This window comes from Spermophilus citellus (assembly GCF_964194105.1).
Source record: "Spermophilus citellus genome assembly, chromosome: 2".
Lineage (NCBI taxonomy): Eukaryota > Metazoa > Chordata > Mammalia > Rodentia > Sciuridae > Spermophilus > Spermophilus citellus.
The window spans coordinates 37,223,676-37,295,764 of NC_138183.1; the positions used below are offsets into that span (position 1 = coordinate 37,223,676).

Below are 72,089 nucleotides of genomic sequence, written 5' to 3' on the forward strand. Positions count from 1 at the left end.
ATTGTGGCACTCTGATCACATGATCTGTTTCTCTGGCACAAGCCCCCATCCGGAAGCTACCTGTGGGCCCACCAAGTGTTCCTCATTAGCATAAACTCAGGCATGGAGAAAAGAGGCTTATATTGAATAACAAAAGACATTTCCCCATCACTCAGGAAATTACAAGGGTTTTAGGAACTCTCTGGCAGAAACTAGGTATAAAGAGCAAATGCATATATTTTTATTATATCACACTATTGTACCCTCATACTTACCTAATAGGGTTGTTGGGATCATACAGTAAGGTAAGATTTGGGAAACAGGTGTACATCAGCGGCAACTCTTATTAATATTAATGTCTCACCAGTATCTCAAATATAATAAACCAGTTGACTATAAGTTTTCAGTCATAAAACTATTTCTTAGTTACATCTTTATTTCTAGAAAAAGAGCTGGACATAGTAAATGTACAGAAACTACATACTGAAATGTCAGTCACAAACTTGGCAGCTACCCTTGACCCTCACACCAGGCCAGACAGGTTCACCTCTCTTCTTCACAGCTTTCTTCCAGTTCTTAGGACTTGGTGTGCACCCAACCATCTATGGTTCATTGGCTAGGGCCTTATAAGAAAAGAGAATAATAAGAGAAAAGCATACAAATTTATTCATTCTAATATAGGAGCCTTCCTTTAAAAAATGAAGACCCTAAGAAGTAGTTAAACCTGAGTTCTTGTGTGTATGAGTGTGTGGGTGTAACTGGGGGCTGAACTAGTGGCACTCTGCCACTGAGCTACATCCCTGGCCTTTTTTATTTTTTATTTTGTGACAGGATCTCACTAAGTTTCCTGGACTGGTATCAAACTTGCAATACTCCTGCCTCAGCCTCCCAATTGCTGGGATGACAGGTGTGCACCATTGTGCCCAGCCTGAGTATTCTTTATAGTAGGTTTCTTGAAAAACAGAAAGTAGTGGTGAAATATGATAAGGCAAAAAAAGAAGCAGCTAAGTATGGTAAGCTAGAGAAACAACCTGGCCTATGTGCTTAGATTCTTTTGATCTTTGGAGATAAACATGTCCTCTTACTCCAGGTATACAAAGGGCAGTATGACTCTCATCATCTAATCATTTCCCTTCTGAACCTTCTTGCATTGTCTCACACGTGAGCTTTGGGGAACACCTCATATCTAACTATAACAGAAACCTTCTTACACATGTTGTTTTTGTTACTCAGCTTTCTATTACTGTGTGACAAAATATCTGGGAAAATCAACTTTTATAGTGGTCTATTTTGACTTACAGTTTGGGAGGTTTCAATCCATGGTTAGTTGACTCTGTTGTTTGGGTCCTGTGGCAGAGCATTGTGGCCAGGATGTGAAAGGTAGAAAGAGGAAAAGGTGGGGCTCCACTGTCCTCTTCAAGGGCATGGTGCAGTGACCAGAAGACAAACCACTGGGCCCCTCATTTTAAAGTTGCCACCACCTCACAATAGTGTCAAGTTGGGGACATGCCTTTAATGATGGGCCTTTAGGAGACATTTCAGATCCAAGCTGTTTCTCAAATTCATTCAGCTTAAAACATTCCATATGCCAAGATGCTATGTTTGGGTATAATAGTCCTGAACCCAGCAGGAATTGTAGTCATTGTTTATTCTTTTCTCTCCTGTGTATCCTGTCCTAGATCTCTTTCTAAATCCTATAACCTCTTAATTCTAAATGGATCTAGGGTCACTGTCTCCTCAATCTCTGTGATTCTCATCCTGGGCTAGTTCCACGCACTCCTGCTGCACCCAGCCTCCCGAACAGCTTTGTGGCACTCTCAGTCATGCCTTGGTTTACAGATAGTTTCACGCTACTGGGTGTTTTCCAGAGACAAAGATCCATTTCTGATCATCATGTCCACCTTCTACACTAACTCTCTAGTGCCAGGTACATAGGTACATATGAGATGTTTGGAGCATGGAGATTGGAATGATGGGAAGGCTAGTAGCAGTGAGAGACAGAGACGGCCATGGACGGGTCACTGGGTCACTGGGTGGAGGGGAAAAGATGCTTGGGTGGCTGAGGAATGGGTCTACCCCAGAGTTCCTGGGAGTGTTTGGATCACTGAGACCAGCTCTTCTTCCCTTCTAGACTCTTTGTGAATCAGTGACAGAGCCACTTTGAATTCATCATTGTGATAAAGCCCAGGAGAATTCTGAATACCTCGTACTGGAAAACTTTCTAAGCTGAAGTTTTCTTGTAGTAAGAGGGGAGCTCTGGTAGGTTTACAACATGGCTTAATTGGGTCTATTGGGTAATGTCTAATTTCTGAATCACTCACCAAACTTTAAATTGCTTCTGGGATAGTTTCCAGCCCCAAAGCAACCTGGCCTTAAGTTCCTGAGAGAGTCTTTATGGGACCCTGTGGAGAGCAGCATGGGGCACAGAGAAAAGAGGATGCCAGACCCAGCTTGCCCTGGGTACAGCCTCCTCCAGGCTGGGGCTCCTTGTTGAGCCTCCGGCTTGAGAGTCAGACTCGTCTTCTTGTTTTACTGAGTCCCAAGGTCAGGCAAGGTTTCTGGGGCTGTGGCTGTACCTTGGACCTCTCTACACTCGGGGGTCATTCTGAGACATTGGGGAGTGAGACAACAGTTAAAGGGTAAATACTATGTCATCATTGTGCACCCTGTTATTCCCAGGGTAGAGCTGATAGATGTGCTCTGTATGGCATCCTAGGTTATGGATAGGTGACATCCAGATGGGCAGGTAACACTAGAGCCAGCTACTTGTCCTGACACCAGTAAACCAGCAACCTCTCAGCTCCATTAGCCTACTTGCCTGTGAGCAATAGATGCAGCCTGGATTGGTCTCCAAGCTGGGTGAGTGCTGGGTGGGTCGGGCAACAAGACCACCATTTCTAGCCATGGCCAACTTTTTACCATTTGGTGTGATGGGAAGAAGAGGTCTTGTGCTAAGGGTGCAGGGAGGGGGCTGGGAATAGGGATGGATCAGGCAACAAGACAACTATTTCCAGAGCTTTGAAGGCTGTAACTATGACAAAAGAACAGGTCTGTTTTGCACAAGGCCAGAAGGCACACTTAGGCCCAGTGGAGAAAGAAAGAAGTAGGAAAAAGGCAGATTTCAGATCTCTGAAGAACTCTGACAGCCCCGTTTCCTAATAATCTTTCCTGGAGCCTTCACTGTTCAAAACATTCAGCTGAGGCTGAGAACTCACCTAGGGAAAGGGGATCCCTGGTGCTGTGGGTAGGAACTGGTCTGGTTTAATATGTAAGAATTCTATCAAGTTCAGATTCTGCTTTATCTCTTAATCCCTGATAGCTTGAGATAAATTCTTCTGAATATTGTATCATTGCCAATTAGAAAAAAAAAGCCCCCTTTCTCAGGGCCATGTATAAACCCTTCACCTGTCCTCAGTTTCTCTACCTTAAAACTGAGTGGGACTGAAATCGGTCAGTGATTTCTGGTGTACATCTGACATACATAGGAACTTTTTATTTTAAAAAATAAATAAAACAAATAAACAAACAAAATTAAAACAGATTGCCAAGGCAATTTGCAAAGGAAGGACCCAGAAATCAGTATTTTCAGTCAGCATTGGGGGAGATATTAGGGATACAGCTCCATGTCATTGTGCCCTAGGTCTGATGACACTTGTTTTCTGAATCTCTTTGGCAGCAGAATTTTGATAGTCTCCAGTGTAGATTTTGGTCCTGGGAGGTTGAGCAGATTTGCCTGTGAACACGTCTGCAAAACCTCCAAATGGCATTGGATGACATTTCTTTCCAAATTTGATGTGGTTGTGACTCAAGGCCCCATCTAACCCAAGCTGGGGTTGTGAATTTTGATTGGGCTCCAACAATTAGGTAAGATTCTATTTCTCTGGCCAAGACTTGGAGTAGCAACGATGCAGGCAGTCAGATGTGCTCATAGGAGGAATTCTTCTCTCCAGATTACATTTCTGGAGACTTTGGTGGGGACTCCATGTTATAGGTTCCAGAAATTTAATTTGGTCAGAGTTTATAGAGAAGAGAGTCACAATCAGTTGAACTGATGTACATTAACTAAACTCACAAAGAAGTGCAGTATACGCCAGAAATAAAACTGTTAAGGAGATAAGTAATTTTGTATTCTCGATCTAGTACATTCTCTCCATGTAAGATAGTGTGGGAAGCCAGATTATAACAGAAACTTGCTGAGGGAGAAGGAACCAGATCCAGAGGAATAGGCCCTGTGACCTCAATGGACAGGGGGCACTGAGCTGTGACAGCCCAAGGTCTCCAATTTTACAGCAGACACAAGAGTTACTCAGAAGTCCATGCTTCCCTACAAAGTGCTGGAGACAGCATATGTACACATATGACATTTCATTAGCTATATTAATATCATCAATTACACAAAGTGTCCTTCATTTTATTAAATTTCATTAAATTTCCAAGGTCTACTCTTCCAAAGTCTACTACATAGCCTGGCTTGTAGATAACTTGTTTTTTTTTTTTTTAAAGTTGAATCTCAGATTTATCTATAATAATAAAGATGTTATGCTGTAATCCCCATGCATTGACTCAAGCAAGCCAAACAGAAAACATGTATTTTTCTGCCTTCCATATTCCTAGGGAGGAAAGAGAGAGTTTGAAATGGAAGCATCCAACCAGTCTACTGTGACAGAATTTATCTTGCTTGGCCTCTCTGCCCACCCAAAACTAGAGAAAACATTCTTTGTGCTCATCCTGTCAATGTACCTGGTGATCCTGCTGGGCAATGGTATCCTCATCCTGGTGACCATCCTTGACTCCCACCTGCGCACGCCCATGTACTTCTTTCTGGGGAACCTGTCCTTCCTGGACATCTGCTACACAACCTCCTCAGTCCCTCTGGTCCTAGATGGTTTCCTCACTCCCAAGAAAACCATTTCTTTCTCAGGCTGTGCTGTGCAGATGTTTCTCTCCTTTGCCATGGGGGCCACAGAATGTGTGCTCCTGGGCATGATGGCTTTTGATCGCTATGTGGCCATCTGCAACCCCCTTAGATACTCTGTGATCATGAGTAAGGCTGCCTATGTGCCCATGGCCATCAGCTCCTGGGTGGCTGGTGGAGCCAACTCTTTGGTGCAGATCTCTCTTGCAGTACAATTGCCCTTCTGTGGAGACAATGTCATCAACCACTTCATCTGTGAGATCTTGGCAGTCCTAAAGTTGGCCTGTGCTGACATCTCCATCAATGTGATCAGCATGGGGGTGGCCAATGTGATCTTCCTGGGGGTCCCAGTTCTGTTCATCTTTGTCTCCTACATCTTCATACTCACCACTATCTTAAAGATTCCCTCAGCCGAGGGAAGGAAAAAGGCCTTCTCTACCTGCTCTGCCCACCTTACTGTGGTGATCATCTTCTATGGGACCATTCTCTTCATGTATGGAAAGCCCAAGTCCAAGGACCCGCTGGGGGCTGACAAGCAGGACCTCACAGACAAACTCATCTCTCTTTTCTATGGACTTCTGACCCCCATGCTGAACCCCATCATCTACAGTCTGAGGAACAAGGATGTGAAGGCCGCTGTGAAGGATCTGGTGTCTCAGAAATGCCTCACCCAGTGATGGTGGAATATATTTCATGATCCTCGGAGTTGGATGGCTCTCACTTGAGAATCTCAATGCAAAGCAAATCTAGGTAAGGGGAAAGCTGCCTTTACAGCCACGCCATTCACAGTGTGGCCCATGGACCAGCAATGTCAGCATCATGTGGAAGCTTATTTGACATACAGAATTTTGGGGCCCATTGCAGACATACTGAGTTGGAATCTTTGTTTTAACAAGATCCTTCAGGTGATTTGCATGCACATTAAACTTTAAGAAGTATTGGATGGTAAGAGTGTGTAGTGAATGCTGTGGTGTGCTGCCTAGATCCCCATCCCTACGTAGGGCTGAAGAACTTGTTACCCTAGCTGCTGGGCATGTGGGTGGCTGACAGCATTCAGCTAAGTCTTCGGGGTTATTCTGGGCTAAAGAGAACTACCTCACCCAGTCATCCTGCCTCCCAGCTCAAGAGCTTCCCCATGGTGGCTTATGTTCTCCCTCTGCACAGCCCTACTTCCTTTGCCCATCCCCGTAGATGTTGATCTGAAGAGTGCTTCCAGTAAACATTCTGCAGGAAAATTTCCCCATTAGAGTCAGCATCTGGGGAGCTCAACCTCTGACAGGGAACAACATTCTAAGCACAGAAGTGTGAACAGCAGGTTTTCATTCATATCATTGCTGTGGGTCCTTCTCTGGTGTGGCCTGTACCCTGATTCCCAAGGAAAGAAGCTCACTGAATTGCTTTTGTTTAAAGAAACAAATGTGCCCTAAAAAGTATTTGCTAAAGTAAATTCCTTTAATTTTCACTTCCATAAGTGGATCTTAATTCATACTTATAAGTGTTTCAACTCCTACACAGAGAATAAGCAGGGAGAAAGGGTGCAGTAATCAGTTCTATGGCATCTTCTTTAAGGGCAAAGATGTTTGTGGTCTAGAAAACATGTTGGCACCTAATTACAAAAAACAAAACAAACCAAAATCCTAAAAAAAACCCTTGTGATTATCTATATGTCTACTAAGTGGCACATTATCTCAGCCTCATTAATAATGAATAAATGTTTATATTCATACATCATTATTTTAAAACAATCTGTAAATTAGGTTAATTTCACTTTGCAAGAATTCCTGTGTTTTCATAAAACTTGTTGAGAAGGCATAGAATTGTAAATTCAGTCACTTGTAAGCCAAACAATTTTAATAACATAAATAGAAAAATCTATTTAAAATTTACCATGAAATTGAAACAAGATAAAAGTTCATTTTGACATGATATGAGTTAGGACCTTCAAAAGTAAAAATGCCCAGGTTTGGGACAATCTTAGGAGGGACTTGATAATTCCAGGTAATATTTGTCTGTGTCACCCAGAAAAGTAATTTGCATATAGGTACTCAGTAAAGTATCTTTCCCCAATTACCTTTTAGCTTTCTCTTGCCCCCACTTGGTGCTCAGAGATGGGACGTTTTGTGTGGCCGATGGACTTCTGCAGCAGGTATAAGTGAGGGCTGAAACTTTTTCCTAAGAGACCATGCAAATTTTAGCTCAAGGCCTGAGATAGTCTATGGTCCCCAACTATGTATCTTCAGGGATTGTTTCCAGTCTCCATGGAAAGGACAACGCCTTTGGGAGAACCAGCTGAGTCCACACATTGTAGTGAGATCTCTGTGTGTTTCCCCTGGTCTAACAAGGAAAAATGGTGTTGTAAGGATTACAAAGATGCACAAAGAACTTTGATGCCAATGTCCATCGCCTTCTCACAAAGGAAAAATTAGTACCCAGGACCTTTTTATTAGCAGAGTGTCCTACCTCCTTTTAATACCAGTCCTTATCAGTTGCTTTTGATAGACACCAGACTCCAATTCAAAGTTCACTACTTGCTTGCTGCCTTCCCTTCATCCACTTATAAGAGAAACTTCCCAACCCCTGAGCCTGCTCAGCAGGTACGCCATAATTCCATACTAACTGGGTCTCACCTCCTGGCCCCAGTTAAGGATTACTTGAAAGGTTCTCTGTTCTGTGTCATCAAAGATCTCTGACTAAGCAGGTCTTAGCAAAATACTACTTACCTGCCTAGAGCTGCTTCTGTCTAAGGCTTTTTGCTCCCTGGCCAACTTCAGAGCTTTTTTTCTATACTTACGTCCTCTACTTCAATGTGTAACCTTTGTTCTATGCTATACCAAAGGGGAGGATAGTGTCCAATATTTCTGACAGAAATTGTTCCTTCCTTATTTGATCCAAGCTGCAAATGGACTCCCCATTGACCCAAAGTATGGATACCATCCCACTTTACTGTGATAACATTTGGTGTCCTCTCCGGCCATAATGGCCTTGAGACTGATCATGTTTAATCAATTTTATTTATTAATCATTTTTAGTTGTAAGCAGGAGAAACCCAAAGTTGAGCCATCTTAAACAAATGATTGAATTTATTGGTTTATGTGAGCAAATAGTGGGCGGCAGCTGGCCTTGTACATGACAACCAGGGGCTTCGGGGCTGCCCAGATGTTCTCTAGAGCTCATAATTTTTTTTTCTTTTTTTAGAAGAAATGATTTAGTTTTGTACTCAAAAAGAGACATTACAAGTGACAATCTTTTTACTTTGTTTTTATTTGTTTATTTTTTCGAAGTGCTAGAGATCGAACCCAGGGCCTCCCATAAGAGTGTTAGATAAGCACTCTACCACTGAACTACAACCTCAGCTCCAAGCAATCTTTTAAAAATTTGTTTTAATTGACAAGTAAATATTTTGTGTGTGTGTGTGTGTGTTATACAACTTGATGTTTTTATGTAAGTACGCATTGTAGAATGACTAAACTTTCTGAACCTAGTTCCTCATTTCTGTAATGTAAATAAAAATACCTACTTCGTTGGCTTCTTGCCAGCATTAAATTAAAGTGAGAGAATGCATATCTGCACAATGCCCAACACATGGTAGACAAACAAAAAACAATATCCATCATTCTTACTGTTATTGTTGTTATTATTACTGATGGGTATATGACCTGTAAGGACACGTAATTCCTAATGTTTGCACAGTGGACATTCCTTGAGATTCCCTAGCTACTCATACCTTTAGCTTTGACTCTCCCCCGGGGAACATGATTTCTGTTTTAATTTTATGTTTCTCATAGCTTCTGGTTTATTTCTATTTCATTAGAGACCTAACTCCATCCATCCAGTTCTAAATATCCTGTCCTACCTGAGAGGCCCTTGTGAAGATGAGAGCCCAGAGACACAGGCTCCCTAAAAGACTAAGACCTGTTTTTAGAATTATGAAATATTTCCCCTCCCTGGACATCTTACCGCCACATCACTAAGGCCTATTTACTGCATGTAAGGCCTATTTTAATCATATATTATAAATACATGCTAAAGACTTACAATACATGCTAAAAGGCAAAAAGTATAGTTTGAAGACAGACCAGGCCTCAGAACCAGACTTAGAGATGGCAGGGTTGTTGGAATTATCAGACAGCTATGATTGATATGTTAAGAGCTCTAAAGGAAAATGTTGACAACAAAAGGAAAAAAGAAAAATCTAAGCAGAGAGATGGAAATCCTAAGAAAAAAAAAAGGAAAGGCTAAATATCCCAAACACTATAACTGAAGTGGATACTACCTCAATAGGGTCATCAGTAGATGGAACATGGCTAAGGAAAGCATCTCCCAACTTAAGAATATGTCAATAGAAAATTTCAAACCTAAAAAGCAAAGAAAGAAATGACTGAAACAAAACAAAGCAAAAACACAAATATATCCAAGAACTATGAGACAACTACAAAAGGTATAATTTATGCACAACAGGAATATCAGAAGGAGCAGAAAAAAAGAAAAGAAATATTTGAAGAATATGAAAGGATTCTGGAATTAAAGTTTGAGAACCACTGCCTTGAACATTTTATTTTAAGCTTAAACATAACTGGACTTTATTGCCTATCTTTTATGCAGAGAGGGCTTTTTCTTGCTTATAAGTCCACTAGTTGGAGTCATAAGTAAACCATAACATGGCATGTTGTCTGCAGTTTTTAATTTTCTTAAAGTAGGAAGTTAAATCTTTTTCAAAAGGATCAGCATGCAGAATCTGCCTAGATTTTAATAGTTGTCTTCCTGACATTTGATATGACAGCACTTTATTTTAATAACTTCCCTTTAATAAATTTATACAAAGCATTCAACCTTAGTTCCCATGAAAATAACTCTTTTCACCCTCTTTTTAGCTCAGTTTGCAGAAATTAAATTAAACTAATGTAACTATAAGATTAACAATTGGCTAGAGCAGTCTGAGAACAAACAAGAGCACTTTTTAATACTAAGCAGATGTGTTGGGAAGCCTGCCACCTGATTTGGGTGTTGGATCATACGTTTTGCACAGGGAATGGGTAGTATTAGTTAATCTGGGAAGCCAGTTAAAGAGATACTGGTCAAAGCCAATTCTATTGTTCTCAAACATGGAGCCGTTGGGCACAGTGGTGCATGCCTGTAATCCCAGCAGCCCATGAGGCCGAGGCAGGAGGATCCTAAGCACAAAGCCAGCTTCAGCAAAAGCAAGGCAGTAAGCAACTCAGTGAGACCCTGTCTCCAAATAAAATACAAACTAGGATTGGGGGTGTGGTCGAGGACCCCTGAGTTCAATCCCTGGTTACCCCCGACCACCCGCAAAATAAAAACGACATGGAGCCACTACTGATATCATTGTCCCACGTTAAAGTCAAACCCCTCCATGTCCACTAATCCACACACTCTTCAATTACAGTAAAGACATGTTTATGTCATCCTCAGTAACCACCCCAGTGCGTAGCACAGAATAAAGGGATAGCTGGAAGATGTTTTGATGAAACATTCTTTTGGTCCCCAGTCTACTATGCTGTCTTAAATCCTACCCTCCAGTTTCCATCTTCTTTATTTTTTATTTTTTTGGGTTGTTTAGTTCTTTTGTGTTATTGGGGATCGAGCCCAGGAGTGCTCTACCTTTGGGCTACATCCCCAGCCCTTTAAAATTTTCTTTTGAGACAGGGTCTCCACTAAGTTGCCCAGGCTGGCCTGCAACTTGTGATCCTTCTGCCTCAGCCTCATAATGTAGTTGGGATTATAGGCAAGCACCACCACACCCGGCTTGTTTTGATTTGGTTTGTTTCTCTCTCTTAGTTGTAAAACTTTGCCCTTGATTCAGCCTTCTCTTTATCTGTGATCTGGCCCTATGCCCCATAATGTCTTCTTTTGATAGGGTTCCATGATGCCCTTGCATCTGACCTTCCTCCTCTGACTCTTCCCTACTCCTGGTCTCCCATAAAAGTTTAGGGCATTAGGCAATCATCTCATCTTTTGGGGGTGAGAAGCCCTGATCTTGTCATTTCTGCTCTCCTTCTAATGACTGGTGCACCTCCCAACTTAAGAGTATGTCAACAGAAGATTTCAAACCTAAAAAGCATGGCTCATGGAGCATGCCCCCTTCCTCCTGTTTTCAAGGACAAGGCCAGGTTTGGTCAGCTCTGGAGATGGCTGAGGAACTTTAGGGAGACCAGCTACATAGGGAGCATTTGGATGACCAAGTCTCTCTCTCAGCCTTGGCAAACCTCCTTCTTGTTTTGATACTTATCTTTGCAAAGACAAAGGCAGAGCCCCCTCAGAAAGATACAATATTGTGGTCAGGACACAATCAGACCTGAGTTATTTCATCTATTTCCTGGAAGACCAGCAAGCCTGGGTGTGTGTGTGGGGAGGGGTACTTTCTCCTCTAAGAAACATTCCTCTGTAGTTAGAGTTAAGATTTACATAGACCTGTCTTAAACTTCCCTAATTGGGTTTATATGGGACACAGGCCCTGAACTCCTGTGAGGCCTTTCACCAAACTTTAAATTGCTTCTGGGATTAAAATTGGCCCCCAAACAACTAGAACTCTAAATGGCTCCATAGCACCTTGGTAGAACCTCTGGAGAGCAGAGTAAAGGACAAAGAACAGGAAGTACCTGGCTATGCAGGCCAGGTATGACTGCCAGGAGAAGCTGGGAAGTGGATCCTCAAGTTTTCCTTCTTGTTGTTTCTCATTGGGCATGAAGAAGCCCAGAAGTCGAGGAGCTAGAGCTTCTCCAGCTATTGCCAATCCTAAATTTTCTTTACCTTATGATGCAATTTGAAGGAAATGCTCAGTTCCAATTCACCTAAACAGAATTTATTGTATATTTCTAGCCTCCGAAGACTGAACAGGACCAGGGATGATTGAGGTGGTCGGTTGAAACAACCACTTCCCAATCCCAGAGGCCTTAGCACCTTTCTTGCCATGAGACCTTCTATATGTGAGAGCTCACTTTTGCATCATGGATTGATCTCCACAATGGACATAGACCTGTTCTCTCCATCACCAAAGCTTCTCCAGGTAGGTGAGAAGAGCAAAGGTGGAATGCAGGGACAAATGGAATCCAAGGTGGGTGCTTAGTCCCAGCTTTCATTTCTCTGAAGGTCCTTTAGAGTGGACAAGGAGACGGCATGTACCAGGAGTCTAGTGTGGGGACAAGATAGAGTGAGGGGACACATGGGGAATGAAATTAGAAGAAGGAAGTTTCTGTTCCATGTGAGAACAAGCTTTCTAATAATCAAGGCTGCCTGAAAAAAGAGTGGGAGATGTGTGTTCCACACAACTCAGGGTGTTCAGAGTAGAAGTGTTTCATGGAGGGTAGTCACACAGTGGAGGAGAGGGAGGTTTCCCTTCTCAAGACAAGTTACTTTGCAACATTCCAGCCAAGTCTTAGATTCTCCAGTCAGTAGTACTAATATCTCTGAAAACAGATCTCTTTTCTCCCAATACACCTGGTGCCTACAGTTGATTGCTGATAAATGCGTGAGGATAGCTTCAAACTGTGTCTGATTTCACTTACCCAGTCTTCCTCTACCAGCGACAGTACAATAGTCACAGATGCAATGTGTGCAGCTGACATGAGACAGATATCTTGGAGGAAGGTGGGATACCTCTATTTTTCATGAATGTCTTAGGGAAAGCAAGAATGACCGAGACTTCATAATTCATCTTTTAACTCTGTGGAAACACTCTGGCACGAACAGAAGAACAAGAATCAGAGCGGTGATGAAAGGATCCCTAGGAAGAAGATGAAGAACCACCTGGCCCTGTCTTGGCTACTTGTGATCTTCTCTGAACTTCAGTTTCCTCATTTTTAACCCAAGAAGCCAAGGCTTGAGGTCTCTTTTTTTTTCTAATGCACTCTGCCCTCGCTTCTGAAGTGACACAAAGTACACTCTACATGGGGCACCTTCTTCAAGTAAGCTCTCTGTGAGGATGGGTAGAATTATCTGCTTAGTTGTGGAAAAAACTTGACAGTGGCATTGCAGTGGCTTTAAATGGTCAACTCAGGTATATAAAAACCTGATTTAGAAGTTGTAACTTAGAAAACATCTCCAAAAACACATAGTTCAGTCAAAAAGTCACAAAAGTCACGCTGAGAGGCATGAGCATTCTATTTCTGTTCTTTCTGGGGAAATTGCAGTACTATGGACAATGTAACAAATATAGATTCTAAGTAGACCCCAATCTTCCTGGCCTCTGCTCGTTATGTTCTCTCCATGTAAGATTCCTAGTGAAGCTGAACCACAAAATTATTAAACATGCATAGACTTTGACCAGAGAAGTGAGCGAGATGATGTCAGAGACCAACATTTCTGAGTGTGACAGCTTGAAGCCCTCAAGTGTACTACAGGGACAATTCAGGGACAGGCAGATCTAGCTGGGGGAGTCCACTTCCCTGGTCATTTTGGGAACAATGCAGCATCCTCAAGTTTCCTCTTTTATGATTTTCACATAGACCCAAATAAAGGGCTGCACATATTTCTTCCTTCAAGTGTGTTAACTCTATTGAACTGACTACAGGTTTTTCATAGATCATGGTTGCTTAGATTTCCAGGGGATGTTTGTCCTGCTTTGACTGATATATTCTGATTCACACACACACACACACACACACACACACACACACACGGGATTAAACTCAATACTATTTTTACCATTGAGCTACATCCCCAGCTTCATTTATTTATTTATTTATCTTAAATTTTGAGACAGGGTCTTGCTAAGTTGTCCAGAATGGTCTTGAACTTGAGATTCTCCTGCTTCAGCCACCCAAGTCACTATGATTATAGATGTGCTCCCCAACACCCAGCTGATATATCCTAACTTTGAAGGTAACTTCAGTAGACAGTGGATTTTATTCTTTGAATGATGATCTAAGTTGACATCTCAAAGGTCAATTTAATTATAAGTTCTAGGAAATTTTCATTGTAATTGATTTTCTCTAATACACTGGGTCCATGGTTCTACAGTGACCAAAGGGCATTCTATATACAATGACCCCTTTAAACAACCCCTCTGTAAGGCTCGGTAGAATTGTCTGCATTGCTCTGGAAAGCATTACTAACAGCATTACAGTGACTTTACTAGTCAACTCAGCTATAAAAGGGCCTCATCTCTAAACATACTGATCCCAATAAACATTTGTGCACTATCCTCAGTTTTCCTGAGAGTGGGAGAGAGCATTTAAAATGGAAGAGGCAAACCAGTCCATTGTGACCGAATTTGTCTTGCTGGGGCTGTCAGATCAGCCAAGACTGGAGAAAACATTCTTTGTGCTCATTCTGCTCACGTACCTGGTGATCCTGCTGGGCAATGGCATCCTCATCCTGGTGACCATCCTTGACTCCCACCTGCGCACGCCCATGTACTTCTTCCTGGGGAACCTGTCCTTCCTGGACATCTGCTACACAACCTCTTCCATTCCTCTGGTCCTAGATGGTTTCCTCACTCCCAGGAAAACCATTTCTTTCTCAGGCTGTGCTGTGCAGATGTTTCTCTCCTTTGCCATGGGGGCCACAGAGTGTGTGCTCCTGGGCATGATGGCTTTTGATCGCTATGTGGCCATCTGCAACCCCCTTAGATACTCTGTGATCATGAGTAAGGCTGCCTATGTGCCCATGGCCATCAGCTCCTGGGTGGCTGGTGGAACCAACTCTTTAGTGCAGATCTCTCTTGCAGTACATTTGCCCTTCTGTGGGGACAATGTCATCAACCACTTCACCTGTGAGATCCTGGCTGTCCTGAAGTTGGCCTGTGCCGACATCTCCATCAATGTGATCAGCATGGGAGTAGCCAATGTGATCTTCCTGGGGGTCCCAGTTCTGTTCATCCTTGTCTCCTACATCTTTATACTCACCACCATCCTGAGGATCCCCTCAGCTGAGGGGCGGCGAAAGGCCTTCTCTACCTGCTCTGCTCATCTTACTGTGGTGGTAATTTTCTATGGGACCATTCTTTTCATGTATGCAAAGCCCAAATCAAAGGACCCCTTGGGAGCAGATAAGCAAGATATTTCAGACAAACTCATCTCCCTATTTTATGGAGTGTTGACCCCCATGCTGAATCCCATCATCTATAGCCTCAGAAACAAGGATGTGAAGATTGCTGTAAAGAAACTGGTAAGTCAGGAATGCTTCCCTCGGTGAAGGTGAGAGGTCCCCTGGGAAATGATCTCTGCTAAGCATAGACCTGCTCAATGGTCCCACACAATATTTTCCAAACTGTGACTGAGGACTGAATATCAACTCTTTAGAATGAAAATGATGATTACACTTAGAATCAAGGATAAGTAACGATTGTAATTTATTTTTATAAGTAAGCAATAAAATACTTTGTTAAAAAATAGACTTCTCTTTTATTCTTGTATAGACTGGTTGGCACATATAAGTACTATTTATGTTGTTTTCTGTTCATTCTACTTTACAATAGGAAGCATGACAATGTAAAAAGTCATTAAATTAGTGTCTAAACTGAAAGCCAAGTGACTATTTTGGAAAATGATGGACAGAAAGACACATCCTGAATCACATCATTTAACCCCTTTGACTATAGGAGCTCAGATTGTTCTCTTTTTAATTCTTTCCTGCTTTATATCTTAAAGCCAATTTTGAGTAACTTTCCTTCTCTTACCATATACAGAGCACATCTGTTCCTAGCCAAATTCTCCAAGTAATTTGTCAATACTGGTCAAACTCTACATAATATGGACCAAGAAGACAACCTCTAGCTTTCTTCATTTAGATAAATCATTACAATGCTAAGATTATATTCAGAATCTCTTTATTCCCCTCCAGGATTTTTTTTGCTGCCATCCAGATCCTGATGGTCAAACTCAGTTTTCTCTCTCTCTTCAGGATCTGAGGTTGGACAATGGAAATAATGGCTCACATGTGCTTATAATTATCCTTTTGGTTGAGACTATGGACTTTGGAGCCAGATGAACATGGAGTAATGCCTGTGTAACTTCAAGCATGTAGCAGAATTATTTAATCTTACAGTTTCTTGGGTTTCTGATTTGTGAAGTGGAAATAATTAAACCAACCCCATGGAGTCATTGTCAGGATTAGTATGTACATATGTAAAAAAAAAAAATTACAGTGTCTGGCAAAGGGTAACCACCCAATTAATAAAGGAACATTTTTATTATTAATGAAACAAGTTAAATAACTTCTCCAAGGAAGTTTTATGACACTTGAAGATAGAGTTTCATACTATTAACTGGATCAGCAGATTTATCTTGTAGCACCTTTTGGGGTGAATTTCTAGCCTATGAACCACAATCCTGTTTTGGGGGGCATTTTTTTCTAGCCTTTTCTCTTCTTCATGCCTAGGGCAAGTCTCTCATATTTATGCTGGGTGACAGTGACACTATCTAGACCAATCTGATTCTTTCTGCTGGCTTTTGGAGATTATCATTGGTCACTGGATCCACAGCATGAAAACTTGGGGTCATGTGTGACATGTGGACTGTAAGAGAAAAGAAAGAGGAGAGGGTAGGGGGAATGAGATAAAAGCAAAACCAAGTGATGATGGGGCATTCAGTGTGTTCCCAGGTCTTCATTTCTATTTTTTTCAAAGTCATGGCCACGTCCACATTCCTGAACTTTGGCTTCTAAAGTACATTCCAATAATTTTCTACTAGATTCTATTTTTTACAAAACCACATTAAGTTGATTTCTTGGGAGTGGGCAACAAAAATTCTTTACGAACTTAGAGAAATCAGTTCTGAAACAATTATTCTGAACTTGATATGCAGTGCTTCTTGGAAGCCATGACTACCTTCCTGCTACAGTGGCCTTATCCTCTCTGGATTCTATCACCTGCAAATTTAAACATGTCCAGGAAGTCTATATTCAAATCCTTGCCCTCCCAACTTAAAGCTGCACAACTCCATGCATCTTTTTCTTTTGAAAAGTCTCAGGCACAGTCATCCTGAAGAAGTACTAGATATTTCAGGTCACTCCCACCTGTGCATTTCCCTGGCTCTGGTTCCTTTCTCTCAGGGGATAGACCCATGAAGAGAACAGAGCAATAATCTGTTTACAGCAGTACAGGAAGTCTGGCTTATCCCACCTCCTTAGCTGTCCTTTGTATTAGGTATATCTTCAAAGCCTCCCTTGGATAAACAACCAGATAGTTGATGTCACCCAACATCTATCATTAGTACAATGACCAGAGTAGCCAAGATTGCAGAAAACCATGGGAAAAAAAGCAGGGGCTTTCACTCACAAAGGTTAATATAGCTACTTCAGCAGCTAAACATCTGAACTTCCAGCAACAGAGACCAACACTCATTTGAAGAGACTAATTAGTGGCTTGCTGATAAGTTGAATGCCTTACATCGTTTCCATTCTGAAAGGGGCAGTGATTCACCTTGACTGAAATCAACAGTTTTTGGAATACAGGTTGTCTGTCTGCTCTTCAGGGCTTTAAGCCAACACCACCATCCGGATGTTCACAGAAGGTTTGATCTAATGACATGGGATCCTACATAGCATCTCATCAGATCAAAGGACTCATTTAACAAAGTAGGCATGGAAGAGAGCTCAGAATGATCCTTCTATATACTGCACCATCCGAAAGTTGCTGGTGACATAAAGGACTTTTAAAAGCACAACTGAGGTACCGGTTAAGAGACAATACCCTGTGAGAATGGGGCAGCTTCTCCCAGAATGCAGTTTGTACCCTAAATCTTTGACTGTTTCATGCTGCTGTGTTCCTAATAGGTAAAATATATGGCTTTAGGGCAATAACAAAAGTAACCCCAATTACCATCACTTCTAGTGACCTGTTGGGGTATTTGGGCTTCCCTTTTCAGCAACTTTAGGCTTTGCAGATCTAAGGATCCTCTTTCCCAGAGAAGAATTGACTTCATCAGGGGACGCAGAAAGAGTCCTATTATACTTTCTCAAGATATGACTTAAGTACCTTAAATTTTACCCATTACCCATTAAGGAACAGTTCAATGATTTTTATTTTTTAGTTGTTGATGGACCTTTATTTTATTTATTTATATGTGGTGCTGAGAATTGAACCCAGTGCGTCACACATGCTAGGCAAGCGCTCTACCACTGAGCCACAACCCCAGCCCAGTTCAAAGATTTTTATTAAATCTACACAGTTGTACAATCATCACCAACAACCACTTTAGAACATTTACTCACTTCAAAAAGTTCCCTCATGCCCACTTGCAGTCCATACTTACCTCTAACCTTAGGCAACTACTAATTTACTTATTTCTAGAAATATTTGCTTTTTCTAGAAATGTCAGATAATTAAAATCATACACATATAGTCTTTTGTGTCTGTTTTTTGTTTGTTTTCTCTCTTGACACAACATTTGTGAGACTCATCCAGTGGTAACATGTATCAGTAATTTTCCCTTTTTATTGTAAAGTACTATTTCATTGTATGGATATATTACCTTGTGTTTATCTATTTGTCCATTAATGAATACTTGGATTATTCTTAGTTATTATTCAACATTATTATAAATAATGTTGCTGTGAACATTTATATATATAATCTTTTGTGAAATTAGTGGGTCAAATGGTTAAAATTGTTCAACTACAGGAAACCCCTGAACTGATTTCCAAAGTGATTGTATCTTTTTAAACTCCCACAAACAATGTATACACATCTCCCCCAGCAAGTGGTGTTATCAGCCTTTTGATGTAGATCTTCTATTTAATGGACTAGTAGTTTTAATTTGCATTTCCATGATAACAGCTGATATTAAGCATCTCACCATGTGCTTATTAGCCATTCATGTGTCTATCCTTTTTGATATATTTCAACTTGATAGTTTATCTTTTTATTATCAAGCTACATATATGAGTTCTTTAGATATCCTGGATACAAGTCCTTTAACACATATATAATTTGCCAATTGTTTTTCTTTTCACTTTATTATAAATATCTCAGCCTTCTTTTCATTTTATTATGGTGTCATTTGAAGAACAAAAATTTTAAGATTGGGAGCCATCTTGTCACAAAGTCATGAAAAGTTAATTTCTGTTTTACTATAAATTACTGCTATTTCTAAACTTGTTTTGAATTCCTGTCTTGAACTCACCCATGCCTGGCTTTCCCTGACCAGATAACAACCCTCTCTGAAACCTCAGTGGCACTGCATAAATTCTGATGTTGGGAATTAAATTTATTCCCTACCTTGAAATGTTAAGCCATGTAGATCATTAACCTACTATCTGCCTTTATATTATGCTTGTCAAAATCCTGTTATCTGTAAGTTCTCAAGACACCTCCCTTTGCAACTTTTTGTGCTATAAAACTGTGTTCCTAGAGAGCTGGGGTACTGGTCGTTAGTCTGGGGTTTTTGGGAGAGATAGTTCTGGCCAGCTCCTGTGTACAGAAATACAAGCTTGCTTTAATTTGATTCAAAATTGCAGTCGATGGTCTTTTCTTTGTGTCGTGGTTTAACACCCAATTCTTCAACAAATGGTGCTGGAAGAACTGGAAATCTATATGCAGCAAAATGAAACTAAACCCGTATCTCTCACCATGCACAAAATTCAATTCAAAGTGGGTCAAGGACCTAGAAATTAGACCAGAGACCCTGTGCCTAATAGAGGAAAAAGTAGCCCAAATCTTCAACACATCAGATTAGGTCCTGGCTTCCTTAACAAGACTCCGAAAGCACAAGAAATAAAAATCAATAATTAATAAATGGGATGGATTCAAACTAAAAAGCTTCTTCTCAGCAAAAGAAACAATTGAGGTGAAGAGAGAGCCCATATTTTGGGAGCAAATTTTTACCACACACATGTCAGATAAAGCACTAATCTCTAGGATATATAAAGAACTCAAAAAACTTAACACCTAATAACCAAACAACCCAATCAATAAATGGGCTAAGGAGCTGAACAGACAGTTCTCAGAAGAAAATATACATTCTATCAACAAATATATAGAGAAATGCAAATCAAAACTACTCTAAGATTTCATTTCACTCCAGTCAGAATGACATTTACCAAGAATACAAAGAATAATAAGTGTTGGTGAGGATGCAGGGGAGAAGGCACCCTCATACAGTGTTGATGGGACTGCAAATTGGTGCAACCAATATGGAAAGCAGTATGGAGATTCCTTAGAAAACTTGGAATGGAACCACCATTTTTTTTTATTTTTATTGTTGGTTGTTCAAAACATTACATAGTTCTTGACATATCATATTTCATACATTTGATTCAAGTGGGTTATGAACTCCCATTTTTACCCCGTATACAGATTGCAGAATCACATCGGTACACATCCACTGTTTTACATATTGCCATACTAGTGTCTGTTGTATTCTGTTGCCTTTCCTATCCTCTACTATCCCCCATCCCCTCCCCTCCCCTCCCATCTTCTCTCTCTATCCCATCTACTGTAATTCATTTCTCCCCCTTGTTTTTTTCCCTTTCCCCTCACTTTCTCTTATATGTAATTTTGTATAACAATGAGGGTCTCCTTTCATTTCCATGCAATTTCCCTTCTCTCTCCCTTTCCCTCCCACCTCTCATCCCTGTTTAATGGTAATCTTCTTCTCATGCTCTTCCTCCCGGCTCTGTTCTTAGTTGTTCTCCTTATATCAAAGAAGACATTTGGCATTTGTTTTTTAGGGATTGGCTAGCTTCACTTAGCGATCCAGCTATCCCACTCCTTGGTTTATGCCCAAGGGACTTAAAAACAGCATACCACAGTGATGCAGCCACATCAATGTTTGTAGCAGCACAATTCACGATGGCTAAACTGTGGAAGCAACCTAGATGCTCTTTAATATATGAATGGATAAAGAAATGGTGGCATATATATACAATGAAATATTACTCAGCATTAAAAAGAGAATAAAATTCTGGCATTTGCAGGTGAATGGATGGAGTTGGAGAGTAGCATGCTAAGAGAAATAAGCCAATTCCACTTATCTGCTCTGTTAAGTGGATGTTGATCAATGGGAAAAATGGAGGAACTTTGGGCAAGTGGGGAGGGAGAAAAGAGGAGGGGATATGGGAACAGGAAAGATGATGGAATATGATGAATATTATTACCCTAGGTACATATATGATTGCATATATAGTGCAATGCTACATTGTGTGCAGAAAAATCAAAAGTTGTACTGCAATTGTGTACAACGAATCAAAATGCATTCTGCTATTAGATAAGCCTAATTAAAATAAATAATTTTTTAAAAAAGAATAAGTCTCAAAAAGTACAATATGCTGTCTAAAAGAAGCATTTTAAATATAAAATCACAAATAAGTTGATAGTAAAAGGATGAAAATATGTCAAGCAAACAGATGAAGGGTTATCTTAATATCATAAAAAGTAGACTTAAAACAGTGTTAAGAGAGATAAATATGAACAGTTAATAATGGTAAAGTGTCAACTAATCAGTAAGACATAAAAGTCATGAGTGTATAGTCAGCTAATAACTGAAAAATCAAAATACATGGAACCAAAATTGAAGTAATTATTATAAATCACAAATAAAATGTTTTAAAAATTGAAATAATTAGAAAAGAAATTGTTCCACAGTTAAAAATTGATATTTTTCATAGACTTTTGTCAGAAATTGATAAAACAGAAAAAATTCAATGGGGACATGAAGGAGTTGAAGAACACTACCAGTCACTTTGACCTAAAAACATGACATATACAACTACAGAAAAAAACAATTCTACTCAAGTGCATATGGCAAAATCATAGATGTAAAATATTACTAGTCCATAGGTATCTCAATACATTTTGAAAAGATTAAAATCCTACAGAGTATATCTCTAATTACAATATAATCATATTAGTGATTACTAAAAGTATGCTACCTAGAAAAAAATCCACAAATATTTAGAGTTAAAAGCACTACTTAATGGGCTGGGGTGGTGGCTCAGTGGTAGAGTGCTCGCCTAGCACGTGCGAGGCCCTGGGTTCAATCCTCAGCACCACATAAAAATAAATAAACAATAAAGATATTTTAAAAACCCACTATTTACTAACTCTTAGTTCAAAGAAGAGACAGTAGAAGAGATAAGAAATATTTTGAATTAAATTATAAGAAAAAGTAAGTAAACATATCAAAATTTCTGTGATATATATAATGCAGTGCTTAGAGGAAATGCTAAAGCCTTAAATGCCCAAAATCTAGGATCTAAGTTTTCTCTTTAAGAAGTTAAAAAAGCAAAGCTAAAGTAGAAAAAGGAAATAAAAATAACAATAAAAATAATGAAATAGAAAAGAGACAATAGAAAATATTAACAAATCCAAATGTGTTTTATTAAAAAGCAACAAAGTTGATAAATCCCTAGTAAGAGTAACTGAAAGACAGAGAGAGAACATAAGTTATCAAAATAGGGAATGAAAACAAAATGTCACTATAGATTTTATAAACATTAAAATAATAATAAAAATATTATTAATTATTTTAAGATAATAAGTTTTACAATTTAAATAAAATGCCAAAATCCCCTAAAAATACAATTTACTAAAGCTATCAAAGTATGAAATAGGAAATATAAATGGCCCTTTATTACTAAAGAAATCAAATTTATTTATAAACCAAAAAGCTTCAGGCTTATATGGCTTTTCTGGTGAATTATATCAAGCAATTAATAAAGAAATCATACAAATCCTGGACAAAATATAGAGATGGGAATAGAGGAGAAGGGCATATTTCCTAACTAGTCCCAAATCTTAAAAATATTACAAATCAAATTCATCAATATTTTAAAAATATTTATGTATCTAAGTATATAAATATACATATGTGTATATACACACATACACACACATATATTATAGAAAACACATAACCACCAAGTAGAATTTACTCCAGAAAGTACAAGTTGTAAAATAAAACTAAACTATCATAGCTAGGTATTTTTTGAGGGATAAAAATATTAAAAATAAAAAAATAAAAAAAAAATATTAAAAATACAAGAAAGTGATTACTATAAAGACAGTATAATGATCAATTATGGTGTAAAGGAGAGAGTTATAATTAGGATGAAGCACTTAGGGAGGTCCTGGGGTGACAGAATTCTATTTCTGTTTTGTGACCTAGTAATGTTTGCCAAATAATGATTTATTAAGTCTTTCATTTGATTTGTAGATCTTATTTTCTGTATTTTATGTTAGAATTAACATTTTTAGCTGGTCTTGGTGGCACACGCCTGCAATCCCAGCAGCTCAAGAGGCTGAGACAGGAGGATGGTGAGTTCAAAGCCAGCCTCAGCAATGGCGACATGCAAAGTAGCTCCGTGAGACCCTGTCTCTAAATAAGAAATATAAAAGTGGGCTGGGGATATGGTTCAGTGGTTGAGTACACTGAGTTCAATCCCTGGTACCAAAAACAAAAACAAAAACAAACAAACAAAAAAAACAACCAACTAATATTTTTTAGATAGGATGAAGTACCATTATAATAGAGTAAAACAAAAAGTCCCAAAATATTAAATTAAATACATGAAAGACCTCTACACTGAAAATTATGTATAATTAGAAGACCTAAATAAACAAGAAATATACCATGTTCATGGACTGAAAGATTCAATATAGGTACATCTAATCTTCCCCTACTTAGTCCATAGATTCAATGCAATGTTAATTTTAATCCCAACAGGACTTTGTGTAGGTAAAGAAAATATGATTCTAAAATTTATATAAAAATGCAAAGGAAATTCAAAGTAATATAGAAAAAAAAAACGAAGTTGTGCCTGACTTCAAGACTTAATATAGAGCTATAAGAATCAAGTCTACATGATACAAGCAATTATATACATACATATATATATATATATATATATATATATATATATATATATATTTGTATGTACACATTTATATATGTATACATATTATTTTTCTCTGGTATACCAGGAATTGAATTCAGGGGCATGAGCCACATCCCCAGCCCTATTTTGTATTTATTTAGACACAGGATCTCACTGAGTTGTTTAGTGTCCTGCTTTTGCGGAGGCTGGTTTTGAACTCATGATCTTCCTGGCCTCAGACTTCTGAACCACTGGGATTACAGGCATCCACCACTGAAACCAGCCAAAATATGTATATTTGTATATATATATTTGTACATATATATACAAATTCATACATACAAGCAGATTAAAAGAATGAAATAGATAAACAGACTCAGATTTAAATTGTCATTTGATTTTTTGATAATAGCACCACAGCTATTCAATGGAGTAAAATTCTTTTCAACAAATGTTTCAGAGATGCTTGAATATCCACATAGAAAAAAAATGAACTTTAATTTCTAACCCAAACCATATGCAAAAATTAATTGACTGTGGATGATAGATCTAAACAAAGTCTAAAACTATAAAGCTTTCAAAATAAAGCATAAAAAATCTTTGAAATGAGGAGATATGCATAATTTTCTTAGGATGTGAAAAGTAATGACCAAAAAATAAGACAATTGATAGAGTTGGTCAAAATCTAAAACATCTAAAGCAGAAGACATGATTAATAAAATGAATATGCAAACCATGAACAGGAAAATATTTATAATACACTTGTCTGACAAAGGTCTTGAATGAAAAATACATAAGAAACTCCTACAATACAATATTTTAAGAACCAACAACAAAATAATAATAAATAAAACATTTGAGTAGCTGGTTTGCAAAGATAGATATATAAAGGGCCAATAGAGATATGGAAAAGTGCTTTATATTATTAGTTGTCAAGAAATGCAAATTAAGCACAATGAGCTACCACTACATATCAACCAAGGTGGCTAAAATGTAAAAAACAGAAAATACCAAATGTTGGCAAGTATATGATACAACCAGAACTCTCATACATCAATGGTAGTAGTGTACACTAGTATAGCACATTGGCAAAATATCTGTTTGTTTCTTTTAAAACAGAGAATATATCTGTGGCAGGACCCACCAATTCCATTCTCATGTATTTAGCCAAGAGAAATTGAAATATATGTCCACAAAAATACATATATGAGAATGTTTGTAATAGCTTCACTCATACTAGTCAAAACTAGAAATGTTGAGATGTCCATCATCAAAGAGCATGGACAAACTGCTGTGTTCATACAAGGGAACACTGGTCAGTAATGAAAAGGGATTCTAGCCAGGTATGGTGGCACACATCTGTAAACCTAGTGACTTAGGAGGTTGAGGCAGGAGGGTCACAAGTTTGACGCCAGCCTAGGCAAGTAGTGGGACCCTGTCTCAAAATAATGAAATTAAAAGGTGGGGTGGAGGGTGCTGGGGATATAGTTCAGTGGTAAAGAACTCCTAGGTTTTATCTCCAGTAAGAAGAGAATATTCTAGCAAATCTTTATGCTTTCATGCTTTCTTGGCATGCATTTTGAATACAGATTTGATTTTCTTAAACCAGAAGCAGGGCTTAGTCCCTCTTGACAAAGTCCAGTTCTCTGCCTCCTTCCAGTTCCTTAATAGGATCAATCCAGATATCTGCCCTATACAACGGCCTTCTCATGATGGCCTTTCTGTAGGACATACACAGACAAACTATGGACTCATGCCACTGATTCCCACACCCTTCAGGCTCTGTGCAGATATGCCCCAGTGATCACTTCTCAGTCACAGCTTGACTCCACAGAACTTATGTCTGTTTGCTCTATACCTCCAATTGGAACTTCCTATAGGAAGCACCTTGGGAATGTTCTGGACCTCAGTAAAGGCTTTGGCTCACAGGTCCCTCCCTCTTTCTCTTGCTGCCGACCCATTGTTGAACATGCATGTTTGGGAGGCTCTTCTTTTCCTGTTGACACTGTGAGACTTGCTGCCTTCTTCCCTCTGGAATCTGTAAGTAAAGACTTGATTTGGATCTGTGTGGGGAAGGAGGGGGTAACCACTGGAGGTGTGGGCTGGCTGCAAAATAAAAGCTATAAAAGTAATATTAAGAAATAAACACAGAAAGACCAGGAATATGTTAATAGTGAGGGCCTGATGGGTGGAACAGACCTGCTGGGTCTAACCTAACAAAGAGAAAAATCAGCCCTTGCTTTATTTATACTGGTACAGACCAAAGGGGGATCTGCAGGGAGCTTCTTCAGGAAAACCAGAATGAGAGTGGCGAAAACAGGATGTTTGGTGCTTGGCAGGATACACCCATCTCCAGATGTCTGTGTTTGAACCTGGGGCTGTGAGCTAAGGCAGAGTGCCTCCATGATCTGAGCTTTCTTGAACTGGGGAATTTCATGCACAAGTTCCCAGAAAAGCAGCTTCCTGGGGCTGGGGATGTGGCTCAAGCGGTAGCGCGCTCGCCTGGTGTGCGTGCGGCCTGGGTTCGATCCTCAGCACCACATACAAACAAAGATGTTGTGTCTGCTGATAAAATAAATAAATATTTAAAAAAAAAGCAGCTTCCTTGCCTCAATGGCAAAACAAACATGGTTCATACGTGTCTCCCAACAGTAACACACTGCTGCTGTGATTTCATGTGTTTTGTTGTGCTGCCTCTTCTGTGTGACACCTGACTGACACACCCAAATCTAACTTCTTTCCAGGTGGGGTGTCTGCTTCAGAGTAGCTTCCCACCAATACCCAGGTTGCCCTTTAGGATACTCTGATCTCTACTGAAATTTGCAGTCATTCAAGCAGGACATGGAAATGCTTTCCCTGATGTCCTTCAGTGGCCTAAGTAAGTTCCAACAGAAAGAAAGGACGAAGAAAAAGAAGTCTTCCTGGAGTGCTTCAGCATAATTGGATCTTGGGGACACTGTCCCAGAAGAACGAAAAGTTTCCTGACTATATGATTATGTTTCCAAACTTTTAATCACTTCAGGGAGCTCAATGGTCCCAATCGTAACACTGATTCCAAATTACCTTGTACACGTGCTGGTTGTTTGTTTGGAGATTTTGCCTAAAACATAGAACCAAGATCAAGTGGGAAGATCTAACTTTCACTCTTTCCTTCAAATCAGTGGTGTCATCTCAGCCTTTCATGTTAGTATTGCTATTTCTTGCCCAGGTACTCTTCCCAAGCTACAGGGACCCTTTCTCAGCAGGTTCCTGATGAAGGTAAGCAAGGGTTCTTATCAAAGTAATGTTCAACCTTTTATTAGCACAGTAATATCTTTGACTTCTCTTTTGATTTTCCAAAGAGATTAGGGCTTGAGAAAGGAAGAAATGAAGCAATTTCAATAGTACAACAAAAAGTGAGAGCCATGCGGAACCCATCTTGGGCCAGAAAAATCTAGATGGCAAGAAGCCTAAGAACCTTTGCCGTCTCAGTTCATGAACTCAGTTGACTTCAGAGATTCCCCTAGAAGGAACTCCCCCATGGTTTCAGAGCCTCTCCTGATGGCTTTCCACAAACTCAGGGAATTCCAGAAAGAGGCTGAACTACCATGGTAATTATGAGAAAAAACTCAGAAAGTTGTTGGTTAACTTCAGTATGAAGATTTTTCTGAAATTCCAGAGCTCTGCAAATCTGGGGCGGGCTGTTTGGAGATGTAGTAAACTCTTCAACACCAGAAGAGATCAAACTGAAACTGAAAAGCCATACACCCGTGTTGGCAGAAAAGAATCTAGAGAGGGAGAGAGGGTTGGACAAGATCTTGCCTTGGCCATTTGCAAGGAGTATAGTTAGCATCAGAGTCTCAGTCTGGGTGATATACTTAGCTGCTGAAACAAAAGACAACGAAAACTATATGTCCATCGATTCCTGTGTGGATACTCACCCAAAGAAAATGAAACTTAACAGAACAAACAAACAAAACAAAATGTTTTAAGTACTGCTTCATTTGCCTAAGAGAACTAGATTTCTGCGACTATAAACCACTGTGGGTTTCTGGGGTCATCTTTCTATATCTCCACGAAATGCCAGATTTAAACTATAACGATATAACAGAATTTTCAGAACCACAAGTCACCTTGCAAACCTCTCCACTTTCCTTAGATTATGTCTAATCTTCCCTTTCCTTTAAGACCTATTTGGATTCTACATCACCAAGAAAGCCTTCTATGACCCCTGTTCCTGCCAATACCCAGGTTGCCCTTTAGGATACTCTGATCTCTACTGAATCCTTATGATTTTCTTCCCTTTCAGGTTCTGAGCCCATTTAACCCCGGGCCATGACTTACCTCTGATCCTCACAAAAATTGCTGTATCCACATACTGGCTGATCAAGAAGTATTTTGGTGTATAGATGTTCAGAAACAATGAATAAAGTAATGGGTGGATGGATGGATAGATAGATCGAAAGTACTGTGGTTGGTGTTTGTCTATGAGAAGGAAGATCTTGGGAAAAACAGGAGCATTTTCAATAATAATAATAATAATAATAATAATAATAATATGGAAAGATGACATAAACATAAAGTGAGGATTTACAACTAATGTCATTAATATCTGGAACAAAGTGGGAGATCATGAAGTAAATTTAAAGTCATTTGATTAAAGAGATAAAGTACCATACAGAACACTGAATCTGCTGTGAGGAACCTGGTGGTGTTTCAGAACCATGTTACCCAGCGATGTTTGGAGGACAGATCTTCCCACAGTTCTGTGCCTCTTGGCTGCTTTTATCTGTCTTTGTCAATAATCAAATGCATTAATTTATCAGAATCATCAATTTAAACTTTGTAAATTTTATGTCTTATGGCCCCCAAACTATATCTGATTTTGTTGCTCCTCAGTCTTGGAAGATGTAAATACTGTGGGTTTTCAGATGATTTTTTTGGCACTTAGCCAGACTGGAATTCCAGAACAGGTGCCTTGGCCATTTGCAAAGTGAAGAGTATTGAGCTTGGACCTCTAGGTATATTCTTCAGTTGATAGAGAAGACACACCATGGAAACCGCCAACCAGACAGGATCTGTGTCAGAGTTTGTTCTCCTGGGTCTATCAGCTCACCCAAAGCTGGAGAAAACATTCTTTGTGCTCATCCTGCTCATGTACCTGGTGATTCTGTTGGGCAATGGTGTCCTCATCTTGGTGACCCTCCTTGACTCTCACCTGCACACACCCATGTACTTCTTCCTGGGGAACCTCTCCTTCCTGGACATCTGCTACACGACCTCCTCCGTCCCCCTCATTCTTGACAGCTTCCTCACCCCCAGGAAGACCATCTCCTTCTCAGCATGTGCTGTGCAGATGTTTCTCTCCTTTGCCATGGGAGCCACAGAGTGTGTTCTCCTGAGCATGATGGCCTTTGATCGCTATGTGGCCATCTGCAACCCCCTTAGGTACCCTGTGGTCATGAGCAAGGCTGCCTACATGCCCATGGCTGTCATCTCCTGGGCAGCAGGGAGTGCTGCCTCCATGGTTCAAACATCCCTTGCAATGAGATTGCCTTTCTGTGGGGACAATGTCATCAACCACTTCACCTGTGAGATCCTGGCTGTCCTGAAGTTGGCCTGTGCTGACATCTCCATCAATGTGATCAGCATGGGGGTGACTAATGTGATCTTTCTGGGGGTCCCAGTCCTGTTCATCTCTTTCTCCTATGTCTTCATCCTTGCCACCATCCTGAGGATCCCCTCTGCTGAGGGGAGGAAAAAGGCCTTCTCCACCTGCTCTGCCCACCTCACAGTGGTGATTGTCTTCTATGGGACCATCCTCTTCATGTATGGGAAGCCCAAGTCTAAGGATCCTCTGGGGGCTGACAAACAGGACCTGGCAGACAAGCTCATCTCATTGTTTTATGGGGTGGTGACCCCCATGCTGAACCCCATCATCTACAGCCTGAGGAACAAGGATGTGAAGGCTGCTGTGAGGAACCTGGTGGTGTTTCAGAAGCATGTTACCCAGTGATGGTTGGAGGACAGATCTTCCCACACTTCTGTGCCTCTTGGCTGCTTTCATCTGTGAATCTCAAAAGAATATGTTCCCCAGAGAAGACACATGTGAAGAGCAATGACCAGAAAGTCGAATTGCATATGTAATGCTTTGTTCCTACTGGACACGATGAACATGATGAAACCTAAAAGCTGATGGGAGTGTGCCTTGAAGGATGAGTGCTTCTCAGATGGGTTCTGATTTCTCTATTGTGCAAGTCTGAATTTTCTTTTGGGAGTAGATTGCTCCTTTTTCTAAGCTAGGAGTCCTAAAATTGGCCTGTGCTGACATCTCCATCAATGTGATCAGCCTGGGGGTGACAAACTTTGTGCTTCAGAAAGTAAAGCCAAAATCCTGCTCTTGAAAGGAGGCCCTGAAGAGAGCCTGAATCAAAGCTTTAGGGCATTGTTTTGAGTCATATTCTGTATTTACAACGTAGTATAAAAAATTGTTTTCATATTAGATGTGATTACACGTCTTCATATTATATCTCTTCTTGGAGATGGGCCTGAGCTTGGTGATAAAAAAGAAGTTGGTCTTTTTCCTTTTCCTGGGACTCTGAGGAGTTGGGACCAGGTAGAATCCATGTAGGGCATTTCCTCTGAGAGCAAGTAGTGCCATCCTATAGTACCCATGTGGAGAAACCCAGCCTGGGAGAGCCATAGCTGGCATTCAATTCAAGCTTGGTTTCCCGCCCTCAGTAAGTCTCATTTATGTACATAGTCTGGTCCTCTAGCCTGGAGAGTTGAGGGATGGACCCCTGGGGGAAGAAGAGAGCCTGCAATCTGAGGGAAGCTGAATGGCAGATGGCAAAAGGAGATAAGCAGAGGATGGAACCCTGGCCTGGAGCAAGGTAGCTCACTGAGGGCGGTGGGAAACCTGACAGGCTGAACCATGCAGCTGAGAAGAGGTCCAGAGTCTGTCATCTTTGGGAATTAGCTAAGGAGTAGAATTAGTTGACATCAATATGTAAATCAATGGAAGTGTAACTGATGTGATACAGCAATCTGTATACGGGGTAAAAATGGGAGTTCATAACCCACTTGAATCAAACTGTGAAATATGATATATTAAGAACTATGTAATGTTTTGAATGACCAACAATAAAAAAAAAAAGAATAAAAAAAAGATGCTGTAAAAAAAAAAAAGAGTAGAATTAGTTGAGCTGGCTTGCCCATGGGCATGCTCCCTTCCTTTCCACATGTTGACCCCCGGTACTGTGATATGTCTCAGGTCTGCTTCCTGGGGAATCTGAACTGTGGCACCATGAAAACTTCAACACTCAACCTGCATGTTATGTTCACTTTTCAGAATCTATGGACCCTGGCAATACTTGACAAAAACAATGCCCGAATAGTTGGATGAGGCAGTATAGTGCTATTAGCCTCAGAACTTTGCAACACACCTTGGTTAGTTTCCAACTTCCCTATTTACTATGGTTATCATCTTGAAACTTGTTTTATATTATAGATAATTTCTCTGAAATCTGCTTTCCATCTGCATCCTGCTCTCCTCCTTAGTTCCATATATTCCAATCTTTTTCCATGAAAGACAGAGAAAATAATGGGATGTGTATGGCTTTCTGAGATACGTGGATGAGTCTACTCTTGACTAAAGGCAATTCTCCTGGGGGTTTAGGTCACTGGCTTGGTCACTCCAGGGAGACTCTGAGCTTGGCACATTTGCAGCCTGTGGTACACTAGCTAGAAAGTTCTTCCTGAGGCAGGATGTACTCTCCCATAGTATCAGCTGAAAGACAGTCCTGTTCATTCCCCTGACCTTAGGTAATTAGAGATTTGACCCATAGCTGGGTGAGGTGGCACATGCCTATAATTCCAGCCACTCGGGAAATTGGAGGATTGCAAGTTTGAAACCAGCATGGGCAACTTAGAGAGTCTCTGTCTCAAAAAATAAAAATAGAAAATTTAAAAACTAAATAATATGAAAGGACTGGAGATGTAGCTAAGTGGTAGAGAGCCCCTGGTTCAATTCCTAGTAGCAAAATAACAATAGTAACATGTCGCGTTTCTCACGACTAAAACACTCAGGGTCACCCAGGTGAACTGGGCTGTGTGAAATAATCTCACAAGAGACAGAGATACCTTTTTCTTAGGGTCCTGTGAGGGCTCCTCTGACCTTAGGGGTCTGCAGAAACGGGGAGAGAGAGAGAGAGAGAGAGAGGGAGAGAGAGAGCACGTGCTGAACCCTTTTATGGGGGAGAAGCCATTCAAATGAGGCAATGGATCAAGTTTCAGGGGGTTGAATCTAGCTTCCTGAAGTCTGCTGTCAGCAGGTTAACTGACATTTTGGCAGGCCACACCCAAAGGCAGAGCAAGAGAAGGGGACACACAGAGTGAGTTTCCATGGAACATTCTATCCCAAACAGGGCAAAGGGGTGGAATTACAAAAGAATAGGTGAGTGTAGCTCAACCCAGGGGTACGCCTATTGAAAAGACTGGCCTTGCTATGGGGGATGGAGGGGACATGTCAGGACTGGAAGGCGTGGTAACTCAATGTGGCTCCCCACAGTAATAATAATAAGAAAATTTGACCCAAACTGGAATAATCACATTTTCTCTCCAAACAATCTGGAATTTGGAGATGAAGACATCTCTTAGCTCTCATAGGACCCTTGAACAGAGACACCATGTAAAGGACTAGTGTGGCCATGAGCCTAGCAAAGAAAAGAAAGTGGTCTGCAGTGATAGATGCTAAAGCAAATGCATGGAAAGATCCACACCCACATGACAACAGAAATAGAGGCCTCAGTACATGAGCTAAGTTTTGGGGAAATGTTGTTTTATTTTATTTAATGGAAAGACTTAATCCTATAGAAAAGTAGAAAGAATAATCCTTAAGTATTCATTTCCTGTATCCATACCCCTTTGGATTGTTTTTCCCTTTCCTGGATTATTGTGAAGCAAATCCCAGGTAATCATATATTTCATATTTAAATATTTCAGAATTTATCTCTAAAATTAACTGGTATTGTTATAAAAATATAAATAATTTACCATCATCTCATCTAAAACCTCACAATGACTCCTTGAGCTCATTAATCATCCAGCATTTGTATGTCCCAAAATGTCTTATATCAATTTATTCAATTGAATCAGCTTCCAAATAAAACCACACATTATGATTAGTTTCTTTTAGTTTCTTTCTCTCTTCTTTTTTTCTTTTCCTTTATGTTTTTTCCACCACTAACATATCTTTCAAGTTAGATTTTTGGGGAAGAATTTATTTCCCACTACAGGATACTAGTAATTTCCCATGGCTGTGTTTTGCTGACTGCAGTTCTGTGGTGTCCGTGTTGGTGTTTTCCATAAATCGGTGATTAGATCTGGAGACCTGGGAGTAGTCAATGCAAGTGCAGGCATGAGCTCATGGCTCCTGAGACCTGTGCATGGCTGTGATATCTTTGATGACTTCCCTGATCTCAGGTATGTCAAGATGTTCCATGCTCAACATCACACTTCCTCTGCGACCTGGAAATAGCCATTTTCTCTAGGAATTCTTGCTTCCTTTAGTGAGGAATGTTATTTAGAAGCCACAATCTGGGTGCTACAGGTGCTATTGAGTTTGGAATGGTTTCTAGGACTTCTCAGTGAAATGAGCTGGGAAGGGGGAAAAAGAAATATATATATATATATATATATATAAAAATATAAATATATATGTATGTATATGTGTGTGTGTATATATATATATATATATGTATGTATATGTCCATGTGTCACATAATGTTTCATTTAACAATGTATCACATCTGACATTAGTTCATAAGATTATAATGGAGCTGAAAAATTTTTATTGCCTAGTGACATCATGGCAGTTGTAACATAATAGTACAATGCACTATTCACATGTCTATGGTGATGCTGGTATAACAAACTATTGCACTGCCAATCATATAAAAGTATAGCACATACAATTATGTATGTATATACTTCTTGAAAATAATAATAAATGCAATGACCATGTTACTAACTTAAGTACTTACTAAACTATACTTTCTATTGTTATTTTAGAGCATTCTCTGCTTATCAAAGAAGTTTACTATAAAATAATATACCATGTTACAGTGGCAGCAGGTCATACATTTCATGTTTCCAGTGTCTCTGTAGTGCATCATTTTGTCTTGTGTTTAATTTTATCTCATGTTGTTTCATTCATCATGGCCCCAAGCTTACAAAAATCATGGCCAATATTCCCAGTTGGAGACCTTGTCAAATGAATAACCCGTAAATAAAGTGAAAAACGATTAAGGACTATGAGGGTGAAAAATCAGTGATGGTTACCTTGTGGGCTGATTGCTTAGAAAACACTGTCAGTACGAACTTTGCCCAAATTAGAGAGTTTTTTTTTTTTTTTTAATTTAGCCAGCTGGCAAAAGCTCCCCTGCAGGACCTGAATTGTTTCCGCCAGGAACAGTGCTGGGTTAGAGTTCTATGGGGTGCATAAGGGGAAAAAACCACATCCTCGAAAACGTAGGTACAGGCAAGCAAGCAGGATACAAGGGCTGAGAAAGCAGTTACAGAGCAAAAACAGATAACCACATCCTGGGTCTGAGCACATTTGTGGGCATTTGAAATACAGAAGAACAATTTTCAACATCTTAGAAACAACTTAATATTGTTTTTTCTATAACACATAATCCTATTATCCTACTATTAATATTTAATAACCTATAATCTGTATTGATTAAGCTCAGATCATAACAGTTATTGCTCAGCAGTTAAGCACATCTCATTCCACCAAAGCTATGATCTTGAAGAATAAGAATGAAGCGACAGAGGCTATTAAAGGATCTGTCTCATGGAAGGCAATGAGATTAACAAAAAGGTGTGAAGGGTCTTGATCACAAATGGAGAAGTTTCTAATGACCTGAATTGAAGACCGGACACAGAAGTGTATTCCTCTCAGCAGCACCATGACGATAATGGCCAAAGCAAACAAACAAACAAACAAAATGTGATGTTGAAAGAAAAGACTGGACCCAGATATGACTGAATTTACTGATAACTCTGGGTGGTCTAAACAATTCAAGAATCATTATTCATTACGTACTGTGAGAGCACCCAGTGAGTAGGCGAGTGCTGATGTGAAGGCAGCTGAAGAATTTTTGGAAATTCTACAAGAGTTACTTGTGGAGGAAAATTACTTGCCAGAGCAATTCTGGCAGAGCAATAGGTTACGTATGTAGTGGGCTATGCCATCTGTTTGTGAAAATACACTCTGGGATGTTTGCCTAAAAATATATCTCCTAGAATATATCCCTTTTGTTAAGTGTACCATGATTATATTTATATCAAATAATTTAGATTTAGATCAAATACATCATTCATACATATACATATAATTCAAATTAAGAGCTACAGAATTTTTACCTAGCCTCCTTGATTTCATACCCAAATCTCCTTCTTCTCCTTATTCCAGAATTTTGGAGAGAGCTTAGAGTTACACAAACAATAAGACGTCAAGAGTTTACATGAGGCATAGCTTCCTGGAGTGAATTCCCCGCTAGTGCCCAGGGCACCCCCTGGGAGTGTCTGGGAGTCTTGGGGTCCAGGTAATGGTGTGGGCCATTCTCTTCCACTTGTTCCTGAGCTTCACAGCAGACCCAAGTCCAGAAGTTGGGCACTGGGTAGTGGTGGGTTGGGGAAGAAATGAAAGAGTCAAACATTTAATGGATATGTCTGGGGAAGGTGTTTGTGGATGAAATTAATATTTGAATCCTAGAGATGCTAAGGCACATGTGGGTGGGATTCATCCAATCAGTTGAAGGCATAAATAGAATATAAAGGATGAGTAAAAGGGAACCTGTGTGTGTGTGTGTGTGTGTGTGTATACCTATCCTATTTGGATCCATTTTCCCTGAGAATTCTGACTAATATATCACCAAAATGTCAGCCATTTACAAGGGTTGAATCAAAATATGTGCAGAAAAAAAGATCTCAAAAATGTGTATACAATTCTACTTCCTCAAAAAGACATTCAAGAATGTGCTCCACCAGATTTCTCAGAAAACTTGGAATGAAACCATGTTTGATCCAGTTATCCCATTCCTTGGTTTATAGCTAAAGGACTTAAAATCAGCATACTATAGTGATATGGCCACATCAATGTTTATAGCAGCTCAATTCACAATAGCTAAGCTATGGAACCAACCTATGTGCCCTTCAACAGAAGAATGGATACAGAATATGTGGTATATATACATGATGGAATGTTATTCAGCCATAAGGAAGAATGAAATTATGGCATTTGTTGGAAAATGGATGGAACTGGAGACTATCATTCCAAGTGAAATAAGCCAATCCCAAAAAACCAAAGGCTGAATGTTCTGATATGTGAATGCTAACTCACAAAAAGTTGGGGGAGGGAAGAATACAAGTTCATTGGATTAGACAGTGGGGAATGAAGGGAAAGGAGGGGGAATGAGAATGGGAAAGACAGGAGAATAAATTGGACATAACTTTCCTATATTCATATATTAATCCTTGACCAGTGTAACTCTAGATCATGTTCAACCACAAGAATGGGAAGTTATACTCCATGTATGCATAATATGTCAAGATACATTCTACTCTCATGTAGAAGTAAAAAGAACAAACAAAAAATTTTTTAAAATAATGTGGTCCACCAAAACAAAGGAGTAAACCAAGAAATAGGAAGAAATAACTAAAAGAAACAGGGGTTCCAACTATAAGAGTAGTGTAAGGAATCCTCGATGTGGCGAAGGGTGATCCAGCATCATGGTCATCTTCCCCACAGAAGAAGGCACCCAGCCCAGAGGAACCCCGGGATTCAGAGCCAGGCCTATGAAGGATTGTGTTCCAGAGACTCATCCTGCCCATGGTGGTGAGCTCCAGGATACAATGCCTCAGACACAGGGCCCATTTTTTTTCCTTTATTTGCCTTATCTTGACCATACACTCATAAAGTTCCCTCTTCTCTCTCTAAGGCTTGTTGCTGGAACTAATTGAAGCACGCATTCCACCCCACACAGAATTCTGCTTTGACCTGTTCCTAAAAGTGGAAAGGGGACCAAACTGAGAGGTCAGAAGCAGAAAACATAAAACAACTCACTCCCTCTGATGATATTTGGCACCAGTGGGATAAGAGGGGCTAGGTGGGGCCACACTACAGTCCTCGACTTACCCAGAAGGGACTATTAAAACCTTGAGCTTATATTCTCTGATAAGTCCTCTCTCAAATAGTAGCAAATTTTCCCTTTCCTTAAAAAGCTGGGTTTACAATTGTTATTCCATTTTTCTGATTCATTGATGTATTTGTAGGTGGTAAAACCATGAAAGAAATCAAAAGAATGCCCATTAATTTTCTATTGTTGCATGACAAAGGACCCAAAATTAGCAGTTTCAAGCAACACCCAATTGTTATTTCACAGTTCTGCAAGTCTGGGTGAGTTGGGCTAGGTACTGAGGGGAAAAAAATAAAATTAAATAAAATTTAAAAAAAACTCTTCCCAGCTCATTCAGATTGTTGGTGGAGTATAGTTCCTTGTGGTTGGTGGATGGGGGTTTCAGTTTCTTTGTTGCTTGTCCCAAGGGGTCATTCTTAGCTCCTTGGGACAGCTCTTTAGTCTCTGTTTGTGGTCTCCTCCAACTTTAAATTTATAAATGGCATTGTGGAATGTTCCCCATGATTTGAATTTGACTTCTTACTGATTGGATCAGACCCACTTGGATAATCTTCTAATCTTAAAGTCAACTGACTTGGGACTTTAATTATGTTGACAAAAGTCCTTCCCAGCAGTACCAGGTAGTATTTGATCATGAGAGATGAAAATCATAGGGTGAGATGGGGATCATTAAGAGTCAGCTAGCATAAAATAGTTTTTACAAAACTGGAAAAATGGTCACCTCTGGAAGAAAGAGAAGAAGAGAATATAATTTGACTGGGGAGTAAAGAGGGTCTCCTAAGGGACTGAAATGGGGAGAAAGAGCAAAATGACAGTTGAGTAAGGTACAAGAACATTAATTATTAACCTGATTCAGGAATACATGATGTGTATTTTATAATTTTCCCTTAAACATTACACATATGCTTTTTACATTCTTCTATATGTATAGTCTATTTCATGGGAAAAAATTCAACACAAGGCATAATTAAATGATTTACCACTATTCATTGGCATATATTTGATTCTAAGATTTTTCAAAGCCAACACACAAGACAAGTGTGTTTCATTTGTGGAAGAGGCAGAAGGAACTGACCATGTCTTTTTAAATTTGTTCCTGATGCTAAACAGGCTTCTCTTGTACCTAAGTCATCTGTGAACTGAGACCCGCAACACATGTGCCACTCACCATCCCTAGAATTCAATGAGAAAGGGAAAACTAGAATGTTATTAAGAAACAATAACATATCAGAAAAACATGTCTAAGTTGAAGATCCTTCTGAGTGCTGCCTGGGTGGTCACAGCTCTTAGCTTTTGGTCTTAGAAGTGGAAGTTACCGGATTTCAGTGGCAATACAGCCATGCTCTAACCAGAGCACAGATCTACACACACACACACACACACACACACACACACACACAGGCAAAGACCTCAAACAACAAATTGTCACTTCTGATCAGCTGGTCTTTTTCAATCCCACAGCTATGCACATGAAATTCTCATGGCAGGAGCCACGACCAGATAAGTTTATGACCCTTCTAATGCCCTTTAAAGGCCTGTTTTAGGGCAGGAGATTAGAATCTATTGGGTAGGAGCCAGATAAGAGGGGGCTTTTGAGGTCAATTGTTTCTTTCTAGTCCTAAGATCTTGAACTTGGAAATGGCCAACAATATTGAACTACAAGGATTTATCCTGTACAGTAGGTTTCACATTCTCCCAGGTCTATCATGAGAGTTTTTATTGATTGGGGGTTTATTTCAATGAGGCCAAGAAGACCTTTCCTCCTAATGCTTTCCAACATTTCAGAAAGATGGGTAGGAAGGAAGGGAAGGAGACAAGAAAGTATTTCTGGAGGGACTTCAGAATAATTGGATCTTGGGGACATAATCCCAGATGTATAGAAAGTTTCTTAACTTTGTCACTTCAATTTTAAAACTTTAAATCACTTCAGGGACTAGAATAATCAATAGCAGAGTGGGATTTAAATGACTTTGTATATGCAGTGAATGATCCTTTGTGGATTTTACCCAAATGCAGAGCAAAGACAACAAAACTTAACTTCTACTCATTTCAGGAGCTGCTTTCCAACCAGACTGGCTATCTTTTTGTCTTCTAGGCCCCAGGCCTCAGAGAAGTGATTTTCTTTATCAACATATTTGTTTTAAAAAGGTAAGAGGGCACTTTAAAAAGAATATAGACACTCTCATGTATCCATCTAATCCTTGGCTTCATACCTGAGGATTAAGTGGCGAGGGGGGTGGTGGGTCTTGAAGGAAAGAGGAAAGGACATGTCAATGGTGCAAGGGAAAGTCCAAGAATGAGAAATCCATACAATCATTTTGTCTGAAGGAGGAAATACGTCTCATAATAATTATCCCAAAGTAATCAATATAGAAAAAAGGAGACCCAGTGATGAAAGGCATTTAACAATTTCATACATAGGCAAATGCCAGTTCTTTTAATGTGTCCAGAAAAACTAAGCAAGTGACCAAATGAATAAATGAATGGTTCAGAGTCCTGCATATTGTAAGAAGGAACTAGAAAAGAGGAGGAAGACAGGCTCTAAAAGTAATAATAGACAGGAAAGTTTAGGAATTGAGGGTAAAGAGCAATAGATTTTTCTACCAGTCCTAGGAAACAAGGGAGAAAATTCAAATGAAGTCTAATATTTCTTACCAAAGTTGAATAAAATGAATTGCCCACGTGATAGAACTTGAATGAATGTTTGATGCCTCTCTTGCATGTGGCTAGGAAAATTAAATCAAATCAAGGGACATTTCAGACTTATCCCTGGATTGGCCAGATTTGATCAAAGAGATATTGATTAAATTCTCTGAATTTTATTTAGAACAACAGAGAGAACTTGCTCCTGCAGATTGTCAGAGCTGTTCTTCAATTGCTTGGCAAGGAGGGGTTTTCTCACTGCCTCCTTGGGCACTCTAAGCATTAGAAAATCATGAAGTTGATCTTCTGAGTTCCCACAAATAATATAGGAGGCACAATGGTCAGGTCCAATGAGACCTCCCCCATGATGGGCTTCATTCTCCTGGGACTGTCAGCCCACCCCAAACTGGAGAAAACATTCTTTGTGCTCATCCTGCTCATGTACCTGGTGATTCTGTTGGGCAATGGTGTCCTCATCTTGGTGACCCTCCTTGACTCTCACCTGCACACACCCATGTACTTCTTCCTGGGGAACCTCTCCTTCCTGGACATCTGCTACACGACCTCCTCTGTCCCCCTCATTCTTGACAGCTTCCTCACCCCCAGGAAGACCATCTTCTTCTCAGCATGTGCTGTGCAGATGTTTCTCTCCTTTGCCATGGGAGCCACAGAGTGTGTTCTCCTGAGCATGATGGCCTTTGATCGCTATGTGGCCATCTGCAACCCCCTTAGGTACCCTGTGGTCATGAGCAAGGCTGTCTATGTACCCATGGCTGCAGGCTCCTGGGCAGCTGGTAGCATTACCGCCACAGTGCAGACATCCTTAGCAATGCGACTGCCTTTTTGTGGAGACAATGTCATCAACCACTTTACCTGTGAGATCCTGGCTGTCCTGAAGTTGGCCTGTGCTGACATCTCCATCAATGTGATCAGCATGGTGGTAGCCAACGTGATCTTTCTGGGGGCCCCAGTCCTGTTCATCTCTTTCTCCTATGTCTTCATCCTTGCCACCATCCTGAGGATCCCCTCTGCTGAGGGGAGGAAAAAGGCCTTCTCCACCTGCTCTGCCCACCTCACAGTGGTGATTGTCTTCTACGGGACCATCCTCTTCATGTATGGGAAGCCCAAGTCCAAGGACCCCCTGGGGGCCGACAAGCAGGACCTAGCAGACAAGCTCATCTCATTGTTTTATGGGGTGGTGACCCCCATGCTGAACCCTATTATTTACAGCCTGAGGAACAAGGACGTGAAGGCTGCTGTGAGGAACCTGGTATGTCAGAAACACTTCACTCAGTGATGGTGGGATCTCAGTGATTCTGTGTTCCCTGATGCTCCCACATGAGGGTCCCAGAGAAGGAGATCACCACATGAGAAGTAGCTTCATCACTTAAGTAAATTTCATCACGTGGGAAGGCTCTGTGAGCAGAAGTTTTTAATGGAACTTCTCCCACATCATTCTAGAAGCAGTTCCACAAAGGTATGTAGTCGTTCATACATTGTCCTGGTTCTCACACTTTGTCATGGATACTAGTCAAATTGAAATCAAGGAAAACTGATTCTTCAAAAAAATTTTTTTAGCAAACAAATAAAAATCAAATAAACAAAAATTGCCAGTCTTCAGTGCCTCTGTTCAATTGCTCCTTGTTTTATTTCTTTGATCATACTTGAACATATTTGAATGGGTCTTACTTTTATATTACCATGTCCTTCATATTAAGTTGTTTGTTGAGAGTAAATACAATATGGAATAGTACCAGCTAGTATTTATCTTTCTCTTTATCCATTTCCTACAAAATAATGCTTAATACATGTTTTCTAACTTGCTCTCTTCTTATGTCTTCGTAATTAATCTCTTTCTCTTGTCCTCAGTCAAGGTCCTTAACAGAAAATCATTCATTCCCTAGATGCTGATAGGGGTAGATAAGAATAATGCCAGTGTCAAAAGCTCATGTCTTTTTTATTTTCTCTTTTTGAAAGTTTAATTCACACCTCAGTTTATCCTTAGATGGCAGAGGCCTCCCATTTGTCAACAAAGAAATGCAGAAACTGAGATAATCAGGAAATCGTGACATCAACCCCAAAGAGAACAAAACTAACAACCAAGCCAATGATCTTTGCTGAAGAAGAGTTAATGTACACAGATGGAAAAATTTTTTCTGGTTTTAGTTCTTTGGTAATATTTTTGGTGGAATTCAGAGACTAATGACTCAAGAGCAGTCTATGAAGAGTCTAGGTGAAAATATAAAGAGAAGATAAGAATATTTCATTAGAAAAAAGAAAACACTGTTCAACAAGTGCAAGTCAGTAGCACTCAGTAGAAAAATAAAGACAACACTAAAAACATGTTTTTAATTCAAAAGTGACTTCAATTGTTCATTTAGACTCCTGAGAGAAAAAATAAACTCAAGAAGACTAAAATTATTTCAGAAAAGATGACAAGCATGAAAGACCGGCCAAAAGACTATATTTTATGATAGATTCATCACAGAATTTCACAAACTGAGAACAGATCAGATGGAAGACACATGTTAATAAAAAAGAAAAATGAAGTTTTCCAGAACAGAAATACTTTAGGTCTTTGGTCAAAAGAACTCACTAATTCTAGGTAGGAATTGTGGGAAAAGATATATTGTACTGGATTCAATGATAAGTTTTGATGTCCATGTATGTAAAAATGTTCTATAGACTCTTCTACCACAGAAAAAAAATTCATTAAGTTAATAAAGCTAATAATTAATAGTTATTATTTAAAAAGGAATAAGAATTGAACTGCCATTGGCCAATCTGTTCTGCAGTTCTAAATATAGATGTCAGTGGAATGATGCTTGTGGAGTTCTGAGGGAAATGAGTTTTGAGTCCAATATTCTATACATAGTCAACCTCTGCACATATATGAAGGTTAAAATGACATTTACTACATGAGAAAGCACAGAAAACACACATCTCTATGTTCTCCTTCTTCAAAAAACCTGGTAATCTGGAAAAATGACAACAGACACAATACATGAAAGAGTAGAGCCAGACATGGGAAGGTGACTCAGGAGGCTGAAGCAGGAGGATCATAAATTTGAGGACAACCTCAGCAACTTACCAAGCGCTTCAGTGAGGGCCTTAGTGAGACACTGTCTCAAAAGGAAAAAGAAAAAGAGCTGGGGATGGAGCTCGGTGGTAGAGTGCTCCTGAATTCAATTCCTAGTACCCCTCCCCCCCGAAAAAAAGGCAGTGAAGAATTATACAATGCAATGCATATGATGAAAAGACCAACAAATTCTAATTGACGATTGATACTGCAAAGATTGGTATAGAAGGGATTTTTTTTTTTTTAGAAAATACATTGTTTTAAATGAGACTTTTTCAGTTTTTCTATTATCTTGGCAGGTAGCTGCTATCCTCAGCAGCCAGCAGAGTACTGGACAGCAGGACACCATCAGGGGATCCTCCTGTTGAGGCCCCTTTAGGGAAGTCTCCCTGTCAGGGGTTGGACTGCAATCCTGGCTTCAATGACACAATCATAATTGAAAGTTGAAGAGTTTCTATTACAAATCCTCAGACTAGATAGGGTGACCAGAGAGGGGCAGGCGCCAGTTTTCTGTCCTAGGTATCCTGTAGTAACTGTGTGTTGCACACAGAAAAGAGCTCCCCCTAACTAAGGGTCATCTAGGATGGGGTGTCCTAATTTGGCAGGGTTACTTTCTATTGGGTATTTTATACAATTATGGCAGTTTGATGCAAAGCTGGGGTTAAACAGGGTTCTTTGGAAGAACTTCTTATATGTATTGATCAGCTTTGCCAGGCCAAGGCAGCTATCAGTGTTGGCTTCTGCATCCCTCTTAAGACACATGGAAGGGTAAATGCTGATGACAGGGCAATGCTGAAACCCCAGCTATAGCTCTGGATGCCTTCATCAAAATGGGAGGTGAGAAAGAAAGGCAGCTTCATTTTATGAAGGATGTGGTAGGAAGGTATCTTTATAAATGTAATTCAGTGCGTTGATACTAAAATAAAACAGAAGTCTTAACATGCTGGTCTGTGTTAAGAGCAAGTACTGATAATCCTCGTATTAGGATAAAGTCTTTCAAATTAGAGGATTATTAAAGAACAAAGAAATCTGATCAGGTGAAAAAGAGGGCATTTATTAAACTTGGGCAGATTAAAATCAGTGTACATTAAACAAATAATGCACATAACACAGTGGCATTTCTTGTTTGAGTGTGGTACTGGGCATTGAACCTGGGGCATTTTACCACTAAGTTACATCCACAGAACATTTTATTTTGAGACAAGATCTCTCTAGGCTGGCCTCCAACTTGCCGTTCTCCTGCCTCAGCTTCCTGAGGCACTGGGATCATAGGTGTATGCCAACACACCTGGTGGGAAATTAAATGTTCTAAGGAACATTCTTTTTTTTTATTATTATTTCTAAGGAACATCAGCAGGTTTGTTACTGCAACCATTTTACTAACAGATTAAAGAGGAAAAACTGATCACATCAACAAATGTTGAAACGTCATTTTATAGAATTCAATGTCAAAAATTTTTAAATAAAATAAAATTCAGTGTCTATTTCTGACTTTTTTGAAGCAGTGGATGTGAATGGAGGAAACCATCCTCAACAAGGAAGATGGTCTCAGGACAATATCAAGCAGCCCCTCAATGGCAAATTGTAACAGCAGCCCCTTCTGGGAGTTGTCCTTAGCAGGATTGCTTTCACCTTTCCTTCCTAATCTTTTGACGTTCCCTCCCTTTTAACCGGCATTCTGAACTCTCAGCAGAGGTCTCATCTGGGAAGTCGAAACCCTGAGGAGAGGCCTCACCTGAAAACTTTCTTTAGCTTCACAGAACTCAGATGGGCTTTGTAGCACCCTTCCTTAGTAACTAGCTGCAAGAGGTTGAAATCCATTGTGCTAAGTCCCAGGGCCCTTCCCAATGAAAACCTGCCAGGCCTGCAGCCTCACAACCTCCTCAGTCCCCATGAAAACCCAGGAGTACCACTTACATAAATAATAATAATCACTAACTAAAACAACAATAACAATAATAATAATGTCATTGATAGAAGGGAGATCAGTAGAGAAGAACAAGTGAATCAGAGGGAGGAAAAAGAGGAGGAAATGGGAAGATACCGAGGAATGAGACTGAGCAAATTATATAATGTGTATGTACATATATGGCATAATGACTCTCACTATTGTGTATAATTATAATGCACTGATAATTTTTTTTAATTAAAGAAGACCAGGCCAAAAAAAACCAAAAACAAAGCAAAAAAAAAAAAACAAAAATAAAAAACAACAACAAAAAAGAACCAACCCCCCTCTATCTTCTTCAGGGTTGGCCTTGAATAAACCTGATTCCTGTTTGTCTCTCAAATATTAGCACTGAGCATGCACAGCCCAGAAATTTGAATCCAATAACAAAAACACCTACAGTATCCTAGGGCATCTGCTGTCAATCAATGTCTATATTATTCTGAAATTTACCTCATGGCATTAGATCAGGAATAAAAATAAGGAATAAAAATATTGAAAAGAAAGAAAAGAGTACAACTATTCAGAGATGACATTGTTTATCTAGAAAAATTAAATCAAGTACAAAATTACTGGAAATAAATAAGAAAATACAGTAAGGTGATTGTATATGTTCACAACAGTCACAAAAAACTTTTAAATTCCTAGATGATTATGCATCCAGAAATATGAGACCTATATGAATATCATATATTTATAAGGGCCACACATGAACAGGAGAATTAAAAGATATTTTCCTTTTGGAGAGGGGAAGATCCCTGGATGACAGCCTTCGTGAGCAGACTGGAGAAGTAATCCTCTTTAAATTTAAGCCTTTAGCGAGGCTTCTTTCTTTGTGGATGTGAATTAACACTTTTACACCCTTCCTCCCACATGCAGTCGAAGTTTAAAGAAGCTTGAACTTCTTAGTTCTAAGAATTGGATATGCTTAGGGATTTTCCTCCCTGAGAATCTAAGAAAGCCCGGATTAAATTGAATTTGTGTAAATTTGTATTAAAAGAAATAATCATAGCATTTTCCAGCTTTTAATCATAATCCGAGGAAAAGCCGTCCTTGGGCCAGGGATTAGCTCTGCAGAACTCAAGTCCTGCCTCTGTCACCAGCTTGCTCAGAAGACTCAGAGAGGTCAATTCGCCTCTCCAGTCTTCAGTGGCCTCTACGGACACTCAGAGAGGACAGCAGCATCAGGAGAAATCTATGCACAGCTGGAACATTTGAGGCCCTTACCAACATGGGTCCAGCTCTGATCTCTCTTCTAGGAGCTAAGGACCTCCCCTACCCCCCCCACTCCCGCCACACAGTCTCTTTCAGTCATGTCATCACTCTCACACATGTATGGTTTTTTTTTTCTTCTTCAGTACTGGGATTGAACCCAGGTATCCTCTAAACACTGAGCTTCATCACCAGCCCTTTTTTATTTTTAATTTTGAGATAGGGTCTTTCTAAGTTACCCAGGTTGGTTTCGAACTTGTGATCCTCCTGCCTCAGTTTCCTGAGCTACTGGGTTTACACACCTGGCCACAAGTATGTTCTATTATGTGACAGGGACTTGACTATATGTGGGTTTCCTAGGGCTCTTTCCAAGAAAGCCTGATGGGCAGTTTGTACTTTGCTGATGACAACCCTGTGTGATATCACATAGAAAAAGCCAATGGAACCTCCTCTGTGATGGTTTTAATTTCCTAGGACTCGTAGGACCACCCTCAACTGAAGAAAATGTTCTTTGTGCTCATCCTGACGATATACCTTGTGGTCTTGCTGAACAACAAAGTCCTCATCCTAGTGATGCTTCTGGACTCCTGCCTGTACACACCCGTGCACTTCTGAGAACCTCTCCCTCCTGGACACTTGCTTCATCGCCTCCTTAATCCCACTGGTCCTGGATAGCTTCCTGACTCCTAGGAAACCATTTCTTTCTCAGTCTGTGCAGAGATAGTGTTTTCCTTTGCTATGGCAGGAATTATGTGCTCTTGGGCATGAGTGCATTACATCACTACCTACAAACCCTATAGATACCCCATGAATGTCCAAAACGGTGTAAAGTCTATAGCATTCCCTGAGCCTCCATAGTTCAGCACAATAGAAATTGAGCAGCATTTTCCTACCTATGACCACAGGCAAATTTCTTAGTCTCTTTTGGCCTGTTTCTTCATCTATAATAATACCTAACCACTTGACTTTATATGCATTAGATAACTGTAAATAAGCGCTTTGTAAAATGTAAGCATAATAAAAATATAAATTATCGTTAATGGTGTTATTTTGAATCTTTACTATGTGCCGTGCAAACAAGGGCAAAACCTAATTCCTGTCTCTAATAACAGACATATGAAACATGAGAGGTTCAAAGATATCTGTGGATGAGTAGAAGCAGTTTTGTGGCAAGTTATATTAAATTCTGAGAATATCAGAAGACATTTTAAAAGAAAATTTAGAAAGTCAGTTTTGAGAATATATTACAAATTACATTACTATAATGTAATTTTGAGAAGACATTTTGGAAATTTTTGTTTCAAGTGACATTTAGGGTTTTTATATGTATTAGTGAATTGCATATGATAAGGATGCATATTTTGAAAATAAAATTTCATCTTCTTAAGTTTGCTATTAAATTCCTTATTTCTATTTGTACTAGAAACAATATTGCTACTACAAATGCACAAGAGTGACATCTAGAGGTCTTTCAGACCAACTTCAGACATTGACAGAACCAAGCAATATGGTTGAAGAGCTTTCCAAGCTCCCCTTGCTCAACCCCATTTACATAATAAATGGAGTTCTTCAATATTCCTGACCTGCTTGCCTAGCATCTAGCTGGACTTGTCCAGTGGTGGAAAATTCAACTTTTCCACACTATAGCTGTTTCATAATTCTTCCTGGAATTATGCTAGCAAATACTCTATCTAGTAGCTTCTACCCTCCAGTCCTAATTCAGCTTTATACCTCTACATGAAATGCACCTAATATCTTTCCTTTGGACATATAAAGATAAATCTTCTGGTTTCTCAAGTTTTTATTTCTCCATCTCTAACAGCCCTAGCATTTCCACCTGTGCCAAAACTTACCTGACAGGTACCAGACTATACCTCCAGTATTATCTGTTTTACTGAAGCAATGGAAAGAATGTAATATTTCTGAAAGTATCTTGGGAGTAATAATGGTGATTCTAAACTAACCCTATTTCCCAGGACAGTCCAGATCTGTCCAGTATAGAGGGTTTGCTTGCTTTCCTTGACTACTGGCAGTCACATCCTTTTATATTACAAATTACATTACTATAACGTAATTTTGAGTCATAAATTACATTATTGTTTCCTCTAAGAATAAAGGCTGCTTTCATTCCCATTTTCTTTTGTTGGGAGAGGAAGTGGGCAAAACTACTCTCATACTTAATCACACATACTGGATCAGTGATTTTTTAGGCTTTTATTCTACTGGCTAAATCTCCAATGGAATCTTTAAACTAAAATATAATGTATATCTGCTTTGGTTGAAGCAGGGCAAACAGGCCAATGAGGGGCCATAATTCAGATTTGGAGATAGGAAGGGAAGTTGGGTTCCATCTGCTCAGCCATTTCTTCCTCCCGGTCCTCCAGGGTCCCCAGTCCACAGGCACCACCAACCTCTCATCTGTTCCAAACCACTATTGCCAAGAAAATTAGAAATTTTATAAGAATGTTTTGTTCCATGTTCAGAAATAAATTCAAAAATATTAGAAAAACACTTATATTCTAAAAAGAAATAAATGGCCATTTAACCACTAAAGAGATAGACTATCTAAAAACACAAATTAACTGGGAATTGAGAAATTGCCAGACATCATCTTAATACATTCCAAGTGCAAATGCCTTCACAGATGAATAGTTTTTAACACTCAGAGGAGGTAAATGGTTAATAGTATTGAAATTATTTCAGAGCATGCAAAAAGAAGGGTATTTACCAAATTGCTTTAACCAAGCCAGCACAGCATTGGCACTAAAATTTGAAACACATGACAAGGAATGTACAAGAGGGGAAAAGGTAGAGATCCATCTTTTTTATATGTATGTATATATGTTAGTATAAATATGTACATATACATATAAATGTATGTACATGTTATACAAACATATATATATATATATATGATATAAATATAGATGTGTATAATAGAATTCAGCAACACACCAAAGGAATAATAAACCATATCCAAGTGGAATAATTTTTTTAAATATAAAGATGAAACAATTTGGGACCGGAGTTGTGGCTTAGTGGTAGAGCGTTTGCCTAGCATGTGTGAAGCACTGGGTTCAACCCCTGGTACCACATAAAAATAAACAAATAAAAAATAAAGGTATTGTGTCCATCTACAACTAAAAAACATTTTAAAAAGATGAAACATTTAAGGACATCTATTTGTTTAATTCATTTACATTCAAGAAAGAAAAAGTGATTCTGTCAGCAAATTCCCCATTGTTATCTAAGAAGTAAAAAAATCAATTTCTGAGTTTTAAATCACTCAAAAAATGGTAATTGACAGTTCTTTAATGAAATTAGATTTATGTTTCTAACTAAAAGTATATATCATGCCTAATGGTCAGAAAATAGATAAAACTCATTACAATTTAACATTGTTCTCAAAATACCAACCATTGGATTATAGAACAGAAAGAAAACAAGATGAAAATAAAAGAAAGTAAGGAATAATTTATTGTTATTGATTACTGATATACTAGTATATTTATACCTAGTTGAAACAGGAAAATTAATCAAAAAGCAATTTAGAAAACAATAAGAATTCAACTTCCTAGTTGCTCTTAGATGCTTACAAAATTAATATGCAAAAATCGAGTTTTTCATACTCATAGTAACTGGGAGAAAATACATCCAGGAAAACAGAATTAGCAATGAAATGGGGTGGGGATACCTAAGAATAAAGTTAAGAATCCAGAGTACCTACATGAATAAAGTCATAAGCCTCTACTGAGATAATTCAAAGAAATGTTTTAATAAATCAAAAGATATAATTTGGATAAGAACAATAATGTAAATTTCTCAATTCTTCTGACTTAATATAGAAATTCAATGTCATCCCAATCACTGGAAAACTCATTGTTTCCCACAGAAATATAGCTATATAAAGATGTAATGCAATAGCAAATGTGTTAAAATAACCATAAAATTTTGGGAAAAGACCAAGAAGAGGAAACTAGTCTGACCAAATATCAAAATATACAAAAGGTACTGTAATAAAAAAAATAAATAAATAAAGCTTGGTACTGGTGGAGAAATAAATGAATAATCACTGAAACAGAATGAATTTCAGAAATAAACCCAAATACATAGGATCAATTAATTTGGGATAAAAATTAATGTGCTAAATATCAAGCTATTTTCTCTCAGCTTTAAAGCTACCCTTCTATGGGCTGCTATGTGATGCTGGACTGAGACACCTGGTTTCTACTTGTCTAGTGTCACCCTACGGACGCTGCCTACAGGGGGCGCCAGAGAGAGAGAACGGTTCCTGGGATGTTACCGTCCTCGTGTTTGCTTCTTGTTCTGGTTGGGTTTGCCCCAGCAATGCTATTCGCCTCAGGAGCATAGGTTGGTACCCACATCCTTTGCTGCATCCGGTTGGTTCCAGTGACCTCTCCTTTCAGAACTAGGCTTATTGTTCTGGGTCTCAGTTTCAAACGCAGTTTAGATTCCACAGGGATCAAAAACTAAAATATAAAAAAATTTAAATCTTAAAAGTTCTAGATGACAGGAAGGAATGAAAGAGGATTCTGGAAAAATAGCCACTTGTTCTGCCACATCCGGGATGCTTCACACCCAAACCCAACCCAGCTACTCTGCTCTCTGAAGCCAGGCAGCTGCTCAGGCTCAAAGGCTGTGGCTCAGTCTGGGGCCCTCAAGACAGCGCTGGTGCAGTGATTTTTTTTCTTCTCTCTGCCAGAGGAGATAATGGTGAGAGTAGCAAGCAGGTCCAGGTGAATTAGCACATTCTTCCTCCCACGGAGGTTTCTACCGCCCAACATGACTTGGTTTTCTCCTTTAATAAAACAAACCCTTAGGTGGATTCTGGCTGGCAGAAGCATTCTTCACACCCATTTCTTTAAAAGCCACCAAGTTTCGGAAATTCCTACAGCGACTTCGCGGAAGCACTAAAACTTTCAGGCCACACACACACAGTATCCCTCAAGTCTGGCTGAAAGAAAACAGGAGACACTTGAGGTGTGAGGGCCCTGGCAAAAAAGCTGCGTGGGGCAGAGGCTCGCGGGCAGCCTCCCTGGCGTACACCACACCTCAGCTGGCTGTCCTCAGCGCAAAATCCTGTAAAGAGAATTTGAGTTGCTGCCTCTTCCCGACCTGTCCCCTCAGCTACAAACCCCACATAATGACAGTTCAGTCAACACTTGTTGCCATTTTGGCTTTGAAAATATCTACTGCTTTTCACACAATGACTCCTTTTCTTTGCCCCTCCCTCAGTGTAACAATGACATTTGCTATAAGAAGGAATATTTTGAGTTCATGATTCCAGGCAAAGATCTATTCATGAGCTTATTTTTGGTTTCTAGTCAGAAAATATCATATGGAACAAATGTGAATTGTTTGCCAGGTAGAGATGAATCCAAAACACCTTGCCAAAGCTGGGGGATGAAGAGATCAGCAGTGCCTTCTGGGAAACCTCAGTGAGCTTTGCACATGTAGTATTTTTTTACCCTTTTGGACACACTCGTGTATTTAGTTTGTTTCTCCCTAAAAGCATTTTCTGTGATATAATTTTTTATTAGAGGCACATGTTGAGTGCAAGATGATCGTAATGGCCCAAAATGTTGAGAATTATTGAATAGTGCAGAAAGAGGACTACACCTTCAAAGAATGAATCCCTAGATCCCTTTTCCACCAACCTGCTCATGATCAAGTCCTTCTTCGGCTATAGTAAATAAACTTTATTACATTACCTTTTACATACAAACTCTATTTACTTTCTGATTGTTGTTTCTTACAGAAACTTGTTTTCATCGTTCAATTAATATGTTTCCATATGTGAGTATTGTTAGAGTATTGTGGGTCAGAATGTTATATACCATAAATTTTCAAAATAAATGGGATTTTTAAAATCCAATTATTTTCCCCCTGAGCCGTAAGTTTTTTTGTTTGTTTGTTTGTTTGTTTTTTAGGAAAGAATGAACATCTTTACACACACACACACAAAAAAGGTGTATTTTTTAGATTAGCAGTGCTGCCTATAGAGTAAAAATTAAGTCACATTGCTTCCTGAGGGGCTCAGGGCAACTATTTTGAGAATCAATTTAAGTCCTCTGGACTCACTGGATCCATCCCTGTTCCTTGCTGCAGACAGGAAGACACATTCTCAACATGTTGTGTTTGTGATTGGAGGGACCAACATTTGTCCTTCACTGATAAGGGGAAATGACCTTGAGACCTATATGAAAAGTGAAGTTCACATAAAGGAAAGGGTGTGTATCAGCAAGGGTTAGATCTAACTGAAAATAATAGCCTCACAGTAACACTGTTTAAACAAGGTAGCAGTTATTTCTGTCTCCTGTACAGGTCTGGAGGGGACACAGGCCACGTCTGCCACAGGAGCTCTATTCCTTGAAGTCCTCAGGGTCTCACTACTGTTTTCCAGCTCAGAGCTTCTTCAACCCTCTGGTCCTTACCTCATAGTACAATAAGGCAGCCAGAGTTCCAGCTCCCATACATATCACATTCCTCTAGTAGAGTAAAAAGAGTGACAAAGAGGAAGGACAGCAAAGGCCACAGGCCAGCTGTCCTTAAAGAAAGGTTTCTAGAAGCTACTACACTTTAGTTTTGCTTGTAACAAATTTGTCTTAGCTTAGTCAAATGGCCACAAGAGATGTAGCTAACTGCAGGAGATGCTGAGAAATACAGCTTTAATTCTGGCTGACCGTGTCTTTTAGTCAAATTGAACTCCGATAACAAAATACTATAGGCTTCAACAACAGTTATTTCTCACAGTTGGAGGCTAGGAAATCCAGCATCAAAGTGCCAGCTTTCCATTCCCTGGAAGGGCTATCTTCCTGGCTTGCAGACAGGGGCCTTCTTGATGTGTGCTTCCACTGGCCTTTCCTGGGTGGGTAAGTTGTGTGTGTGAGAGGAGATCTCCTACTTCCCCTTGTTATGAGGGCACCGATCTTGTCATTAGGGTAATACCCTGAGTATCTAGCCTTAACCTGATCACCTCTAAAGATCCCACCTCCAGGTACAAAGACATTGGGGGTTAGGGCCTCAAAATATGAATCTAGGAGGAGCATAAACATTCAGCTCCCGTAACACCCTCTGACCTAGTTAAAAATGGGGGTTGGGGGCTCAGTGGTGGCATACTTGCCTGGCATGTGTGATGCACTGGGTTGGATTCTCAGCACTGCATATAAATAAAGGAGAAAAACATTCATTTTTTAAAAAATGGGAGTTGTTAGATTGTTGAAGAAGGTCAGACCCATATCGGGAGCCAACCACACAAAGTCCCCCAAAATTCTAATGCTGCATTTTATTGTTTTTGATGTAAGAGCTGCCACCTGTGGAAAGCCCATTGCCTATGGAAACTTACTCAGCTGCATTAGGAGAAAACAAAAGTCAAGAAAATAGATATTTAAAGTTGTTATCTCCATATGCATCTGTTTCCTAGTTTGTCTCACAATACCCGGAACAACTTCTCAAACAACTGCTAGTTCATGATAAACTAGCCATCATAAAACTTTGAATTATAGGCAGTGAACATCAAGGTCAGAAGAACTGATATTCTGCATTTTTATTTCTTTTTTTGTTTTATTTTGCTTTTCTTTTGAATGGTACGTATTAATGATACAGAATGGTGGGTTTCATTGTGTCATATTTGTACATACCTTAAAAACATAATCTGATCCAATTTCACTCTCCAATACTTCCCTCCCCCTTGATCACCTTCCTCTACCTTAAAAATCTCCCTTCTATTTTCATTGAGTCTTTTCTCCCTGTTTTTCTCCCTCTAGCTTCCACATATGAGAGAAAGCATAATAATTTTCTCTCTGAATCTGACTTATTTCACTGAAATTCCAGTTTCATCCATTTCCTGCAAATGACATAAACTCATTCTCCTTCATGGCTGACTAAATGTGATGAAAAAAAAAATATATATATATATATATATATGTATGTATTTCACATTTTCTTTATCCATTCTTCTGGTGATGAACACCTAGGCTGATTCTATAACCTGGCTATTATGAGTTGTGCTTTGATAAACATAGTTATGAAGTTATCTGTAAAATAAATTGGCTTTAACCCTTTTGGATAAATACCAAGGTGTGGTATGCCTGAATCATATGATAGTTTTATTTTTAGCTTTTTGAGGAACCTCCAAACTGATTTCCATAGTTACTGTACCCAATTTATAATCCCACCAACAGTGTATAGAGTTCCTTTTTCCCTGCATCATTGCCAACATTTATTGTGATTTATATTCTTTTTTTAAAATGTCTTATTTTATTGCATTATAGTTCTACATAAAATTGGAGTTTATTTTGACATAATTATACATGCATGGAATGTAATTTGCTCTACTTCTATCCCCTGAACTTCCCCTTGCCCTTCCTTCCTCCCTCCCCCCTCCCCCCTTCCCCTTCCTTTACTCTACTGGTCTTCTTTCTATTTATTTTTAGTTTTTTGGTTTTGTTTTTTAATTTACTCTAATTAGTTATACATCACAGAAGAATGCATTTTGACACATTGTACACAAATGGAGCACAACTTCTTCCTCTGGCTGTACATGGTGCAGTTTTTTTGATGACTGCCATTCTAACTGGAGATGGAATCTCACTATAGCAGTTTTTGTCTCCATGTAACTTTGATTTGCATTTCCCTGATGGCTAAAGATGTGGAACATTTTTCGTATAATTGTTTCCTTGGTATTATTTTCTGAGCATTAGAACTCCTGTTGAGGAAGTCATTGCCCGTGCTTTTATGTTGAAATGTTCATCCTATGTTTTCTTCTAGCAAAGTTTCTGGTTTCATTCTTAGGTCTTTGATCCTTTTTGAGTTGACTTTTGTGCAGGTTGAGAGACAGGGATCTAGTTTTATTCTTCTACATATAGATATCTGGTTTTCCACGCACCAGTTGTTAAAGAGGTTGTCCTTTCTCCAATCCATGTTTTTGGCACCTTGTTAAGAATCAGATAACTGTAGCTGAGTGGATTTGTCTCTGTGTCATCTATTCTATTCCATTGGTTGATGGGTATTGTGATGCCTCTGGCATTGCTCTTTTTGCTCAGGATTATTTTAGTTGTTCTAGGTCTTTTGTCTTTCTATACAAATTTTAGTATTGTATTTTTTGTATACATTTTTTAATATCTTTATTTTTTAATTTATTTTTATGTGGTGCTGAGGATCGAACTCAGGGCCTCGCACATGCTAGGTGAGCACTCTACTGCTAAGCCATAACCCCAGCCCTAGGATTGTATGTTCTAGCTCTGTGAAGAAAATCATTGGTATTTTGATGGGAATTGCATTGAATCTGTAGATCCCTTTTTAGTAATATGGCCATTTTAACACTATTAATTCTACCTATCCATGAACATGGAGATCTTTTCATCTTCTTGGTGTCTTTTTCAATTTTTTTTCTTCAGTGTTTTATAATATCCACTGTAGAAGGTTTTCACCTCTTTGGCTAGGCATTATGAAGTTCTGGATAAAGCTCTTAGTTGTCACTGAATACTAGTTTATTGTGTACATCTAAAATAAAAAACAATACATTTAAATGTGGGATTGGTATTTTTGGCTATTTCCAGATAACAGAAATATCTTTCATTGTTTGAGAACTGCACCCAGAAGTATGGTAATAAAGTCTTTACGTTTATGTCTCTCAGAGAAGGTAAGATTTTTTTTTAAATTTTTTTTTTATTGTTGGTTGTTCAAAACATTACATAGTTCTTGACATATCATATTTCACACTTTGATTCAAGTGGGTTATGAACTCCCATTTTTACCCCGTATACAGATTGCAGCATCACATCAGTTACACATCCACTGATTTTTTTATAATAGTTACTGTAATGTTAGGTCCAATTCCAGCACATAGGCTTCCTAAGATTTCATCACGCCTTGCCAGATGATCTGTGTCCTTATGACAAAGGCAGTACGTTGGCTGCATCCCCTTATGCAAGCTGGGGATCAACACCTATGACATACACATGTACGTTCATGTTTTCATTTGGGTTCAAAAGCAACCTAGCATAATTTTCACATTAATTTCCTGAAGTCTAAGTATGTAAGAAATTTCAGTGAGAGAAGTAATTTAAGTGGAAGGACACTCATTACCATGACACATACAGGGACATTTGACCAACACTCCATTACCAAAATGACCAAAATTCTCAGAAAATCTACGTACAACTAAGAATTGCCTTTCTTCATAACTATCAGCCCTTTCAAGTTTGCCTCCTGCAATCAATCAGCACACCCAAGGGCAAAGAGAGACTGTCTACAGGTTTTGTTTTCATATACCCTGCCTTTTCCTTTGCCCAAGGATACAATCTAAGCAAAGGTTCTCTCCACACACAGAGACATCTTCTAATGTGTTCTAATGAAATGTATCTGAGTTATTCTCTGACTTTCTGATAATATTCCTGTGGTGATAGCTTAAAAACTACTTTGGAGCCAAATCAAATCCCCTACATCCACAATTGCATCCCCTCAAATCCATAATTCTCACAAGTAGTTCTCAAAATACACATTATTGCTCAACTCAATCTTCTGGTAGAAGATTTCAAGTTATAAGAGACAGCTGTGCCTGATGTTTCAAGCAACCCCACTTCACTAAATTCAACAGGCAAAGAGGGTGCTGAAGAAAGAAAATGGTGGTCTTTGTTCCACACACTATTATCTTGCATGAATGACTTCCACGTCTTTTAATACTACTCCATCCACCTGGAACTGTGCAACATTGGGTGAGACAGTCACAAGTCTATGCAATATATGTGGTGGTACAAATTGACAACATTCATTTGACAACACAGAGGACTCTTAACATTTTGACTCATCCCACAGGTGTTGAATATCTATAGTCATGGCCCACAGTCTTATTTCTATCCAGATTTACAATCCAGATTTATTTTTAAAAAACCCTTAAAGAATCTCACTGGTCTCTCCCAAACCCTCACTTCTAAGAGAACACAAAGTTCTCACCAAAAATTTCAGGTGGCTTCACTTTCCTGGATGGTAATGGGAATACTTGAGGGCCCACCTCTGTTTCAGGGTGATTACAGGCTTTAATGTCCAGGTGCCAGGCCTCTTCTGGGTTTGGCCACAACTTGGGATCTGACCTGTGCTACAAAAGTAGGTGTTAAGATGACAACCCTGGCCTGCTTGCATCTGGGCTAGATAACCACATGACTCCACAGACATTTACAACATCCTTGCTGCTGGTTTTTTTGTGTTTTTTTTTTTTTTAACCATCCTGTATTGAATAGAATTTTTCAAGTTTTTAATAGCCACAATTATTTTTGTTGAAATTAGTTTAGGGAATTAGCTTTCTGGTTTGATAGGGTTTTCAATTTTAACTGAGAGGAGGTCATGCCTTTGAATAGTGTTTTGTTTTGGTTTGGGTTTGAGTTTTCTTTAAGAAGATGACTACTAGGATTTCAGATACTTAATGAGAAAGTTGCTTTATTCTCTGGCTAATATTTTCAGACAAGTTAAAGGAAAACCTTTAATTTTGTGAGTTATTTACTTTGGAAACTGAAGCTGAGGAGGTTATTAGGTCTCCAAGTTGCCTAGTCTGTTAGTTTGTTGTAACATTGAGATTTCCAACGCAAGTGTTAATTTTTTAAAACTGTTTTTTCATCTGGTTAAAATTTACAAATTCATTAAAAGAACTTTTACTTGGTAGTCTCTCTCCGTTACCTTGAAATAGAAGGCCAAAGTCGACAGTTCAGAATATGGAGGTTTCCCTGCTCCAAGGACCCAGTCCTTCATTTTTGCACAAACCCCCTCCCCCTCAGATGTGTCCTAATTCCAGTGATCAAAGCTGTTTTGCCACTTTATTTCAAATATTCCAATAAAAAGAAAGGGGAACAAAGAGTAAGTCGTGTTTTTTTCTGAAGGACTTTAACTGGAAGTTGAACACATGGCTGGAACTAGATGCAAAGGATTGTGGGAAGCATTGTGTCTTGTTAGGAATCTGCATGCTCAGCTGAAACTGACCAGTTTCTATTAGAGAAAAGAGGAAATGAAAATGGGTATGGAAAGATCAGTGGCCTGTGCCACAATAATATTTGACTCGTAGATAATTGCTATATGGTGCCTAGTGGTTAACTGGGGGATGGGGAGTTCTTGGGCTAAGGGATAGTTTTTTTGTGTGTGGGGGGGTGGGGGATTACTTTGGAGGATGTGTGAGGTTCTAGGGAGTTAATCTGGTTTAGGGCTGTTTAGTCTTCAGGAAAGGAACACTCTTGAGCCTGGATTGAAGGTGATTATATTAGGTGAGGTTGATTGCTTCATATGATTTACGTAAGAATTTCGAAGATAGGTAATTCTGGTTTAATATCAAAATACAACAAAAGAAGTTCACCTAGAAGTTTGGTCATTTTGAGAAGTGGTCTTTTTTGGTTTGCCAAATAACAAATCTTCTAAGTAGAAACTGTTTATACTTGGTTGTTTGTTTGTTTATTTAAAGTATTCAATTCTCTCCTCTCCCTCTCCTTGTGCGTTGTACTTCAATGTCAATATTCATTCCATATGAGTTCCATTTGGTCACCTCCTGAAAATCTAGCCACAAATAGCTTTCAATAGCACCTCTGGGCACACACCAAAGAAGTAAATCTGCTCTAAGTAAAATCTAGTAGCTTGCCAATATTTTCACCAGTTAGGAATTATAGGAATTTAGCCATAGAATTTGAAAATAAATTGAAGTCTCTTTTTAGCCATTTTTTGTTTTTAGTAGAGACCAAGATCCCATTCATTGCAAAAAGTTTTCATAGGCATGAATGCCTGTATTTGATCCAGGAATAATAAATGATTGACTGTTACCCAGCAGCAGGGTGGGGTGGGATTCCTGGCACTTTTTTTTTTTTTTTTAAGCAAAGGAAAAAAACAACTGAGTAGGAATTTGCCCTTTCAACAGCTTTCTATGGAAAAGTAGATTGAGAGTAGGTTTTGGGTTTTTTTTTTTAATCCCTTGTTGCAGCAATTACCAATAAGATTATGCAAAACCAATGGAAATGCTATTTTAAGTCAATATAAGTTAGCAGACTTAGATGCTGCCTTGTTATCAACTAATAAGGCATCTTTAGTTTGTTAACTTTTTATCTTCATGGATTCCGAATTTGAATGTTTTCTTTTTAAGTATAAATATTTACTTTTGCTAAAGCTAAGTTGAAATTCTTGAGCGTTGACTTGAATATACACAGAAAAGATCGGTTTTGTTTGTGGTAGCTGCAAAACCCACTGTGAAATTTACAAATAGCAATTTTGTATTATAAATCATTACATTTCATTGTGAAAGCTTTTCGTAGGATAAAATTTAAGATTATTTTAAAACAACAATCTTAATGTCAGGTATTATAAAAGAAGTTTGTCTCATTTAAGAGTGCTGTAAACTAACAGTTTTCAAACTTTTTGTTCTGTAGATTAGCAAAAATTAAAACTATTAATACCTAATATTGCTGAGTGTAGAGGGAAATAAATTCTCTTCTGTTTGGTTCTATATAAACCAGGCCGTGTTTTGTTGTTGTGAAATTTTTTTTGTCTTGCTTTGTTTTATAGTACTGGGTATTGAACCCAGAGCCTTGTGCATGCTAGAAAATCTCTCTATCACTGAGCTACATCCTAGCCCTTTCTATTTTTTTGAGACAGGGTCTCACTAAGTCACCCATTCTGGCCACAAATTTGTGATCCTCCTGTCTCAGTCTCTCAAGTAGTGGGACATTATTTTAAAAAAAAAATACTGTAATATTAGGTAGACATATGAAGCAAACAAACCAAATGAAGAAAAGAAAATTCAACTGTCTTCCACAAAAGAAAACTAAGGGCCCCAAGAGGACAAAGACCTCAGTTCCACAAGTGGAATCATCATGTATTTAATGTGGGGTGGCCAGATTCAGTAAGTAGGACAGGATGCCCAATTAAATTTGAATTTCAGATAAATGAATACTTAAAATCTTAGGCATCCCGTGTTTTGTCTGGCAGTCCTAATTTAATATAAAACAATAGTAAAAGAGAGGACAGTTTTATCCTGGATTGTTGCTAAAACCTTTACCCTGAATCTCTTTTTTTGATCTTGTCCCTTACCTAGGATACAGGTTTCTAACATTTTGTCACAGGATTTCACCAGCTAATCCCTTTATTTTATCCATAATCTTGAGTCTGTCTTACAGTGTCTTCAGTATTTCTCATTTTCTTTCTTTTTCATTCGTAAGACTTTTCATTTTCAAGTTGCAGTTATCAGCTCCAATTCATAAAAACATTCAAGGCTCAATTTTCTTATCATCTCAAAACTAGGAATTACTAGATTGTCCTGGGGAAAGGTATAAGAAGGCAAATCCAGAACAGAAAGCTAAATCTTTGGAGGTGCTCAACCACAAAGGAACAATTATTTCACTATTCTTGTTGCTTTTACAGGTAAGCAAACAGCCTGGAACAGTCAGGCAAAGAAAAGATTCTTTTAAATCCAGAAATTTTGCCCAATTAGTTCAAATCCCATTTATCTTAGTTTAGAATCACCCACCTCTACCATCATCAGATCTCTGAAAATTTAAAATGATCAGTTACAAATATAAGAAATACATAAAAAAAATGGGACAGTGACTTGATACTTGATTATCTTAAGAAATCATTATTAAGTGTTTTGGGGAATAATAATGGTATTGTGGTTATGCTTTTTATAAGAGCCTTTATCAGGGTTGGGATGCAGCTCAGTGGTCAATAAATAAATACCTAGAACATGTGAGGCCCTGGGTTTGATACCCAGTACTGCAAAAAATTAAAAAGTTCTTATTTTTTCGATGCATCCTGAAATATGTGTTGAAGGTAAATGTTGGGTACCTATGAGGACATTATACTATTCTTCATATTTTTAAGTATTTTTGAAAATTGCTATAATAAGAATAAAATAAAAATTATTATATACATACAATGGAATGTTGTTCTGTTTTTAAAAAGAAGAAAAGTATGATTTACTTGCTACAACATGGACAAGACTTGCAGATGTTAGGCTAAGTGAAATAAGCAAAAGAACAAATGCTGTATGATTCCACTTATATGAGGTATAGAGAGTACTAAAATTCAGAGACAGAAAGGAGAGTGGTGGTTGCCAGGGCTGGGGAGGGAGGAGGAACAGGGAATCAGTATTTAATTGGTCTAGAGTTTCAGTTGGGAAGATGAGAGAAGTTCTAGAGATGGTAGTGCTGATGGTTGCACAACCATGTGAATGCTCTCACTACTGCTGGACTGTACACTTAAAAATGGTTATAAATGCAGCTTAGGGATGTAGCTCAAAGGTAGACCACTTGCCTCGCATATGAAGACCCTGCGTTCAATTCCCAGCACTTCACAAAGAAAGTTAAAATGGCAATGTTGTGTTATATACATTTAGTTTTATAAATGAAACATTCTACTGTCAAATGGACAGAATAAAGAAAAAAGAACAAAATAGCAATCAAATCTGAACACAGGGGATTAGAGATTAAATTTTATTCTTGAAAAATATGTACATATTCTTTTTAAGACAAAAACTATCTTTCCTCTCAGCCTTTTCCTTTGTGGCAAATTTAACTTTTCTTTTAAATGTGTGGCAAATTTAAGTCTTCTTTTGAATGAATTGGATAAGAAGAAAATATAAATAAATAAGTAAGCAATATTATTGTAGAAAACACAGTAAATGTTCTCATCAGACAACTTTTACCTGAGCTGATCAACTGTGACAATTTCTATAAGCCTCTGTGTACTCACTGTCCCTTAGAACCAGATCGAAAAAATCAACCATGATTTCAGATGGGGCTGAAGTCCCTTCCCTGGTCCCTGAGCACTTTAACAGCACACCCTGGCTGCTTTTCCGCCTTCATCCTGCAGCTAATACACATACAGCTGTTTCTCCATGTCTATGTTTCACCTCTGCATACTGAACCAAACTTTGATAGAAAATGTTCCACCAAAACACACCTGTTCTGAACATAGTTTTTTTGTGTGTCATTATTCCCTAAACAGTACAGTGAAACAATTATTTACATAGCATTTGCTTTGTGTTAGATATTATATGTCATCTAGAGATGTTTTAAAGTTTATAGAAGGATGAACGTAGGTTATATACAAATACTACACCAGTTTATAGCGGGAACTTGAGCATTTGCCAATTTCCGTGTCCTCGGGGGTCCAATTCCCTGTGTATACCAAGGGATGACTGTAATTCCAGCCCCTCTGGCAGAATTCCACCTTCCCAGGAAACAAAACAAACTGAGAAAAGATAAAATGATAAAGCAGCCACCCTTTAGCAAGAAAGTCCCATTGTAATCTAGGCTCAGAGCGTCAAGTTTGTTCACAAAGATTAAACACTTCATGTTTGCATGCTGTTTTTCATTTCCTGTTGCCTTGAAAGATAACTGACAATACTCAGTTATTTCTAAAATGTCAAACCATGGAAATATTCCAATTCTCGCAGGGTTCCCTATGTACCCAGCTACTGTTTATATCTCGAAGCCAAAGCAAGCACCATGGGTTAAATTCTCTGCCCTGGGCCTCCCTCAGAGAACTTGTCCTTATAGAGTGACTTGGCCATGTTAAAGTCAATCCCATTTGTACTCACATATCTAAGGCAAATAGTCTGAAGTTTGAACAACACACAGCAGTAAATGTAGCACGCAAGATCCTGACTCCAGGGAGCTATAGCCAAGAGGAAAAGGTAGACACTGAAGAAGTAACTCTTAAGAGTCATGAGTGCCATCAAGGAGAAATGCAGAATGTTTAGAAAATTGGGATAGGCTGCAAAACCCAGCGTGAGGCATTGATGGTCAAGGAAGGATCCTCTGACAAGAAACAGGCTGAGGGGACCAAAATTACAGCTCATCCTGGAAAATAGCCTTCCAATGGACCACCCTAACTTAGGAGGTATATCCAAACAGGCAGAGCATTCAGTGGGATGGTGTGGGAAGACCATTCTCTGCCCTGGATGGATTGGGAACAGGTTGAGTTGCATAATCATAGACATTAGTGATAAAATTTTACACACAGTATTATGCATAACATATTATTATGTTAAAAGAAGTCATAATCCCTTACAGAAACATTTTTGTGGGTGTAATATAATATAGATGGGACAGTGACACAGTGTCTGAAACTTGAAGAAGAGTTCAGGCTTTGGGGACAAACAGTCAAGCACCTAAACTTGAAGAAGAGCTCAGGCTTTGGGGACAAACAGTCAAGCACCTATAAGACTTAACGCAGCTGATTGCCTTTTGAACATGTCATGTCTTATTATGCTGAAAGAGTCTCTTTCTCCTTCTGTGTTTCAAATTGTGTTATGAAGGTGAACTTTTATGAAGGTGAACTTGGTGTGAACTTCTCTTCCTGAAAGGGAAGTTGGTATGTGCCAGGCCCAAGAAAAGGGTAAGTTGTGGGGAAATCCTGCCATATAAAAAAGGACGTAACACCAACTACCCAGATAGGACACATAGTAAATACACAATAAATATTCATTGGATAGAACCCAGGAATTAAAAAAAAAAAGTCATTGATCCTGACACACTGTGAATTTTTAAATATATATTTTTATCATACGATCATTGAGGTCTCCCCCATCTAACTACCAAGCTCTGAGGTGAGGAGTTAGGCTTGGACCCATATCCAGTAGACACTGGAAGACTCACTTCCTTAGGGCCCAGGACAAGGTGTTCAAAGGAACTACTGTGCTTGTGAACTTTGCTCCTTCTGCAGCTCCTATCCCCACTAACTGCACTCATGAGATGTAGGACATTGTCCCTGCAGGCTTGAAGTGGACACTTTACACTCCCAAGTTTGAATTGCTTCTGCCATCAGCCCTTTTTGCTGACATAATTGTTCAGTCTCTTCACCAACCCCAAGAGGGACTCGGCCTGGGCTTTCTACCCAGTTTCTGTAGATAAGAAACAGAGACTCAGAAAGAATCGAGTTCTCTGTGTTCAGAGGGTGAAGGCAGTCCACAGGACCCTGGATCCAAATCCTGTCCACTTGATTCCCAGGTCAAAGCTAATTCTTCCCATTTCTTTTTCATCAATTCAGTGATGACCTGCATCCTGTCCACCTCTTCAACTGCATCTCCCCACACTCCCTCCTCCTCTCTTCCCCTTCAGCCACAATGACATCCTTACTGGTTCTCAAACACTCAAGCTCCTTCCTGTCACAAGACCTGGAATGTGCTTCCTCCAGATCTGTCCTAAACTGCTGTCCTTCCCTTCACTTGAGTCTCTTCATGAAAAGCACTTTCTCCCATACCTGAGATGACACCTCCCGTTGCTTTGCCTCCCCTTATCTCTTCAGTCTCCTCCATAACACTCATTACCACCTGATCAATAATAATGTCTTTACTTGTTTGTAGTTGACTGTCTCCATTAGAATGTCCACTCCCTGAAGGAAGAGGCTTCATCTGTCATGTTTCATTGCTAACACACAGTATGTGGCAGAGGGCCCAGTACAGTGCTTACCGAATAGTAGAGCTCAACATTTTTTGAATGAATGAATGTAGAAAGCCTTCACTACAAACAATGGGCATTAGCTTCTCTTTGGCTTATTACAGAGTACAACCCCAAAGAAGTCATTCTCTATAATTTGAACTATCATTGAAGGGAAATAAATTCTATAGACCTTGTAAAGCATATGCCTCTAGACAAAAGGAAATTATTACAGTGGAGTGGCATCAGGCTAAGTGCTGTGTGCTCTGTGACAATAAATAGAACATAGTTCCTGATCACACAGATAAAGAATAAGTGAGGGAGAGGCTCCCGGAAGTCCTGGGTCAAGAGAAACAATTATAAGTACATGAATTTTTGAGAACATTGGAGGTTTCAAGAGAGCATTTAGGAAGGTAATCATTTTTTTTTTTTAAAAGAGAGAGAGAGAGAATTTTTTTTTTCAAAGAGAGAGTGAGAGAGGAGAGAGAGAGAGAGAGAGAGAGAGAGAGAGAGAGAGAGAGAGAATTTTTAATATTTTTTTTTTTTTTTTAGTTCTTGGCGGACACAACATCTTTGTTGGTATGTGGTGCTGAGGATCGAACCCGGGCCGCACGCATGCCAGGCGAGCGCGCTACCGCTTGAGCCACATCACCAGCCCTAGGAAGGTAATCATTAGAATATTAAAAATGGAACTTTGAAAAACAGCTTTATTTTAAAATGCTAATGAAATTTTATCAAAAAAGTAAAATATATATATATATATATATATATATATATATATATATATATATGGAGAAAATGAATACTTTGTCAATAAGGTTTAATTTACTATAAGCAAGTGGACCATACTTCTGGTTTCTGTAATTTGTATTGTGAAATTGTCCAGTTGCTATAAGTATACAAGAATGGCATCTAGTGGACACTTGAATAAACTACAGATCCTTAAAAGACCCATTCAGAGAGACAGCCAAAGTATCATTTGTCCATATTTTCTGTGGTGACCAGATTTCCAAATTTTACAGCCAACATAACTTTTTTAAAAAATTGAAATTTAATAGAGTTGTAAAGATTTATTTTTTGCCATTAAAGCATTAAACAATAACAAATACCACCCACTAACAAAATGTTCTAATAGAAAGAACATAATCTCAGATTATGTTCCCTAAAATAGAGAGAACATAATCTCAGATTAAAAGGAAAAATGCTTCAAATTGCCAATATTTAGCTTTATAAAAAAAAAAGTACCATATTGCCTTTTTTGTTCCTCTTTTGAAAAATGAGATCTAGAAAACTTTATGGGTAGGTACTGATATTTAGATTGGTATCTGGGATCTGCTGCTCAGTTGAAGAATTCCTTTTACAACACACCCTGCATAAATACCCCCAGCAATGGAGAGGCGTTATCAAAAACACCTATAGTTGGGCATGGTGTCACATGCCTATGGTCCCAGCACTCGGGAGAATCACTTAAGTTCAGGAGTTTGAGACCAGTGCCAGTGCGGGCAGCATAGTAAGACCCCGTCTCAAGAAGAAGAGAAGGAGGAGGAGGAGGAGGAGGAGGAGGAGGAGGAGGAGGAGGAGGAGGAGGAGGAGGAGGAGGAGGGAGGAGGAGGAAGATGAGAGGAAGGAAGGAGGGAGAAAAGGAGGAAAAAGTAGCTATATCTTCTAGCCCTGATGGTAGGAGGTTCCTGTTTAATTTAGGGTAAAATTGGCAGACTATACCTCTTGGTCCTGATTTTGGTCCTTTTAGGGCCTAAGCTCTTTTTCATTTGGATGTGTGAAAGCAGTTCTCAGACCAAAACTCCACCTCCCATAGTCTCTTCCCTAGACTGAATTCCCTCACTTTCTTCAACTATAAGTATAAGTGGTTGGCAGGGCTACTAGGTACATTCTATGGCTTCCAGAGATCTGATTGCTACAAGGTAAAAATCAAAACACCTTGTGAAGGGTAAATCTGAACTTCTTTCCACAGACAAACTAACTCAGAGCCTTATTTACCCACCTTTTTGGCAGACAGGAAGGCAGGCACTCTCAGAATCACAGTTTCTTATGTAACAGATGACAAATGACAGATGACATCCTTACCTCCAGACATAGTTCCCTCTCCTACACCTCCTGAACCTCTGGGCCTAGAGTTACCAAGGTAGCCCACTGGTCACACTCCATTCCTGACTATTCAGATTTCTGCTTGCCTGGGGATGTAGCCCAGTGGCAGAGCTCAGGCCCTGGATTCAATCCCCAGCACCAAAACAAAATAAAGCAAAGATTCTTGCTAGTGGTATTTGCTTCGGATAGTATCTGTAGAGACAAAATTACAATAAATTTTGTTAAAGCCTCAGTTAAATTTTGTTAAATACCTCAGTTCTAGTAACTGGTAACACCTCATCCTATAAAACAGAATAATTTTGAACTGAGCAGAGGATGTTGGCTATATAGGCAGATAGGGCTGAAGAAAGAAGGAACAGGGAACAAAAGGCAGACTGGTGATTTTAAAGTTACTTTCCATATAGGGTTTAAAGAGAGCAGACTATTCTTTACTACACTCACTGATTTGGGTTGACTGGAATCTCCTGGTTTGTTTTTGGTTTTGTTATTGTTTTAACTGACAAGTTTGAAAGGTCAGTTTGATTATGTGGCACTTAGCACCAGTGACTCCATTCTGGTCTATCCATCCTATTGAGCCTAATACAGGAAGCTAGCCTAAAACAATGGCCTCCCATATATGTTACCAGAAGAAAATGCATTAGTGTACTATTTAATTCAATTTAGCTGTGAGTGATAGAAAATTTCAACTCAACAGTGGTTTAAATGAGAATTTATTTCTAGGCAGTATAGGGCCACTGTAGTACCCCCATATTATCAGGAACACAGGATCCTCCTATCTTATCGATGCCCCAAGTGCAGTTTCCATTGCCCAGGTCACTTTGTGGTCCAATGACACCTGTATAGCTCCAACCATTGCATCTACAATCTTGCCAGATGGAAGAAGGAAAGGCAATGCTCCCCCTCTATTTAGGACATTTCCCAGAAGCTGCATTTAACTTCTGTTGGCCATTCCTATCTCCAAGGGAGACTGTGTCCTCATCTTCCTCAGTATTGTTGTTTTCAATAAGGGGAAGAAGAACTAAGGCTGGGAGACAACTAGCTATGTGTGTCACCTGTGAAATGACATGAGATATAAGGTCACATGATCTCTGTTCTGACCCTAGTGATCTGTCTCTCTGAAAAATCACTAAATTTAACATCAAAGTGTATAGGCTCCATGCTTAAAATTTTCCAAAACTAAATTAATGAAAATGACCCATGGGCAATACTGGGATCCATGAAAATGATTCAGTGGCATCGTGATCATTCAACAAATGGGTTTAATTTGATCTCCTGAATTGGTATTTCTATAATTCCTTCCCAACACTTCTCAGAAATGTTATGTTTTTCCAAGATCCCAAATCTTGAGAAAAATAGAGACCTGGGAAGAGAATCCTATGGGAATTAAAGCTTCACAATCAACACAGAGATGTTATGAGTTCAAAGAAATCCACTGATATCAAATGAAAAATAGAAAACGCTAAGGAATTCATTGAAAGGTGAGTGATGATCCCGAAGGAAACAGGTGGGTGAAGGAAAGAAGAGGTAATTCTGGAATTAACCGTAACAGCTGGGGTGCTGGGGTTGCCTCACTCAGGCTCGAGAGGGCCCAGCAGGAAACCTCTTCCCAACTCTCATTGACATCACATTGGTGGCTTGCAGTTGACCCTAGAGGGAAAAGCTACATATCAGAGGTTTGGGTTTTTTTGTTTTGTTTTATCCAGAAGAATTGATTTACCAGTGCACACTGATTATAAGAGTGTGCCTGTAGCCTGATCTGCTTTTTTGTAAGTCATTTTTGCAAATAAAATTAATGTTCATAAATTTATATACATAGGATATTTACACAAATCCTATGAGTGGTATCAGAAAAAATAACAAAGTTTAGAAACAAAATAAGTCCTTAAATTGAAGATTTTGACAGTGATTCTGTTAACCTTGCTAGGGGATCTGACCTCAAGAGTATTTGAAAACTTACTAATAAACTGTCATTTCCAAGAGTTTGCATATTCACTCTAGGTTAGTTCTTTGTAAATACTTTAACAGAAGAGATGCAAAGGAAGATATAACTGTTATTGTAGAAGATTCAAACATGAATCAGAAACTGTTCCAAAATTTGAATTAGTAAGAGCAATATTGATTTCAACAGCATAATCAAGACCTACGATAAGCAAACAAAAAATGCTAATAATTAAAAAAGAAAATAAATTTCTAAGAAATAAAATGTGCTCCAAGGCCTAATTCAGAGATTCCTAGATCACTTTTTTAATAATTCATTCAACATCAATGAAAAATGAGTTTTCTATGTCTGGAATATTTGTCACAAGCAAAGATCAAGACTTTAATGGAGCAATTAAAGTTTTGTATTTTAAAAGTTCGTTTTTATTTTTAAAGTGGTTTTTTCCCCCTGCAGTATTGGGTATTGAACCCAGTGTCACTTTACCAGGGAGCTACATTCCTAGCTCTTTTGATTTTTTATTTTGAGACAGGGTCTTGCTAAGTTGTCTGAGCTGGCCTTGAATTTGTGATCCTCCTGCCTCAGCCTCCCAAGTTGCTAAAATTACTGAGCATGTACCACCATGCATGGTTATTTTATTTATTTTGTACCAAAGATGGAACCCAAGGGTGCTTAATCACTGAACCATATTCCCAACTCATTATTTATTGATTTATTGGTACCAGGGGTTGAACCAGGAACACTTAAACACTGAGCCACATCCCCAGCCCTTTTTATTTTTTATTTTGAGACAAGGTCTTGCTAAGTTGCTTAGGCCTTACAAAATTGCTGAGTCTGGTTTTGAACTTGCAATCCTCCTGCCTTAGTCTCCCAGTTTGTTGGGATTATGCATGTGCATCACAATGCCCAGCTTAAAATATTATCTTTTAAATATTAAATATTTGTGCTATTTTTCAATGTTTAAGTGAGTTTTAATTTGGTGTTTATTTTGTGTTAAGTTCCCTTCTTTCTAACATTTTCTATTTCTAGTATCTATCTCAGTACAAGAGATAGATACTGGATATTGTTAAAATAATCTTGTCATGCTATATTGATTCATAATAATAACAAACCATAAAACCATATTTTTTACAGAAAAACTTTTGAAATTTTTGCATCATCTTATCCCAGAAAATCAGTTCACTGTTTATTATTGTGGGCATTCATTCTTATTTAAAAGCATGTAAATAAAGTGTTATGAGAAATATGGGACCTAGCCTGGTCCCAGTGATTGTAGAGGCTAAGGCAGGAAGATCACAAGTTTGAGACCAGCTTCAGTAACTTAATGAGACCCTGCCTCAAAATAAAAACTAAAAAGTGCTGGGGATGTAGCTCAGTGATAGAGTTCCTTGGGTTCAATCCCTAGTACCAAGAAAAAAAGAGAAAGAAAAAAATATGGGCTAAATTATGATTTCAGAAATGCCTTGGAATTCCTGCAAATTTCAATGTCTCGTTCTCAAATATTGAATATTAATATCAGTCAGAAATTAAGAGACATTCTTCTGCGTCAATGGCCTTCAAACATTAAAAAAAGAAGAAGAAGAAGAAAAGAAAAAACTCCCTTGGAAACAAGGAGTTTTGAGTGACTTGGGATGGGGGGCTTCTCACTTCCGAGTCTCTAAGTTTTGCTTTCCTCATCTGTAAGCTGTGATCAATATAGCCTGCTTGACCAAGCTCCAGTTTTGTTGTGGAGGATAATGGAGAGAGGCTTGCAGGAGAGTTCTGCAAACCTGGGACACCTGGAAGGCTGTCACGTGCCAGGCAGATGTCAGTGTCACTATCCCAAGGGTCTGCACTGACCTCCAGAGGCACAAAAGGTCCTGCCCTTGGAGGTTTTACAGTCCTGTTAGAGAGAGAGGACATCTACACCCTGGAAGCAACCCTTGTGTCATAGTGTGAACCTGAAGTGTCCTCCAAGACCTTATGTTGAAGGCTGGGCCGCCAGCCTGTGGTGCTATTGGGTGGTGATAGAACCTTTAGGAGGTGGGACCTAGCGGAAGGAGATTAGGTCATTGGAGGCTGCCCTTGAAGGGGATATTGGGACTACAACCCCTTCCTCTCTCTTTTTTTGCTCCCTGGCTACCTTGAGGTGAGCTGCTCCTTTACCATGGGCTCCTACCATGATGTGCTATGCTCCCACAGGCCCAAGGCAATAGAACTAAGTGACCATGGACTGAAGCCTCTGAAACTGTGAACCAAAACCAGCCCTTCTCCTTTTAAGTTGTTTATCAATGGAAAGCTGACGAAAACACCTTCTAATGTGAACCAAATGAGCTGAGCTAGGACTGGAGGTTCGAACTACAATAGGGCATTCTGGCTGTTCTTCTAAGATGGGCACTCCACCAGCCTGCTCTTAAGGGACAGGGCTTCCCAAAGCAAACAAGATCTTGGGTTTAGAGTGTAGTAGTTTTATAACTCGTCAGCACCAGGCAGAAAATCTGAAAATGTTACCCCTCCTGTGAGAGTTACAGCTTACAAAAAGGGGAGTGTAAATTAAAGCTCACTGAAATAGGGACCAAGTCATATTTTCATCTGGAAATGCCATAAAATGTAGATGAGTATGCTCATTGTCCTTTCAGTGAGTGTTTGCATCTGTAAAGCACCACAAGGCCTTGGATGATTCCATTTCTCTGCTCTGAGGATTCATAGTGCCACATGTCCCAGATGAACCCACAAAAAAAGAACTCCAATTTGTCTACCTATATCCTGAGTGTCTTGCTAGGTGGGGCTCTGGTTACCCCCAATCAAGAAGGCCCTTTGTGCAAATAGCGACTGTTTGGGAGTGGTAATAGTCAAACTTGCATTCTTTTTTTTTAATATTTATTTTTTAGTTGAACACAATATCTTTATTTATTTATTTTTATGGTGCTGCGGATCAAACCCAGGGCCTCGCACATGCTAAGTGAGCACTACCACTGAGCCACAACCCCAGCCCCAAACTTGCATTCTTAACCTTTGTGCCATCGTTTAAAAAATATTATGACTAGGATAAAAAGTAACACGTAACACACGCTTGCTCCAATAAAGCCAAACTGCACAGAATGATATATTCCTCTTCCCTCTTAAACTATCTGCCCTGAGATTATCATGTCCTTCTCAACATCAGTGTCGTACAAACACACACACACACACACACACACACACACACACACACACACACATGTTTAGTATAGGAATTATTTTTTTTCTTTTGTTCTGTTAGAGAGAAGCAGTGTTAATTTGCTTTTTTTTTTTTTTACTTTTATGAAACCAGTCTGTAACTTGCTTTTCCCCCTAATTATTTACTGATAGTGGGCAGTTCACCAGCTCAGCACATTTTTTAAATGGCTGCCTATTTTCCCACTTTGTAGATGTGCTATAACTTGTCCATATATTTCCCTTCCCTATTGACGAGTACTTAGGTCCTCATAATGTTTCACTGTTATAAACAATACTACAGGAATATCTTGGACTCTAGTGTGGATGTTTCCCTAGGATAAGATTGGGTTGCTGGGCAACCAATACCCTGCCCAGGCTTGACCATTACCATCTTATTATTTCATCCTGCTCACTGACCAGTGTAATTTCTGCCTCCTCATCCTCATCTCTAAAGTGGTCCAGCCCACCATCGTCCAAGCCTGAAGCCTCCTTCAGCTCTTAGACATGAGACCCTCAGAGGCCACCTTGCCTGTTTCTTACAGTCAGAAATGGGATTAACTAGAGGAGTTGATTGAAGGTTAAGTCTTGGTTTGCACTAATGGTTGAACTAAGGACAATTTGCTGCTGTAACACATTACTACAAATTTAGTGGCTTAAGACGACACAAATGTATCACATTATATTCTGGAAACCAGAATCCAAGTTGGA

At 39.1% G+C, this 72,089-nt stretch overlaps 4 protein-coding genes across 4 annotated transcripts; all 4 read left to right on the top strand.

The window, feature by feature from the left end:
• Window positions 1–4,614: 4,614 nt before the first annotated feature.
• Window positions 4,615–5,571, top strand: LOC308631266 (olfactory receptor 13C7-like; the record flags this gene model as incomplete). The annotated part of the gene is made up of 1 exon (XM_081262302.1): window positions 4,615–5,571. One exon carries the CDS (start codon window positions 4,615–4,617, stop codon window positions 5,569–5,571), a length of 957 nt encoding a protein of 318 aa, XP_081118428.1.
• Window positions 5,572–14,092: 8,521 nt separating this feature from the next.
• On the top strand, window positions 14,093–15,049 carry LOC308641976 (olfactory receptor 13C7-like; the record flags this gene model as incomplete). Its single annotated transcript, XM_081280561.1, has 1 exon — window positions 14,093–15,049. The coding sequence occupies one exon, from the start codon at window positions 14,093–14,095 to the stop codon at window positions 15,047–15,049; it is 957 nt and encodes a 318-aa protein (XP_081136687.1).
• Window positions 15,050–28,700: 13,651 nt separating this feature from the next.
• On the top strand, window positions 28,701–29,663 carry LOC308642604 (olfactory receptor 13C7; the record flags this gene model as incomplete). The annotated part of the gene is made up of 1 exon (XM_081281727.1): window positions 28,701–29,663. One exon carries the CDS (start codon window positions 28,701–28,703, stop codon window positions 29,661–29,663), a length of 963 nt encoding a protein of 320 aa, XP_081137853.1.
• Window positions 29,664–39,832: 10,169 nt separating this feature from the next.
• Window positions 39,833–40,792, top strand: LOC308642308 (olfactory receptor 13C7-like; the record flags this gene model as incomplete). Its single annotated transcript, XM_081281150.1, has 1 exon — window positions 39,833–40,792. One exon carries the CDS (start codon window positions 39,833–39,835, stop codon window positions 40,790–40,792), a length of 960 nt encoding a protein of 319 aa, XP_081137276.1.
• Window positions 40,793–72,089: the final 31,297 nt, after the last annotated feature.